This window comes from Macadamia integrifolia, chromosome 14 (assembly GCF_013358625.1).
Source record: "Macadamia integrifolia cultivar HAES 741 chromosome 14, SCU_Mint_v3, whole genome shotgun sequence".
Taxonomy (NCBI): Eukaryota; Viridiplantae; Streptophyta; class Magnoliopsida; order Proteales; family Proteaceae; genus Macadamia; species Macadamia integrifolia.
The window spans coordinates 25,524,818-25,595,097 of NC_056570.1; the positions used below are offsets into that span (position 1 = coordinate 25,524,818).

Consider the following 70,280-nt stretch of genomic DNA (forward strand, 5'->3'; position numbering starts at 1 on the left):
CAGATTGGTGTTATCGTTATGGACTCTCATGGTATTGCTCAGGTTAGGAGCGTTACTGGGAGCAATATAGTACGTATTCTAAAGACTGGTATGTTCCTCTGCACTTAATCAATACTAATTACTGGTTCTGGTTTTATAATATTAAGGTCATTGTTTAATGCCGGTTTTGGCATCCGATTGCATAATTTCTATTAGGCATTGCCCCAGAAATTCCGGAGAATCAATACCACCTGATTAAGAAGGCGGTTGCTATCCGAAGCATCTTGAGATAAATAGGAAGGACAAAGATTCGAAGTTCAGATTGATACTAGTAGAGATCAGAATTCACGGACTTGCCCGCTACTACAAGCGGACAAAGAAGCTTCCACCAGTTTGGAAATAGTGAGTTTGCTCCTTCATTAATCTTAGTTGTGAATTGTCATTGTTCACATGGAACAATATATGCCACTGTTTATATTATTGTTCTGAGCTTCTGATTATTGCTTGCTTCTAGGTTCTTTCTAGTCGTTCTGTCTTTCATTTTGACTTGCCATTGTTTATATGTTTTACACTATGGATTTCTCTGGTTTGTTTGCTCTAGGAGTCCTTATTTAATGAAGAATTGTTGTAGGCCCCTAGATGATGGGTATAGGTTTGGAAATGAGTGCTGCAGATGTCAAGCTGAACACTTGTGGTTCTATCTTTTACATCTCTCTAGTTTTCTCTGTAGTTTTTGGGCAATCTTTTTCAATTGAACATATTCCGGAATTTCTTGTCAATAAGAGTTCCTTCACTAGCCGGGTTCAAATGATTCCAGCAGTTTTTATCCACATCTGACATTGGTGATTAGCTTGATAGTTTCTATGGGATTCTTCAATTCAGACATTGGGTTGCTAAGATTTTTATGGATTCAGAAATTTGGCTTATAGATGAAGCTCTTCAACTTTTTGGAATATTTTCTTCGGTATTGGGGGTGAATGTGGTTCAAGCAAACAGTGATTTGGCGGAAGAATCTGATGTTTGAAATTTTATCTATTGTGCAGGTGAATGCAGCACAACCTTGCATATCTAGAATTCTTTAGGTTCCTTTATTTTATGAGAAATAGTGAGTGTTCTAACTAGTTTTGGTTGTTATGATGCTGGAAGTATCAATGAGAACCATGTGATTGACTTACAGCAACCATTGATCTAAAACAGGCCAAGTGTACCTTTAAATAAGATGGGCCTTGTTGTTGGGTTGTTAACCCAGTTGATTAGGAAAGTTGTGCGTCTGTAGCTGTATTCTGTTTTCAATTTTTGTATTTTACTTATGAGGTTGATGAAGATTTGGTCTCATTGAGGAAGAAAGTTGTGTTTGGAATTTATCGGATCATGGGACCTTAATGGGCGTTTTGTTTTTTATTGCATGGTCTATCTCACCTGTGTTGGAGGTTTTGAGGGAGGGTTTAAAATGTTTAACATTAGGGGGGGAACAATTTGTTTAAAGCAAGGGATTCTCTCAAAACAAACCTTGGCATGGTTGGGTTGTGGTGCAGCAATTATTTCTTATTTGAAAATTGTGAAATGGTTCTCTGAGCTGCAGGTCAGGGTTTGCTAGCTCCTGCCTCTCTCTCTCCTCATATGAGATGACCTTGTCACACTTCTATGTATGATATCATTTTGTCACATTCTATTGTTTTGATCCCCGCTGCTTGTTCAGAGAACCCTAATCCTAATGAATTATTGAGAATTTCTGCAAGACTGTTTGAATAAATAATGAAATGTTCAATTATTCAATTTTGCATTTACCAATGTTTATCCCTAATAAAATGTCTTCTTTATTTCACTAAAGAATTTAGTTTCCTTGTATTTTTAGTGAGTCTACAACTGCAAGTACCCTGGTGGCTTAGGATGCTTGCCGAGACACTCATGATGGAGAGGACATTTCCTAAAGCATGAGTTTCATTGGTACTTAGTTTTTGGGTATTTTGTTCCTTGTTACTGGAGCATTTGATTTGAGTTTTGACTTCTTATTAGATCCATACAATATTTTGAAACTTACAAACGATCCTTACAATATTTTGAAACTTACAAACAAAGAAGAAGGAATAATCCAAAGTGCAAGTTATAGCATCATGTCATGCATCCTCAAACTGCCTTTGTTTTCTCCATCTTTCAACATACAAACAATTTTCAAACTTCTTATCAGATCCTTACCTTTATACCTGGCAGCTGTTAGACTACCATATTAATCTTTTAATCTCTCTCCAACATAATAATTTAACTTCTCATATTCATCTATGTTATCGTGTCTTCAGGGAAACAGGCAAAATAAAAAAAAATAGACTCCTAAGCATATCATTCTCCAGTCCATCAAAACTGTGGCTGATAGCTCCATTTCCTTACTGCATTTGCCCACTCTTTGACCCCAAGTCGATTTGCCATTGCAATTGTGAGAGGGAGACCCTTGCACCTTCCAATAATTCTTAAAAAAAAACACTTTATACCATTGGCATCAACATGGTTACCAGCAACTTTAACAAAGAGACTCCATGATTCATCTTCTTATAATGGATGAATTTTATAGTTTTTTTAGCACCCATACCAGTGCAGGCATCTTTACTTTGGCTGGTCACTAGAAGCTTGCTCCCTTTGTGGGTTCGAGGTGCATTAGGAATTTCAATATCCTCAAGCTTTAATTTGGGCCACTCATCATCCAAAATTAGAAGAAATTTCTTCTTTCTTAGGGCTTCAAGCAATGCATTAGCCCCACTACTCTTTAGTAATCCTAGGCGTTTATCGATACAATTTTGGATACTTGGTATGTTGGGAGCGGTAGACAGTGTGAACATAGAAAAAAATATATCCATTGAAGGGTACGGAAAAATGTACTAAATGCATGGCCTTATCACTTATACATTTTTTGAGAGTTTTTTCTCCCTCGATTTTTTAGAGAAGATTTAATGGACACTTGAAAAATAATAAGTAAAATTACAATAAATGTATATTTTTTTGTCCACACAAATACACATTAATTCGAAAAAAAAAAAATATATATATATATATATATATGTTTCATTACACGTGCATCTCTATATTGGAAAGGAGAGAAACGTTGTCTTAATGCCACTTTATTGCATGTATGGCAACCTTCCAACCATTGAAATTCTCGCCTCTGCAAGGTGCAAGAGCCAAGGTCTCAGACATAATTCTTCCTCTTCTATTTTTTTAGACTGATGGTGATTAGTTTACTTTGTTTCTGTACTTGAGTTAACCCGAGCAAACACCTACCAAACAGTATCAAGAATGGTTGGAGCAAGTAACCTGAATCATCCTAGACCTACGAGAGAGAGAGAGAGAGAGAGAGAGAGAGAGAGAGAGAGAGAGAGAGAGAGAGAGAGAGAGAGAGAGAGAGAGAGAGAGTCCATGCAGTTGTGATCTTAGTATGAGCCTATGGGACTAGTCAGGTTGAAGGTCTGGATACCCATCGTTAATAAAAAAAAAAAAAAAAAAAAAAATCCAAAAAGGATTTCTAGGGTTTAGGTCAATTTCGGTCATTTACAAATGATTCTCAACTGATTTCAATCGATTTCCACTGAATCAGAATCGACTGAAATCGACAATTTCACTTGCTTGAACCTTGAGCTTACTATGGTGTCCATGTAAAAAAGATTGAACTAAAAAACCTAAGGGAGTTAAAAAGTTTTCAATATCAAACAAACATGGCAAATAAATGCCACGGCCAGTGAAACTCTTTATTGTTGGTCAATCAATTCACCATTTGTTTCAGATGTCTAAATCCCAAGAAATAAACAAAAAAAACCTAATCAATGGCAGATGAGAAGCTTTGACGGTTTAGATCAATTGATGAAGAAAACTAGGGCGGATGCACATCTATGCAATTGTAGTCCAATATGAAGCAAGACTGTCTCTTCCAGTTTTCCCCAAACTTATTTATTTTGAAAATGAGGGATCTTTTTGGTAATTCGTGTATAAAGGGAAAGGGCAAAGAGACAGGGTTCCTCATCCACGCCAGCGATCCGTGTGAACCCTTTACCATTAAATATGGACTCTACGATTATAAGCCATTTAGGCGTTCCCCAGCCGTCAATGCTTTTCGATGTCGCAAAACTCCCTCTTTAAATTCCTCGAGACCATCCTCATCTGTCCCAGAACTGTTTCTCTGGTCTCTGATTCTCTGCTTCTCTGCTTCTCCTTCTCTCCTTCTCTCTGTCCATGCATCTTCTGTAAATGTTAGTTAGTTGTGTGGTGGGCTTTATCTCTTCCAAGTAGCATGACCAGTAGAGGAGGTGAATGAATAAGCCTCCTTCGCTTAGCTTTAGTTTTTGGTGTTGATGAATTTGGGGTGAGATATTTCTTTTCTTGAATTAGTCTTCCTTCTTGGTGGTCATTTGTTATTGCGCGGATGCAACTTCTTGACGTAACTCCTCTTGGGTTTTTTTACTAAGTTGTTTTTTGTTGGTTGAATCCAGAATCAAGATAGAGTTGCTTCGTAATCTTGTGTGATTTTGGTTCTCCAACGATCAAGATGGGAATTGCTTCAAAATCTTATGTTAGGAATTGTAATGAAAGGGGTTTGGATGGTGTCGGGAAATTTAGCTTTGTTTATAAAAAGTTGATATCCGGATAGGCTATTTCTGCTCTTCTTGAGACTAAAAGATACGTGTGGAACAGTTGTTCGAAAGAGATTTCTTTTTGACTAAAAGATAGATGTGGAGCAGTTGCTAGAGAGAGTTTTCCTTTTTTGCAGGAAGAAGTATAGATTTTATTTGAGTGCAACTTGTTTTCTTGACGGCTAAGCCAAGCTTTATGAAGCTATGACTCCTATCCCAGTGTTATAATGTTAGTAGTGAAACCGAATCCAACCAGAGATACCTGAATTGAATCAAATTAATCCTTATTGAGTTGGTATCAGTCAGCCAGCTGGAAATTAGATTGCATTGAACTGATAAAAAATTAGTGCCGCAAACCATAAAACCTAATGTATACACTCATGGTAATTAAACGTTTTTTACCACTAGGCCTTTTTTTTTTTTTATATATATTTTTTTTTTAATTTTTTTTTTTATTCTTTTCACTATTCTTGTCTCGTGGGATTTTAATGGTCTGATCTGATCATTTAAAATAAATTGTTGGATGAAAAGAAAAAAAAATCCAACCCTTCAATCCATCTACACCTTTTTTTGTCTCCCCCAACCTTGGCTCTTTCAATTATCTTGTGCTGTTGCTCAACTCTTGGTATTCATGGTTTGAGAACTCAGTAATAGTAAAAATATCAGCCAAGGCCAATATTGATTTGGATCTAATTGGATTGAAAAGAAATAGTTTTGCTTTTAATTAAAAATTATTTTATCTTTTGTCTGTATTGATCCAATAATATAGTATCGACCAAGAATTGAGATTGGTAAAAGCCGACTCCAATCCAATCCAATCAATCTTGACCGATCTGATCCAACTCTTCAAACCATGTTGGTATTTGATGTAAGAGATGTAGATAACCAATTTTATAGGACAATTTTTGTCTACATATTAATTTAGTTTAACTATGAACTAGAATAGTTTGATGTTTTATTTAGTCTATTGATTTGGTGAGAAAATTTGGAGGATGTGTACCACATGAGAAAGGGTGTCCATGTAGATGTTAAATTACATGGAAACATTAAACATAAAGTTCAACAAAAATGCTACTGAGGGGGTAACTAGGTATTTTAGAAACCGGGAGGAAGTAAAAATTTGCTTTAAAAGAATTTGAATAAATATAAGTTAAGTTTAGGAGAGTGACAAAAATCTCCCCAAGAAATATGAAAATTAAAAACAAAGACAACTAAATGAATAGAAATATATTTTATTAGCGGGTCAAGAAATAAGTTGATGACACATCCTTGGATGAAGATTCTGTTGATCTCTGTGATGACGTCTTCTCAAGGACAATTGTAGCAGCAGAAGCACCACCACCACCACTACCACCAGACTTGTTTAAGCTTTTCATGCCTCTACAGGACTTCATATGAGAGTGCAATTTCTCTGGCTTGAACCGCTTTCCACATTGTCTAAAAAGTCAATTTGAGCTTATTTATGTTAGTGCATACTCATCAATCCAGTACACATAACAAGAGGACAAAAACATTCTATTTATTTTTATTATAATAGTTACAACCAATTTCCCTTCACCGAAGAGTGTGGATGCCTTGGGATGAGTATTAAGAATAATCAAAGATATTCTCAATTTCATCTAATAGGAAGAATAATAATGACTCTAGATGAATATATTTTTTTCATTTTATCCATAGTATCAAATCATTTCACATCTAGTTTCTATGGGTGTTTCCTTATAGTATAAGGCCGTGTTTGGTATGCTTTCTTGAAATAGATTCAAGGTTTAAAAAGCATTTTGAAATCGACTATTTTCCTCTCTTTCTTTCTAGAGTGACAATAGTAGACATAATAAATCAGAATCATAATATCATTAATCTAGGAGTCTTGGTTGTCAAGAGAGTAATCAAACCGTTACAGTGTATAACATGGGGGTGTCAAAAAAGCCTGGCCGATCCATATCAGTATCGATTTTGCTAGTGATCAATTCCAGTAGTGAGATATCGATATCGATACTGATACAGAAAAACCAGGTAGCTTTGATAATTTTTCCAGAAATAAAAGAGATGGGGACATTTAGGTCATTCTACATGCGCCATGAATTACTGTACTTACGAGCAAATGGGCTCGGCAATTGGCTTACAAGGAGCAGAAACCTTCTTTTTTTCATTGGTGTTCTTTGAGTTCTTCATTCCATTAGAGCTTTTCCTGATAATTCAATAACAGAAAAAGGTCTCAGAGAGCTATTCAGAATCGATACAGAGACAAATAAATTAAAAATTTTGATTTTAAGTTGAATCGATTCCTTTACCTGGAATTCTGTTGATGTGGTTGTTGGTTAAAATCACTACCGAAGATCCTCTCAGACCCACCAATCGTCTCTGGTGGATTATTCTTCGAAGTTCTTTGAACCCGATTGATCATCGTTAATGCAGAATCGTTGGTATCGACTGCACCACATGTGAGTATATTCCGAAACACCTGGGAAGCTCCGCTAGAATAGCTCTTACTCTTGGGAGACGAAGCAGAACTCGTCAATGGTGGCTTTTTCTTCTCTGTACTCTTCTTATTCTTCTTTTCACTTTTGTTCTCTACTTTCTCGGGCCTGCTCATATTCGATTTCATTGATTCGTCTGTCATTGGTGATCTCTCTGAGTCTAGCGGTTCTGATGATTTGTCGTCGAGTTCGATTTCGGAGATTTTTGGTGTCAACTCCACCTTCCTATCCGGGGATCTCTGGAGTTCGTCTTCAATGGTGTCTGGTTTTTCTGTTGAAGCTTTCTTTTCACCGCAAGAACAAGCATCTGTATAGAAATCCAACAAAATTTTTGCCCCAAATCAAATCCGAAGTTCTGAAGCTTTGATTGATTGATATATTATTAATCAGAGTTAAAGAAAGGTTACCCAATGGAACAGAGGAGATTTCAGATCCTTTAAGAACGAATTCGTTATCAGATATTGGAGTGATTAGGTCTTCGTCTACCAAATCTTGCCAAACATAACCTGCCTTATACCTCCTGCAACAATAAGGCTCTATAGTCATTTTAGATTTTTCCATGAGCTTGACAGAAGCCTAATCCATTACAAGGATTTCTAATCTAACCTCTTGTAAGACCAAGCAAACGAATCTGGCATATCTTTTCCTCGTAAATCCGATAGCCATCTCTTAACATCTAATCGAAGAGAAATCAGTAAAAGCAGAGTTCCGAAGAGGAAGAAGGTGAAGAAAGGAGAGGGTGTTATTGGGGAAAAACCTCGTAGATAAACGCCATTTCGACTGAGATGATGAACTCTGATAAGGTGAGGATGTTCGATTCGTCCCATTCGACTCAGAAAATAAATAATGTGAATTCGCCTTAATTGATTCGTCATCAAATCCCCTTTCGTTTCCATTCTTCTCTGCTCTCTGCAACCAAAAACACCAAGACACGCCCGCATCTTCGTTTCAGAGAAAATCCATTAATTGTCTCTCACCAGTTCACATTTGATGATCAACCAAAGATAAAAATAGAAAAATTGGGAGATTCGGCTAAGAACAGAAGATCAAAGAAGAGAAAAAACTGATGAACAATGTCGCCTAATTGAAAAAGAAACATGGGGACTCCGACTGTAATTACCGATTTAGAGACTCCGAAATGTCTTGAGATGAGAGAATCTGAGGAAGAAATTGGCTCAGCAGAAACGTAAATGTCGATCGAATTCAAACACATTTATAGAATTTTCTTTTTCCTGAAACTTATCCATTCTGGTTCTGATTTCCCGCGATTATCTTTCCTCCTTTGCTCTCTACAGTTCAACGGCCTCAACCCAGAAAGGCCGGACGGGCCAAGACCAACCAAATTACTGAAAATACCCTCATAATTTAAAGTTTTATCTGATCATCATAAGGGAATTTTAGGAATTGAATTAAAGGGTCACCGTTCACATCACAGAATTTCGGTCACCTACTGTGTGTATCTTCATCGAGTTATTTAATGGAGAAGTAGATTTAATCCTGACCATTGGTTCAGAATCGGAACACTGAAACGTGGTGAGACCGATCTATAGCCGCAGGAAAACTCAGACGGAACCATCAAAAGGCTTAACGACCAAAACGGCCACTATGGAGATTTATTTATTAAGATTAAATGGAAACCAAAATGAAAAGCTAGAGAGAGAAAGAGAGAGAATAGTTTGACTTTTTCCTTGTTTGATCATCCATCCATTTTGTCCGGTGGCATATGCGTTTGATTCTGATCAGACGGTTATCCCCATCTTCTTACCTAAACCGTTATCACACTTTTAAGGAAAGACGTGGCATTATATATCTTGTGTTTTACCGGATCTAGGAACATAACAACTAAGGGTGTCAATCGGTCGGGTCGGTTCAGTTTTGGTCGGACTTAATCGGGCTTGAAGACTTTCAAATGCTATATCGTGTCCGCCCATTTAACTAATTGGGCTTAATTATTGAGGGCATGGTACACTTTATATTCAGTCGGTCGGCCTTGGGTTATAATCGGACTACCTTAATCGGGCTACGGACATGTTTAATGTTAAATGGCCTTTAATCGGTTTTTAAACAGGTCCTCTTTAAAATGTGCTCTTATATTCCGGCCCACTCATGCAAGCGAAAAAAAAGAAGACAATAAATCAATAAATGATACCAAATATAATCATTATATAAAATGTAAACATGTCTTTACAGTTTAGTTTTTACTCTTTAATTTGGGGGGTAAAATAGGTATTCTACAATCATTAAAGGGTTGGGCCAAGCCAGTGCACAATAGGCCAATCTCGATCAGGTGTTATTCGGTCAGTCTCGGTCGGGCGCCCGACGGTCCAAGTAGCAAAACCGAGACTGACTATATATAAACGGGCCGGGCTCAAGCCCGACACGTTTAATAAACGGTCCAGGCAAGGCCGGGCCGGTCTATAAACGGTCGGTCCCAATCGGTTTAGTCGGTCGGGCCACAAATTGACACCCCTAATAATAACAACCATGAATTTAGTTTAGTAGCGGTCACGCCCGATACAGAAATAAAAAAAAACCTATACATATCGGGCCGTATCAATCCGGACCCCAATACGATCTATCCGTAATTCCGTATTGATATCAGTATTAATATCCACGGCGACGACCGATGCCGCGCACTAAAACCCTGCGACTGACAAAGGTAAGAACTAAGAACTGAAGAACCGCTTCAAGTTAGAGAGAGAGAGAGAGAGAGAACCATTGATCTTAAGAAAGATCAAGTCTGAAGCTAATGGAAATGGAAAACCATTGAAGAAATGCAGCAAAGAATCAAAATTTTGGGTTTAATCAATCTAAATGACCTGTTGAATAAATATGAAACGAGAGAAGGAAAAACTCTAGAAATCATTCTTACAAGTTTTCCAAGGCCTTCGAATCTGAAGCTCTCTGTAGTACTTCGACTTCTCGTATCTGCTTCGAAGATAATTTAGGTTTCTCTACGATCAGCTCGAACACTGGGAGAGTGTGGTCTACGAGCAGTTCGACCGCATGGAGAGAGTATATCACTAACGGGCAACGATGGTCTACGATCAGCTTGCTCAAATAGGGGGGAAAGCAAAACTTTGGCTCGCCTTGTTTGGGAAGCTAAAGAAAAAGAAGAAATCGATGGAAGAAATTCTGGAGTCTGGATCTCTTTCTGGTTCAACTCTGCTAGTCGGCGAAAACGAAATTGGACGAGAAGCTCAGGAGATTTATAGAACAGTAGTAGATTAAAAACTTGGCAGTATTAGAAAAATTCCAGAAATGCCCCTATTTCTTGGAAAGTAACACAGCCGTGCCAACTGGCAAAATATGATATGTAAATTAGAAATCAGAATTGGATTGGTGGAATTGAAAGATTCAAATCAGAATCAGCCATGAAGATCCCGATTCTAGGCTATCTGGAGTGGTTGATTCTAGGGTTTTTGGGATTGGATCGTTCAAGTTTCAAATCTGAAGAGCTGATTTTTCGGTTTGATGGATTTGAGGCTCCACCACATGGAAAGAATGGTCGTAGATCAGCTAGTTAAGCCGTTGCTTGGATCTAATTTAGCTCTGATCCTTATTGATCCAGCTTGGGCTGATGATTTTGTATGGAAGCTAAAGGTTAGGGTGTTTTTAGGCCAATTCTAGAACAATCCAATTCAATACGAATTGGGTCAGGACTTATTCGAATCTTGATTTTGGGGTTCTAAACCGCTGATGAAAATTCTACCCTATGGACAAAATGTTGCATGTCTAATGACTTTATTGCCCTCAGTTCTCGAGCCCTCACATGCTTACATTTGCATGGTTCAAGTGAGCAGAATTGGCTAAAATTCAATCAAAACCCTAGAAATTCAGTACGAATCAGTTGGCCAGAATCAAAATTGGATCTACTAATTTTGATTGAATTTTATACGAATCGCGAATCGATTCCAATTCCTCAAATCTTGTATATTTGTCAAAACAGATTTGATTTGTTATGGGGATGGAAGGTCATTTTCTCGTGGAGCCAGTCCAGTGGATCCATTATAATCAGTTTACTTCAACTCTTCTTCTGTATATATACTATTTCAGGTGATCCACTCCCCTACTTCTCAATGAAAATGATAGGTATGTGTAGGTGAGATTTTTTTTTTCTTTTTTAAAGATTTTAGTTGGTGTTTGGTAGTTAAGAACCATTTCTTTGATGTAGTTATTGTTTGCATGTCAATTAAGGTTGCAATTAATTCCCGCCCTCCATTAGTTGGGCAGCTGACCATATTCTATAGGAAAAGAAAAAGACTTTCATATCTACCATATTATTTAGCGGTGTCAAGGGGTCGGTTTGGTCTAGTACTCTAGTTTAAGTGGTCTTAAATCTCGTTAAGGTGAGATTTAGTTTGGGTCAGTTGGTTTCGGTTTTGATTTTGATTTTGAGTTTTATTGGTTGCTTAATGGGTTTTTATAGGTTTCATTATTAGGATGATGCAGTTTTGATTTTGTAGCGGCTTTCAAAACCGTAACTCGAAACATCCAATGAGGATTCAGTTTTAGCTTGATTCGGGCTTTTGATTGATTTTAGTCAGTCCAATCGGGTTGGATTGGATTATGACACCCTTAATATGACTCATTATATTAGGATTTTAACCATTGTATTTTCAAAAGCATATTCAAAGTTGCTTCAACTCTATTATTATAGTTTTGTCAAAGTTTCAAACATTCGTATTTTCACTGGGGAAATTGGATTGGATAAACCAGCTGAAATTCTTTAAACTATTAACGATAATGTGAACAACATGTTCATAAAATTTATATGTCAATTGAGCTACCACCAGAAAATATTTGGACTAACAAGATAAGCCTCTCTTAACAAACGATGTAGGAAACATTCACTATTTTAGACTCGTATTTTTTTTTTTTTTGATATAATATATATGAGTAGTCAAATTAATTAAATTTTTGTAACTAATATTTGTTAAACTTCAAACTTCAAGTGCTTTTTTTTATATACTATTAGAAGGATCCCTATGTATTAATTGTTATAATAAACAAAATTTCAATGTATCACATAAAAAGTAATCATCTAAAAAGCTATCACTATTCACTAGCCATTAATTTATTTTCATTTTTTTTTTTTAAAGAAGGATAAGGGTTGTCGAAAATAAATCCATATAATATATAATATTTTTGTAGTTGAATAATCTAGAACTATTTATTAATAGTAATTTAATGGTGTTAGACCTTTCAAATGAGTATAAGTTATCCAAAATAGAAGCAAAAGCAACTAATGAGTTATTATAAAAAAAATAAAGAAGGTGCCATTCGATTGAAATCCACTTGGCCATTGGATCTAAATCATCCAATGCAGATAATGCTACTCTCGAAAAAAATTTCTAAAATGGATAAAGTTTTTCTTCACTCACTTCACCAATAGTGATGTGATTTTATGATTGAATTTTTGATTCATCGGTAAATCTCACCATTTATTGTTCATGGTCCAAAATACATTTTCATTTTTCAATTCAATCAAAGGATCAATGGAGTTGATGAAAAGATTTTTAATTTCTCTATGGATAGAGAGAAAGTGGATTCCAAAATTCTGTTCTGTTTGATTAATAAATCTATATTTTTGTTTAAAAAAAAAAATAGAGGAATTATTATTATTATTTTTTTATTTGATAGACTATTTGATGTATTTCAGCAAGTAAGTTCGTATATAGTTTTCAAAACTTGACAAGAGGTTGAGCCAAAAAGCTTCCTTGTTTGCATTCAATTTGGTTCAAATCAATTTAGATAAAAGAATTATCGTTTTGACTGAAGGAGATAATAATAAATAAATGTTAAATAAAAAAAAAAAAAAGTTCAATCGAATGATAACCATATGTAAAGAGGACCATCCGGATTCCTTATTAGTGTTTTAAGTATTGATATCATATTTTCATCAAAAAAGTATGAAGAGGACTGTCCTTTAAGGATTACTTATTAGTGTTCTAAGTATTGGTATCATATTGTTCAATACGTATTGATATCGCTAGAACCCGATATTGATACAAATCAGTTGATACAGTAAAAAAAGACTCTTGGATATAAAATCAGACTGATAGGTTCACACCAAAACGAATTGATATTAGTATCAATATCGATAGAGACCGGTACAATATCTGCTACCGTATTTTATAAGCTTGGTCTTTAGTGGAAATGGACCAAAAAGAGGCAGTTTTGGTTTTTCCGGTTCGATCGTATCCAGTTTTGTTAAACTATGGGTTAGTGTATGCAGCTCCCCGATAGAGAGCATATCATACTATACCCGAACCATGAAAGCCGGTCCAGGGGACATACCAACCCTAGTTGGTCCACCCAATAAAGATCATTTCGTATCATACCTGAACCATTAAGGAAATACCAACCCTAGCTACCCAATAAAGATCATATAATATAATAATTGAACCATTAAGGACAGGCTGGGCAAATACCAACAGTAGCTAGTTGGTCCCAATTATTACCATCCATGGGTTAGATAATAGTCAATTTGACTCGGTTCAATTCATTGGGAGATTAATTGCAGGTTTCTGCACTGATACAGTAGTAGTGGTTTATGTAGGGTTGTACTAGTCACTGACAGCAAGAAGTAGAAGGATAAGTGAGAGACTAGTAAAGCAGTTGGGAATAGGACCGGTTCCTCTCCACCTGTAGTTGAGAGGGAATCTCTTCAACCATGAGTCCATGACTCCGTAATTGAATTGAAAAAAATGTATTTCGGATCATGAACAATAGGGATGGTAGTTAATGATAAACCAAGAGTTCAATGATAACATCACATCAATAATCACCATTGGTGAATTGGGTGAAGAAAAACTTAATCCAACAAGTAATAAATTAACTTCAAAAGAAAGAATGCTACCTTCTAGTGTGTATATGTGCAAAGACACATCATGTGAGAATACCAAATGCATGCAAATTAGTGTGTACTTGTGCCAAGAGGTAGGAAGAAAGAACGTTACCCTCTAACGTGTACTTGGACCAAGACACAACATATATGAAAAGACTATTGTTTTATGGTTGTCCTTGTTGGCAACTCGGCCATGTGGCGATGATGACGTAACCAGTTTGAATGACGTGGATGAAAATGATGACATGACAGTGTCTAGTGTCACCGATGAGATAACAGAACTCCTTGGTATGCATGGAATGGTTTGATACATCCTAAGTATGTGGTGCGGGTTTTTAGGTCAAAACTGGTAAAATTGGCCTATTTAAGATTGAGAGCATTTTCGGTAGTGCAAATGAAATTTTTGAAAGATCATTTCTTCATAAAAAATATAGATTGTAATTTATCTAGTCCAGTGCATCTGATTTTGTCGCATTCCGATACCGTATGAAAAAGTTACGACATTTGTGGCAGTAGAGGAAAGTTTCGGCATTGAAGATGAATTTTTTAGAGGAAGTGTTCTCCATGTAACAATACGACAAAAAATCAAATCTTTCCAACGGTTCTGATTTCATCATGTTCCGATTCTGTATAAGAAAGATACATCATTGGAAAGGTCTAGGGGCATTTTGGTCTTTTTATATGGATGAGTCAGATGATTGAGTCTTCTGGAAAGTCGTAGAGCGTCCAGTTACGGTTCCAACGCACTTTGTTTCATCTCGATCGGATATCGTATGAAAAATTTATAAGTGTTTCCATAAAGTCGATTCGAAAATCCAAACCTAAAATCCATCAGTTGCTCTCGGTGTTGGGCGGATTTTTTGGAATTTATTTTTAAAATTTTAAGGGCTTTTATGTAATTTCAAGATTTTGAAGGTCTGAGTTGCAGGGGGTCTTTAAGCACTGAAATATATGGAGGCAGGGGCTTGATTGTAATAAATATGAGTAAAGGGAAGTGAAATGGATGGTCCAGATTCGACCACGTAGGCTTGATGCCCATCCAAACGCTGCTGAGATTTTGCACTGACATGGACGAGATAGATGCTTGCGCGTAGGATTTTATTGGTTATGTGCATAATCCTTGATGCATTGACGCTACACTTTATCAAGGTATGTTCTGGTGTTTCGCTCGTGCATAGAAGGTATAAAAAAGATTTTGATCTTAAGGATATCATGAGATCTGATTAAAGCCATCATGGAGGATTCGGATCCAATGGCCGATAAGCCTTTCACTTTTTGAGTGGGAGATAAGCTGCCTTAAAATCCAGAAAAGTAATCAATCAAAGATCGACAACAAAAAGTACTAGTTGACCGATGACGTCATTAGTTGACTATCTTATTCAAATCTTGTGGTTGAGATTTACTATCCGTTATTTTAATCGGACGGTCTAGATTAAGAGATTCTCCTTGATGAGATCTACGACTAGATTTGCGCCCCTATTGCGCGCACCGCCGGTGTAGCCTACGCCACTCCTACGAAGATTCTATTTCAGGCTATCTCATTGCTCCAACTTCAAATTGTCATATCTCCCTCATTTTAACTCGGATTTGGGTGAACTAAGTTTCTACTTCTTCATTTTTTCAAGACCTACACTATGAAAGTAAGAAAAATGAGTTTTGAGTGAAGAAAGGCTATGGTTTTGGCAAGAGAAGCTTCCTCCTCTTTGTTGGTCCTTGAATGAACATGAATACTTGATGATAAATGTTCTTAGGCCATTAAAGGAGGTAAAAGAGGTGGTTGAGGTATGTTAATGATACATTAACTCAAAGCCAAGGAGGAAGAGAAGAAAGCAAGGATGTGTTTGCTTTGAAGAGCAAGAAGCCAAGGAGAGAGAAGGTGTAAGCACCAAACTTGTCAGTACAAGTTTTCAGTCATCCCAGGCAATTGGTTGTGAGATTCTCTAACCTTTGATTTACATTATATAAATGTATGTATGTTAGGGTTAGTTGTAGATGAATGTATACATGCTAGGTTAGTTGTGGATGAACTGTAAGCATGCTAGCTAGTTGTGAATGTATATGCTAGGCAGAGCTTGACTGTAGGGCATTAATATAAGCCCAATTTACTTGTATTCTTTATTGAGTGCTTAGTGGTGCTAAGCATTGGGAGTAGGTGCTCCCGTGTAGTGGGTGCTACACATTGTATCGGCACTGTGAGTGCCATCTCAGCTTTGGCTTGAGAAAATTGGGTGTAGGTGCTCCCGACTGTAGGTGTAGTCAAAAGTAGTGTATTAAGTAGATATGAAGTTTTTACAGGCACTACTCCAGGGATGTAGGCAAATTGCTGAACCTCGTAAAAATCCTGTGTTGTGGGTGCTTGTTGTTTGCATTTTATATTGAAGTGCGTGGAATGTGGAATGGGTGTACACACTTGGAAGTGTCTATGAGAGACTGAGTGTGCATACAACTATGTGCAAACAGGGACAGGTATATATCAGGTTTTTCTTAGCCAGACATCGGATAGGTTCTTAGGGATCGGAATTGGACTCACTAATTCACCCCCCTCAGTGACTGTCGGGTTACAACAAAGACCTCACTACCTTGCATTGAAGATGCTCCCGCACATCCTCCCATTGGCCACGCCCACTGGTGTGACCTGCCCAAGGAGGTAGGTTCTCTTGCCTATTAACTTAATTCAAAAGAAAACTCTAATGTATGTTGGATAAAGGTTGTTAGTGCAGAGTGGTTCGCTAATTCCCTTGTATTTATTCCTTCTCAATCTGTTTCCCCAACAAACCTCAGAACGGATCTCCGTTCCCGTGGCTTAGAATGCACGGAAACACACAAATGGGTTTAAAGTTAAAGCACTCCTAGGAATAAATCATACAGAGCTCAAGTCCAGTTAAGGTAAGGAATTCCTGGTAAGGAGCCTCGGTGAGAAGGTAACAAACAAGAAGAAGAGGACAATGATAGTGATTAAGAACTATAGGAAAGGTTTCTATATGTATATTACTTGCAACTTTAGCAGATCAATCAGGATTCTCTACTTGCTAACAATGGAGATAGGGCTGCTGACCTACGTACTTGCTAACAAAGCGGTAGGGAATGCTTTATGGCTAGCGATTGATTCCCTCCCAGATCCAATACAAGCTGGTAATATCTGGAGAGTTATGATCCCTAAGGGTGACTACGAATCCAAGAGGCAGAACTTCCGTTTTGCTCTGATTGGAAGGGTTAACTTCCATTTGATTTCTTTGGATGCTCTAAGACAAGAGGTTGTAGAAAAATGGAACCTAAGTCAGGGAGTCGTGATGCATCTTCTAGGTACAGGATACGTTATCTTTCAATTCCATTGAAGGAGATAAGACCGCGGTGTGGAGGAGGAGTCCAATGAAGATAGGAGAGCAGTTAATCCGATTCCAACATTGGAAGCCGGATTTCAACATTCAAGAGAAGCAGGTTTGGACAAAGCTTGTTTGGATCCGCTTCCTGGATCTCCCTTTGGAATATTGGCATGAGAAAGTCCTGCTCTCAATCGCAAAAGCGATATGACGTCTAGTGGCCTTGGATCGCCACACACCAAGCAAGGTTTGATGGGATATTTTGCAAGGGTTCTTGCAGAGGTGGATGCTACTGAATTGATATTGCATATTGAAGAAGTTCAAGTAGAGAGGATGGAGCCTGGCACAACTACCATCTTCAGCTGCAGGCAGAAAGTGTTGTACGAGGATGGAATTGCTTGTTGTGGTTATTGTAAAAGGTTTGGGAAAAGCATTGGCGATTGCAGATCAAAGAAGCACAATGACGCTAAGCAGGCGGCTAAGGACAACTCCGGTATACCTGGGGCGGTCTATGTTGATGACGGAGTTGACCCGATTCGAGTCAACTCTCAGGATAACCGAGTGGGTGTAGGAATCCTAAACATAGCAACCACAACCGTTTCTAATTCCCCTTCCTTACAAAGTGAATTACCATCCAATCAGGGAACTCCAAATTTGGAAGGCAGTATCCATATTGTCTTGGACTCATTACCGTCCAATTCAAATTCAAATTTGAATGACATTATTTCGGAAACTCCCAATGCCCAAGATAAGGATCTATCCCCAAATATCTTCCTTCCTATTATGGAGGATGGAGAGGTGGTGGGTTCTGGTTCTGGTAATGAGTCTGGTTTAGAATCTGACCCAGAGAGCTTTGACTCATCTAAATTTGAAGAGCATGACCAGATTGCCCATGTTGATTCGGCAACTCTTATGAGGCCTAGCCGACCAAGAAGAGATATTGGCAAAGGAAGGGGCGGTGGTGGTAGAATACAAACTCGAGGTGGTCGTGTTGTTCACTCCCAAGACGTTGTGGTTTCAAGCCTTCTAGACACAGAACTGATCAACGATTGAGTAGCCCTGAAATTTTAGGAAGTTGCAACAGTTGACAAAGCAGTTGTTGCTAGAGAGAAAGGGGCAAATAGCACTGCTAAAGGAGGGAAGAAGAATAAACGACCGATGGGTCAGAGAATCAAGCCTGACAAAACACGTCTTTAATCTCATTCCTTATGAAAGTCCTCTTCTGGAACATAAGAGGTGTGTGGAAGGACGCTAGTTTAAGGGCCTTGAAGACTATGTTACGGGATCACTCTCCCGATGTTGTATGTGTTGCTGAACCTATGGTTCAACCCTGTAAGTTCCCCTCTCTCATGGTTAATAAGCTAAGTTTCTCCACTGATTTCATCCATAACCATCGGTCAGACAAAGTTCCTAACCTCTGGGTTCCATGAAAGCAAGGCATTTCTCGTCCCTTTGTGATCTTCATGTCAGACCAGCAAATAACAGTAGTTGTGGACTGGTTTGGTGATAAGGTGGGTCTTTCCTTTGTTCTTGCCAGTAGCTTCAAAGCTTTGAGAAAAGATCTGTTGATTGACTTGGGTCTAGTAGGGTTGACCACAATCACATGGTCTGTTTTGGGGGATTTTAATGCTACGTTATTCTCTCATGAGAAGAGGGGACCTAGTCGGTTCAATCTTGCTTCGGCCGCAAATTTTCAGGCAATGGTAGATTCATGCTTGCTTATTTCTGTTCCCTCTCAGGGAAAGAAATTTACTTGGTCTAACAATCGTAGAAGGGGTCACGTGGCTGCCGTGCTTGATCGAAGCTTCTGTAATGGGCAATGGCTTGATTTCTTTAAGAACATATCCCAAAGAATGCTTCAAAGTGCTGTTTCTGATCATGCCCCTCTCTTGGTGATTTCTGATGCTGTCCCTAAGCCATCTAACATCCCATTTAGACTCCATAGCTTCTAGATGGAGGATGCAAACTTTATTTCTGTTATTAAAGAGGCGTGGAGCTCTAGATCTCATGGAAATCCTATCATCTTTCTCTTTTAGAAGTTGAAACAGGATAAATTATTTTTGAAGCCATGGGCAAAGCAAACTTTTCCAAATCTTGATATTGAGGTTGAGAAATCTTCCAAAGATCTAAAAGCTATTCAAGATGAAATAAAAGTTATGGGTATGTCTGATGAGCTATTTGCTAAAGAGGCTGATGCTAAAATCACCTTCCTTAAAGCCTGACAAATGCATGCCCAACTATGGTCTGACAAAACCAAGCAAAGATGGATGAAAGATGGAGATCAGAATTCGAAGTTTTTTCATCTCTCTGTGAAAATGAGAAGGTCTCGTAATTTGATTCACTCTTTGAAGAAAGAAGATGCATCTTGGGTTTCTGGTCAGCAGGCCTTGGCTTCCTACATCTCAGGTGAACCCCCATTGGGACCTTCTCGACTGTATTCCACGGGAATTAGAGGAGAGTGATCAGGCAGTCCTTGATGCAATCCCGTCTAAGGAGGGAATCAAAGTCATTGTTTGGGATTTGGATCCAGATAGTTCCCCCAGCCTGATGGGTTCTCAGGTATTTTTTTTCAGAAGAGTTTAGGATATTATTGAGCATGATTTTTGTTGAGCTATTATTTATTTCTTCAGAGTGGGAAAATTTCCTTTAGGTGTCAACAATTGCTTTGTCACCCTTATTCCTGAAATTTCTGGGGCTTCTTCTCTCAGGAATTTTTGCCCAATTTGTATGTCCAATTTCATTACCAAAATTTTATCTTCTAGACTGTCTTGTTTCCTTCCCCATCTTATCTCTAAGGAGCAAGGTGCCTTCCAGAGAGGTAAAATAATCTCTTCAAACATTAGTCTTGCCTCTAAACTCGCAAATCTAATGCATTGCTCTATGAGGAGAGGGGGTATGGGAATTAAATTAGATGTTCAGAAGGTCTTTGATACTCTTTATTGGGATTTCTTCTTTGCCACTCTGAAGAAATTTGACTTCTCTCAAACTTGGATTTCATGGATTTATGAAATTATCTCTTCCTCTAGAATCTCAATCCTGGTGAATGGCGGCCCAGTGGGGGTTTTTTGGGGCTACTAGTGGTCTGCGCCAAGGAGACCCAATCTCTCCCATTCTTTTTTATCTTGGCTGAGGAAGTGCTTTGTAGAGGTTTGAAACTATTAGCTGAGCAGGGCCAGTTAAAGCCTCTTCTAGGGCCACGAGGCGTAGCTGTCTCATCTCACTTATTATTTGTGGATGATATCTTTGTGTTCATGAATGCTTCTGCATCCTATGTTAGGAATCTTCAAAGTTTTCTTCTCAGGTATCAGGAGTTCTCTGGGTGACATATTAATCTAGAGAAGAGCAATCTTTTCTTTCGGAAGGTAAGTCCCCATAGAAAGCATTTTATTTCGGAGACATTGGGCATCCCTATTTCTAAACTTCCAACAAAATACTTGGGAGTCGAAATCTTCAAAGGAATGGTCTCAAACAAGCATCTTCTCCCAATGATGGATAAAATCAAGGCCAAGCTTGCTAGTTGTAAGGGAAAACTGCTATCCTTGGCGAGTAGAGTTGAATTGGTAAGATCCGTAATTTTTGGAATTTCTATTCACAAATTTTTTGTTTATTGGTGGCCTCAATCTACCATTCAAACAGTAGAGCGGTGGATGCGATACTTTATATGGCCTGACGATGTTGATAAGCAAAATAAAGTTGTGGTCAAGTGGGAAAATACTTGCAATCCAAAGTAGGAAGGAGGCCTCGAGATATGGAAGCTGCGTGATGTAAACTCTGCTTGCTTGTGTAAACTAGCCTTGCAAATCAAGCACGAGGATACAAGTATGAGCTCTTTTTTCAGAGCAAGGTTCATAAATACAGATGGCTCTCTCAAGTCCAAATACCTTTCCTCCTCTATTTTTCCTGGTTTGAAGAAAGTGTGGACTATCATTTCAGGTCTTGAGCGGTGGACTATTGATAATGGGAAAAAGATAAACTTCTGGCATGATAGATGGCTCGATGAGACTTCTCTTGCTGAGGGTTCATGGCTGGATCCAATAGTCTTCAAGGGTCCTCACATTAAAGTCGCTAACTTTATTGATACTAATAGATGGGTTATTCCGCCAACAATGCCATCATTCTTAAAAGAAGCTTTCACAAGGGCCTCTCAGATTTCGATCTCTTACCTTGAGAATACATGCCATTGGACCCCCACCCCCTCGGGTATTTTTTTCTACTAGTTCTGCCTGGAACACCATAAGGTCTAAAAATCCTACAGTTCCTTGGTTCTCTATAGTATGGAAAACCACTATTCTGCCTCGGTAGGCGGTCTTTGGTTGGAGGCACTAACATAAAAGCCTTCCAACAGATGACGCAGTAAAAAAATGAGGTGCCCATATATCTTCAAGATGCGAGCTCTGTGGATTAACGGAAGGAACATTTATGCACCTATTTGGATCATGCAATTTTCTTCACTGGTATGGAACCTATTTTGCTCCTTATTCAACACGGTTTGGCCCTATTTCTCCAATATGGATGACATACTGAAATGGTGGAAGGAGAAAACCCACTCTATTTCTTTCAAGAATCTATGGAACTGTGGAGCCATTCTTGTCCCTTATCATTTGTGGTCAAAGAGAAACTCTAGGCGTGATGGCGGGTCTCCTATGCCCTTCAACTGTTGCTTCCAATTGATCAAGGGTGAATTTCACTCTAACTCTGCAGCGCACATCGAATTTTCAGCCACTATTTTAGACCTGCTGTGCCCTCGAAACCTTGGGATTCCCATCTCCTCGGGTAGGAAAAGAAAGCCTAAATTTTTTTCTTTTTTTTTTTGGTTTCCTCCCTTTTCAGGATGGATAAAATTAAACACTGACGGTTGTTCCTTAGGAAACCCAGGGAAGGCAAGCGCAGGGGGTGCTTTTAGAAACGAAAAAAGCCCAGGTAATTCTAAACTTCAGAGAAGCCATTGGTGTGACATCAAACTTTGAAGCTGAAATTCAGGCAGTGATTCTGGGTTTGGAATATGCTAGATCCATTAAAGTGTAGAACCTTTGGATTGAATGTGTTTTGTGGTGATGGCTACCCTTCTTTCTAGAGGTTTCATTCCATGGTCTGTATCTCAAAGATGGAGAAATCGCAAGCCATACTTGGATTCCATTGAATGGAAGATTACTCACTGCCATCGTGAGGTTAACTTAGCTGTTGATTTTCTTGCGAAAATGATGGCAAAACATGATGTTTATGCTCCAATGACTTTGTGGCCCCCCTTTGATGTCTATGGAGCTCGAGATGGATTCTAACAATTGTCCTAGATACAGATTTATGTTACCTGTCTATTTATTATTTTCTGGGGTTTGGTTTCTTCATGCGATTTTCCTGCTAATGGCAATGCCAAAGTTGGGTCTATCGTGTAAGGTTCCTCTCCTTTCTCCTTGTTGGTTCTTTTTACATCAGTAACATATTTTTTTCATTAATACATTTCGAATCTTCTAGCGAAAAAAAAAAAAATTATGATCTAGACGTCAATTCGGGGCAATGGTGCATGCTTGTATTTCCGATTGTTGGTATACAATCTCTTTCTTGAGCAAGCTTTCTGGCTACTTCAAATCCTATAGGGGAGTGAGACAAGGCTGCTATTTCAGTCTCCCTCTCTATTTATTCTTGCTGAAGAGGCTCTTACCAGAAACCTTAATTTACTTATTTCCACAGAGAAAATTAGTCTTTATAGAGCTGTGCTATGACCAGGTTGCTTGACACCCCAAACTATTGAAATATTACTTGAAGCCTCACAAAACCTCAAGGTGTTAGTAGTTGAAATGGAAAACCTTAGAGCTGATGTCGGAGACCACTTTTCTTGTGGTGAAAAGGGAATCCCTTCATCCACTCCATTGGGTTTGTAAGGTTAATACAATTAAAGGGTAAGTTGGTCATTTTAACTTCACAAGTTCCAATTGAATCACTCATAGATTTGACTGATTTAACAGGTGATGTGGTTAATGGCTTCTTATGTATGAAATTATAATTCCATACCCTTGAACATGAAATAAGCTCATATTGAGATAGAGTGTGTGTGAGAAAGATAATTTATCTTGTACCCAATGTAACTATATTTATCTCCTTTTTTTTTTTCCTTTCATCGAAAAAAATCTCTTGTGAATTACATTTTTTTAATCCCCAAATAATGAAATATTCATTTTTTTAGATTTTTTTGTTCACTTTTACACTCATTATTTTTAATAAGAAAGATGGGCTGAAAAAGAAAAAGATTCTCTAAGCCATTGATACACTTCCTTATGCTACTTGATCAGAAAACTCGTTCCCTCAAAAGAAAAAAAAAAAAAAAAACTAATAAACAAAACCCACCCAATTTAGGCTGTTAAGATCAGATCTCTATATAATCAGTCAACACGGGTGACTCTAATGTTCAAAAATCCTATGGTTGTGTGTCAAGGATTTTGAACAGGTTAATTTCCAAACATGATGATATAGTGATTTTGTGGTATTTGTTTCTAATCTTTAAAAAAAAAAAAATCTTTCTAATTATTCTTTGTGAAGAGATGTAAGATAACCCACACTATATAAACCTTTGCCAAAAAATAAATCGGATAAACCTGGATCTTAGAAAAAAAAAAATCTTTCTAATCATAGACCTCCACCTCCTCCTCCTCGGGTGGGCCTACTATCGTCCCTTTCAGAAACAGAGTCTCCGGCTGGGCTGCCTGCTTCTCTATCTCTTCTTCATCAGAGCGATGCAATCCTCCGTGTCATGACCATGGTCCTGGTGGAACTAGCAATACTCGTATTGGTTTCCCCTGCTGCTGTTAAACCTCACGGCAGGTATTCGACGCCGACCTGAATTTTGGTCATCCCTGTACGTGCGTTTCTTGTTCCCGTTACTTTTCAACGCGGGCGAGTAATCCGGGAAGGTCTTCGGGATCTTTATCCAAGAGGGACCTCATCAGTTCCTCATCTGGGAAACCAGAGAGGAGACCAGAGAGGAGAGCCAAGTACTCCGTTTCAGGATTCAAGTTTCTCACTTCTAATTTTTCCTTGTGGAAGCGATCCATGAATGCTCAGAGAGACTCGCCATTTCTTTGCTTTACTTTGATGAACCTTTTCTTAAAACTTATGCTGCTCTGGAATCTGGTAATGAAAGCTTTGCTCAGCTCTGCGAAGTTGTGGATAGACCTTGGAGGAAGGTAGCAGAACCAGTTAACTGCGGCTCCCAGCTTTAACGATGCAGGGAACGCACGGCACGTGATTGCATCTGTGGCATCTGTGGTCCCTAGGATCAACATGCGAGATTTGAAGCAGTTTAAATGATCCCAAGGATCCGTGGAGCCGTCGTACAACTCGAAGGTTGGGAGCTTGAACCACACGGGAAGGGGTGCCCTCATGATCTTATCAGATAATGGTGTCTCACGAACAAAAGACTCCAGAGAAGAAGCCATGGCAACTCTCTCTCTCTCTCTCCTTTGATGCCTTAGGAGAACTCAAGAATCTGATGTTCTTATATCACAAGAAATAGTAGGAGGCCACGACTAGAGACTCCTATCATATTCTGAAACTCTTCCTTCCTTTTCTCCTACTTTCTCTCTTATTTGAACTCCAATTTCCAATCACGATTTCATCATGCCATGTGTTACATAGGCATTGAGCGAGAAATGCCGCCATTATCTTATTCATTTTTTTTCCTTCTCTCTCTCTCTTTTATCGGAACCAAATTCTCAATATCTCTCTACTTTCTTCAATTCAAATTCACAATTCCCTCTTAGATTTTCCAAATAATCCCAATTACAAGGAAAATTCTCATTTGTCCTATTGCAAAGGCAACAATCTAGGTATAGAAGAACTCAAGACGACTCGTATGCTTGGATTTAGGAGACGGTATCGGTGTCGGATCGGTGGGTATCGGTAGGTTTTGTCTCTATTTTTTTTTTTAAATATTAATTTATTACTATTTTACCCCTGAAACGATATGGATGACCGATTCAGATCGATCAAGGATCAAGGATCAATCTCAGCCAATACTGATCTGATACAATTGATACAAGACCAATACTTGAAACCATGCTCATAAGCAATGTTATCAATTCGGCCAAATAATTCACGAATTATTCGGCCGAATCGAATTTTTCCGAATTTTATCAAAAATTCTGACCGAATCCGAATTAAAATAAAATTCGGTAAAATTCACGATTTTTTCAAAAGTAAATATAAAACGCGAATAATTCGGACCGAATCCGAATTAAACCGAATTATTCGGTCCATTTAAACAGTATTTAAAAATAAAAAATAAAAACAAAAAACAAAAAAAAACAAAGAAAAAAACCCAATAAGCTTTTTTGACCGCTTTTTTGACCGAATCCTTAAATTAATCAACCGAATTATTCCGAATAATTCTCCACCCGAATAATTCCCGAATCCGAATTTGCTAACTATGCTCATAAGTGATCAAAGCAAGAGCAAGATTTTAAAACTTAGGATCAAATCGGATTGGTATCAATATCGGTTAGGATCAGATTGAATTAGATAGATTTACCCTTATTTATTAAAAAAAATAAAATAGTATTCTGAACCATTTTATCCATATGCTTTAGTAGTAGATTGATATTGAATTGTTCACAATCAGGGATTGTAAAAATTGTTTGCAACCACTGCACCAATGCAATGAGCATCGAGCGTTTGGGAGCCCCTTGAAATGTATGTCTGGATGTTCTCAGCCACTGAATACTCACTGCACCTCACCATTTACTGCAAACAATTTGAATTCTCACCTGGTCATACAAGTGATCAGTATCCAATACCTGTTGCTTTTGCTTTTAAATATACCCCTAAAAAAATAGGACATTTGTTGATTGCTCACTCGTATGATCAGGTAATCCTACGAATAGCGGATCTATTCTCCTCATCCGAGCCATGGGAGATTAGATTGAAGGAGAGAATTTTATTTCATAAAAAATAGATTTGAGAATTTGGTTCCTAGGGACACGGAAAAAAAGGAAAAACTTCATGCCATATGTCAATGCTAATGACGGATGGCATGAGGAATCCGGCTGGAGAGGACCTGAACTCCCACCTTCCTTGTCAAAACCATGAGTGAGCTCTCCCTCTCGCTCTTCCTAGTTCCTACTATTTCTCCACTTCTCTCTCTAAAAATAGTGGGGAACTCCTTTCTATCCTCATACTGGCAACATATATACCTATCACTTTCTTGGATCATTCAAACTTGTGGCCAAATTGTTTTCTCAAACCCTTAAACCAGAAATTGCTGACTTCAATGAACCAATCAGGCAAACCGATTTGGTCTCTGGCCGAGTTATTCAAATTTGGCCCATCTGACCTTATCTTGTTGGGCCGTATTATGATCGCTATGGCTTATATACTTGATTCAAACTGAATCATTGAACCAAAATTGAATTCAAAATTGGTTGAACCAGTCTATTAACATCGCTTCTAAATTTTGGGGTGTCTATTCTAGGTGTATCACTCGGAAAGTAAGAAAAGTAAAGTTATAAATTATTTGAAACCTTAAGGCCCTCTTTGGTATCATTTTTCTTTTTTAGTTTTATTTATTTAACAAAAATCATTAATGAAAATCATTTTTTATCAAAAAATAAAAATAATTTGGTAACTACTTGACAAAAATGATTTTTTGTGAGAAATAGTTTAGTATCTTTATGTGCAAAATAGTTCTTTAAAGAAATGTGTGAAGAGATTTCCTTCACCCATCTTTCTTATAACTCTCTTTCTCCACTTTGGACTAAAAAAAAGGGGCCAAGGGACTTGGATTTTTAATTACAAAGCAAATAATTACTTTACCCCTCCATATTGAGCCTTTAAGCACATGCTCATTAAAGTCCAACGCAAAAATAACTGAAAATGATGTTTGGCCAAAACACATAAATGACTCTTAATCTCTTTTTTGGTTTTTGTGTTTTATCAATTTTTTTTTAAATAAAAACAAGCTCCATAAATGATACCAAATGCTGTCAAAACCATTTTTGTGAACAAAAATCAAAAAGAAAAATGATACCAAAGAGGGCCAAGAGGTGTCAATAAGAAATTCTTAACCATTTTGATTTAAAATCATACAAAGGATGGAGAGAAGAACCATATTTAAGACAATATAGAACTAGACCTACACATATGGCTCCTACTTATTAATGGCTGGTATCGTATCATTGTATCATTCGGTATATAGTGAATAATCGATAAAGTCCTATATAAATATGGATCGGGTGAATCGAGTTAGAAATGGTTCAGTTTTGTATCCATATTGATATCATATTAATATAGGCCGAGGCTAATATTGACATCAATATCGATACCTCTAACCTTGGTACAAACTAAGTGCTATAGTCAATAGTATGTGGGGTCTCCTAACCACAAAAATAACTTGGTGAGCAATGGCTACAATTTGATCCAAAGATTTAGTTTATGGTATCAGTACCATTATCAGTCGTTGGTAATACCATTATTAATACCACTGCATATAGGTCGTTAGCAGTATCAGGCCAATATGGGATCAAAACATTAATTTATTTTTTTGAACAAAAAATTTGAATGTCCAATATGACAGATCTAACTTTGTTGATGGCTAAAGAAGAATGAGAATAATTTTTTTTTTCAATGATAAATTAAAATGAGTTAAAAAGGTTTTACTATTTTTCAATTTTTTGATTCGTTTATTTTGAAAATTAGGATATTTTTGGTATTTTAGTTTTTGCTGGGATACTTTTGGTAATTCGGATATAGAAGGAAATGGAAAAAGAAAGAGGGTTCCCTCATCCACTACAGCGATCCGTGTGAACCCCTTACCGTAAATATGGACGGTCCGATTGCAAGCCATTTAGGCCATTTCCAGCCGTTGATATTTCTTTTGTATGCATTTTCTTTACCTCTCGATGTTATTCTAGAACTCTCTTTTCAAGGGATCCCTTCGGACGTTTGTCATCTTCCCAGAACAGTTCTATCTGTGGTTACTCTCTAGGCCCTTTTGATAACGTTTCAAGAAATGCGTTTCTGCCGTTTCTGTTTCCAGAAACAACAGAAACGGAGCAAAAAGCGGTTGATAAAACTGTTTTGTTTCACTTATTTTTAGAAATAGAAATAGAAATTTTTACTTATTTATGGTTCAAGAAACGACCCAGGAGAAACAAGTTCAACTTGTTTCGCTGTTTCTGGAAACGATTTGTGGCAATTCTATCACTGGTTATCATCGATTTCTAAAAACATGACTTATCAAACACCTTCAATTCCGTTTCTGTTTCTAGAAACGGAAATTTATGTTTCTGTTATTTCTTGAAACAGAAATGGCAGAAACGTTATCAAACGGGCCCTTTGTCTCCGTCTCTTTTTCACTTTCTCTCTTGTTATGGTTGTAGACTTGTAATTAGTTTTCTGGTGGTATCATCTCTAACTTCCATTATGCTTCATGGAGAAAATTTTCCTTTTTGGAATTTATCCCTGATAGGTCTAGATTCAGAGGCAAAAGTCGGTTATGATGTAGAAGATGTGAGCGTGTTACGAAATCTTGTATTATGTTTGGAATGGTAATAAAAGGGAGGTTTGGGTGGTGTCGGGAAGCAATGTATTCTCAATCCGTTTGATCTTTTTTTGGTTTTTTTTTTGGGTTTCCATTACAAGATTTGTTTCTTGGGTTTGGTTTGTGTAGGTGGAAATTCATAGATATTGTATATGACTATTATTTGTTCTTTTCTTCCTCAATAATAATGTTGCTATTATATATTGATAATGATTTCTTACGTTAAATTGGGATCATATGTCTATGTAACTCTTAAGTACATATTAAGTTTATCTGAATTATGTACTATATAGTTTCAATTAAGATATTGTATAATGCCTATATTTTGTTTTAGTGTCTATATGGCCACTTTCAATCTATTGAGGTTTGGTATTTGTTATAGGACATTTTCTATCTACATAGATACTGATTACTGATATGTATTGAATGGATAGGAATTTTGATAAATATAGATTTGTTTAGTAAAGTGGCAAAAATCTCCCCAAAATGTAGGGAGAAAAAAAAAAAAAAAAAAACATCTAATAAAATTAAACGAATAAGAATATATTGAATCATTGATTAGTGGGGCGATATTTTTTTTTTTTTTCCTTTGACACTTTTTATGAAAGGCCCATAGGCCAATTAGGGTGACATCCGGGGTGGCATCCCAACTCAAAAACAGAATGGCCTTGAACTCAAGACATGCCATGGCAACCAAAGCTAGACGGTCAAGAAATAAGTTGACACATCCTTTGATGAGGATTCTTTTGATCTTGGTGACTACATCTTCCCAAGGGCTATTGTAGCAGTAACAGCACCACCACCAGTCTGTCTTTAACTTTTCATGCCTCTACAATACTTCATGGGGGAGCGCACTTTCTATGGCTTAAACCCTTTTTCACATTGACTTTGTGCTTATTTATGTTAGTACATACCTATCAATCCAATATATAGCAAGAATTCTACCCAAAAAATAAATAAAAATACAGATAGCAAGAATATGACACAAACGTTCTTTTTTCACTTTTATTAATAAAAGAGGGATGCGTAAGTTACTGGTATACGGTAAGTTGGTAAATTAGTGAACAACATCAATAAGGATACCAAATAAGGTTATCATATAGATGGATATCAGGTCATTTCAAAAGGGGAAATCGAAAGATAGACTCGATGTGTGTTAGTTTATGGTATATCGAAAGTACACCCAACCTTTTTTCCTTTATCAGATTAATAAGAAGCAGTTTTGATTTGAAATCATACAATGAGGGAGAGGATTTTATCTAAAACAATATAGAACTGGACCTACACATATGGCTCTAGCTTATCCGTGGCTGGTATTGTATCATAATATTAGACGATACATAGTGTTATCAATGGAGTCCTATACCAATATGGATTGGGTGAATCATGTAAGAAGTGGTTCAGTTTTGAAATTGCACTTTATACCAGTTAATCCATATCGATTTCATATTAGAATGGGCTGAAACTAATATTGACATCAATGCCGATACCTTCAAACTTTGTAACAACTAAGGGCCCATTTGATTTTGTTTCTAGAAACATGTTTTTCCATTTTCTTTGTTCAGAAACGAAAAATACCCCAAAAACCGTTTGATTTTTCCGTTTTGTTTTATTTATTTTCAAAATATAAATAAATTTTTTTTCTCATTTCTGTATCTAAAAACAGGAATGGAGAAACAAGTCAAACTTATTTTTCTGTTTCTAGAAACAAGTGGGATGGACAAAAATTGTAAAAAACCGGATACTTCACTCGACCTACCCCATCCCAAACCCATTGTTGAAACTTCTTGCTATTCAGAAACGACAACCAAGCTCACAATTCTGGATTGTCTTCATCCTTCTGAAACTCATCTCCCTAAAGCATGCCTGCAACTTCAATGTTGTGTCTTCACTCGTGAGTTGTATACCTGTAAATTCGTGCCTTCGCTCGTGTCTTGAACCCGACTACGTTGTTCAAAAACGTTTCGGGAAATAGAAAAATCAAACACCTTTTGCAATTTCATAAATTATTTCTTGATACAAAAACCGAAACAACCGTTTTTACAGTTTCTAGACACAAAAACAACATAAACAAAATCAAATGAGCCCTAAGTGCAATAGCCAATAATGTGTGAAGTAATCCAAATCACAAAAATAACGACGTTGATAAACAATCTCTGCAATCCCATTGTTGATATCAATAGGTATCGGCCGTAAGCCAAAACAACATTTTTTTTATGACTACAGCTTTCTTTTGCCAGTAAAAGGAGTTGTTCAATTTTTTTTGTTTTTTTTCGCATTCGTTCAGTCTTTGGAACTCTGAAAAAAAGACCATAAGCTACGGAACAAGCTCTGGAGGTAGTCTCTTTGGGTGTGGGAGAGAATCTCTCATACTCTAAATGTAACCATATTTACCCAAACTCTCCTATGAAATACTTTTTTTTTTTTATTCTCAAATAATAAAATGTTCATTTTTTTTCCTTCTCCCCAGGACCCTCAATGAAATTTTCAATAACTTTTCCACTTCACTTTTAAATATATGCACATTAAGCTTATCTAACCATATCTGACATAATTTTAATCATGATATTATCCCTTTGATGGCTATATTTTGTTTTAACATCTATATGATCACCTTCAATCTGATAAGGTTTGGTATTTTATGTATGTGATGTAGATTAACCCATTTTATAACACATTTTCTATCTATATATTAATTTAATTTGATTTAATTATGAACAAGAATAATTTGATGTTTTATTTAATCCATTGATTCGGTGAGAAATCTTGAAGGATGTGCACCAAGAAAGGGTGTCCATCAGTCCATTTAGAGGTTTAAATTGCATAGAAGCATTAAACATAAAATTAAACTAAAGTGACATTAAAAAGGTAATCTAGGCGTTTTAAAAACTAGGGGAGAAGAAGAGATAAAATTTTGCTTCAAGGAATTTCGATAAATATAGTTTAAGTTTAGGAGAGTGACAAAAATCTCCCCAATAAATATAGGGAGAAAAAAATACTTAAACAATTAAATGAATAAGAGTATATTGATTAGCTGGTCAAGAAATAGGTTGATTCATCCTTCGATGAGGATTCTTTTGATCTCAGTGACAACATCTTCTCACATGGGCATCAATAGGGGTGGGGGTATCATTTTGTTTTTTTTATGTCTAGGCGTAGGGGCCACTGGACTAAGGAGTGTTCTTTTGTCCAAAAGTATTATACATAGAAGGAAATCAAGGTCATTTCATATAAGGAAGCGAGAGATAGACACATAAGTGCTAGTGTGTGCTCCCCTTCGGCCAAGAACCTTTCTCTATATAAAAACATAAAAAGAGTTTTCAAAACATGAGGTGTAGGGAACACCGCACATGAATATTTTTATTGGGAAATAAATGCTCATTGGTCACAGAGTCTCTCTGTGCCAACACAGGGACCAATGAAAGGGTGCATATGAGCATAAACATGGTGTGTGGGTTTTTAGATTTCCTAGGGGTGGGGGTGTCATTTCGCCACCCTCTATATGTTGGCACAAGGGTTACATAACTAGGGAGAATTATTTTTTTCCTATTTTTATTTATTTTTAAGAATAAAAATTATAAAATGGGAATTACAACAAACACAAAAGGAGCATGGTTCATTATGAGTTGATCCAAATAGATTGGTGCCAAGCCAAAGAATTATTGGAAGACAACTTCTTTCGTTGAGAAAATCACCATATGGAAGTGAACTTAGAGCATAAGTGTTTGCAAAGCTAAAGAAAGCCTCAAAATAGCCATCCCCATGAAGGGACAACACACATATGAAGCATACCGTGTCAATGGTTCTAAGTAGGGGTTGGTATTGGATCGGCCGTATCAAGTTGGCATGTCTCTGATCCCAATACTATGTCAATTGAACAGTACAGTCTACCCAAAAAAAAAATATATATTTTGAGACTATGGGTTAAAAAAAAAAAAAAAAATCAAACGAGAATCAAGGTTATTCCTATCCGATATGGTTCAAATTGGCGCTTTTTTTTTCTTAAGAATTTGCATATTTGGCATTACAACAATTACAATAATTAAAGCATTTTTTCCAACCTAATAGGGTTGACTACATGGAGTTTTCAAGCAAGAATGAGTGTAAGGATCCACACAAAGAGATTAACTAATTATGAATGATTATAATAAATGTGCTAGCAATTGCCATTGAGAACCATAAAATTAAGGATGTGAATTTGAAATCGAAATCGTTTATCAAAATCAAATCGAGCCATTTGTATCGAAATTGCAAAATCGTTTAGTAAGTTGTTTGGTTCTAATTTCAAGTTTAAGACCGATTAGTTAAATGGGTTGAGTCGAGTTTTAACAGTTTAACCCATTGGTTTCAAACCAAATTGACACCATGAAAATTGAACCATTTAAACCGTCAAAACTGACCTGATTAACCCGTATAACGATTAAATATTTGGTTGTTTTAACAAAACTTAATAGTTTAATTTATGGAAGAATTAAGGATCATAGAGGTTGTCCAACAATCTATTCAATAATTTACTTATGTTATGTAGTTATGGAGTTGAATCCTTGCTTGTTCAATGTCTTGTTTAATTTGATACAAGACTGAAGTATTTATTAACAAAAACAAATTTTAGTAAACATGCAAATAAACTAGAAAACCGATTGCTAATCATTTAGCAACCGTATAGAATAAACTGCAATCACAACAGTTTAAAACCATGGAATCAAAACTGTTTATTAAATGGTTACAGTTTCAGAAAGTGCAATCATTTAGTAAATGGTGCGATTTTGATTTCAGTCAAATAAATGTGAATCTAACTGAACCACACTGTATACACTAAACCAAACCGATTAACACCCGTACATAAAATAGGTCCTCATCAGATATATCTGAAAATGTAGTTGGGTATTACCAGAAAACAAAAAAAGTAGATGGGAGAACACACCTATTTATGCCACATGGAAAGTTGACAACTATTCTAACCAACCATTCGATATGTAGAGACACTTCCAAAATTCTAGTCCTAAATTAAGAAAAAAGAAGACTGCCAGAATGCATGGCGCCTAAGTCAGACACAAACAAGATGAAAAGACTGTCTATTTCCCTTTACGTGCTCTTATTGACACTGTATTGATGTATGAACCACGCAACCTAGCAACGATCTTCCTCCCTTTAGTTGTTAACCTCCTCCCATGTACGTTCACAGTCATGTTTGTTCTTTCATGTATTAAGCTGAGTATAAATAGATACGTCAACATTTTCTTTCTTATTCCTGATACCCTCTCTGCCTATATTGGTAAATTCCATTAACATCTTCCTGAGTTGGTAGGGTTTGTTGCACCCCTGAAGTCCTAATAGAGATTCTCTCTTAAGAAAAGTAATTTGATTATTCTTTGTAAGGGATGTAAGATACCCCACCGCTGAATAAACCTTTGCCAAAAAATAATGGCATAAACCCGGATCATGCAGTGAGTGCATGGCCACTTTCCCAAGGGAATGGAGCATGACAACAAGTTATTTGAATTGATAGGAAAACCATAGATACCAAGAATTTAATGATTTCAGGTCAATCCAAAATCTTAATTCTGTGTCTTAATCTTTTAGACCCTCTTCTTCAGGGTGTCAAAAGTTGGTCTGTATTGGGTATTGGAGGACATTCTCCATTTGAAGACCTATTTTGACTCTTGTATTTTTTCTTTCATTCTAAGGGAATTTAATAGCTTAGCTGATTCCCTGGCAATGGGGATCCTGTCTATGAAGGATAAGACAATTTGACCAATTTTCAATTCTTGGATCTAAGAATAATGTTTGGCATTCATGAGTTCTTTCAGTTTCGTTGAATAAATTTATTTTCACCAAAAAAGTGAACAATTAGGGTAATCGTTCCTGAAACAGGTTCACCATACACCATGTTTTTGTTTTAAAATGGCATTTTAACACAAAAACTGAAATTTCTTATTTTATCACAAAACGTCATTTCTGAAATAAAATGAATACCGTTTGGTAGTCATTCAGTTCCAGAAATAACGTTTCATCTAAAAAACAAAAATTTCAGCTTCTATACCAAAATGCTTTTTTCAAACCAAAAAATGGTGTTTAGTGAACCTGTTTCAAGAACGAATACCCTAGTTTGCATTTTTTACATTTGGAATGAAATGGAAATGATGAAACAAGGTTTTGTCGTTCCATCATTTTGTGTTTTTAGCTTTTTCTTATTTCCTTTTCGTTAAAAAGAGAAAAACACCAAGTGACGCCAAACACTTTATTTCATTTTTCTGTTCCCATAAAACAGAAAAATGCTAGAAACGTTTTTCTAAATGAATATCAAACACAGCCTAAACATGTCTAGCTGAAACACTAATCAAGGATTATTCATGCATTCATCTCGATCAGGACCGATTAATAACTGACCATTTATAAAGGTGAAACAGTATTAAACCTAAAATTGGTGGGAGAACCGACCGATTCATAGAGGTGAAAACAATATCAAACCTTAAATTTGGTGGGGACCGGATTAGCTCAACCGACTGACACTCCTGAGTCCTGCCTGCTCCAACCCTGACATGTATATGAGTGAACCCACTCCAAACTTCCAAGGGGTGGGTAGTGGTTAGGGATGAAGGTTTTGAGTGGTGAAGGATGCATGGTGGTCACGTGTCCCTTTCGCTTTCCACCACAATTTGCCGCTGTTTTGTTTCCTCAAAATTTTCACTGGACAACAGAAAAGAAAATCTCACAACGGTCTACTTCCAAGTGGCTGCAGACCAGACGAACGAGGGATCCCGAGAGAGGTCTCAAGGGTCCTGCTTCCTCAGGTATGTTCAGATCTGAAAATCCCATCAACTCAGCTTTCTTCCAGTGATGTATTACTCTCCGGGAGTGTAATCTCACACCGGAGGTTGCAGATCTATAACGTTTCACCATTTTTTTCTGTTAATTTCCATGATTGGAATCATTCTATCTGTTTCTTTCTCTTTCTCTTGTTGTTCCAAAGATCTGAACTTACTGGTTCTTGTGTACCATTTGTGGGAGATAGGTTTTATGTTGTTTCTCATATTTTAATTTTTAAGCTTTAAACTGTAGTTGTTATTGCCCTTTGAGGCTCTCCTTTTATATTTTGGTTTGGTTAGGCAAAGTTAGAGAGTGTTGTTGATTTTCTGACAAAGTTATTCTGAGATATATCTCTGCTTTGGAAGACAAATTTAGACATTTTCATGTGAAATCTGTAGGTTGCCAGATAATTCTCATAAAATTAATCGAGTGATATGAAGAAGGTGTAAAGAAAATGTTTTCTTTTTGTTATCCACTTTCTGCATTCTCTGCTCTGTTTTTTGGTGTTTCTGAATAAAAAAGTTTATGTTGCCGACATTGAACTTTGTTGGGATAAAGTCTTTGTGGTGGTTGAAAAAAAAAACAACTTTCTTCTTCATCGGGGACCCAGGTGAAGCCGGTGACCAGTTGGTGGAAGATTACTGAGATTTCAACCTTGGCAGGCTTCCCCTGTCATTTTCAGTTCCATATATGTATATATTTTCGGGAAGAGAAGGAAAACATGAAGATCCCTTCGGCTATTCTATACCCTTTTTAAGGTGATGTAGCTCAAGTGCTTGAACATATGCCTCAATTGGGAACTGTAGCTCATATACTCATTCTTATGACTATATGAGTGGGTTAATTCATATACCAATTGTAAGCAGTGGCATTTCATGTAACTATTGTGAACTTAAGCATGCATTTTCCCGAGCATAAAATATAAGCCAAACAATTCCTGGAAAAATTTAAGGGTCATTTTACAACCCTTCTTTTGGGTTGGTGGTGGGCGGGGAGTGTAAAATCTTTTTTTTTTTAAATATTTTATTTTATTTTTATGTATTGGTTTTCAATTGAAATGAATGGGGTTTTGTTGCAGGGGATAAAGTGTGAGTTCCATAGAGATATACCCTGCTGAGAAAGGTAACAATTTTGCAGTCCTTTTTCATTCCAAATGGGTGCTTCTGTGATTTCCTGTATATGTGTTTAGGTACTAGATTTCATGTGTTCGGATATCAGATCTCTGTTCCACAAATGTCATGTGATGTGTGAAGTGAGAAGATTTTGCATGAATATCCTGTGATGTGTGAAGTGATGATTTTATTTATATATTGTGTCAAATGAAGGGCTGTTTTCATTTTTTAGTGTTTTCTGTCATGAATTTTGTCATAGCATTGTCTATATATGCATGTTTTTGAAAATGAAGGGTTAATATTAAGTCGTATTATATATTTCTATTAGATTTTGAGATGGAAATGAAGGACTGCTAACAGACTTTGAAAATGTTTTTTTTTTTTTCCTTAAATAAGTATTGTTGTATGTTAGGAAAATGGTAAGCACTGATGGAAGTTGCTAAATTGTAGTAAAAATTCACTCATGTAGGACATTGGGGGTTTGAACTCCATGAGTGTTGAATGGCTTTCCTAAACTAATAGGAATATTTATTTAAGAAATAAACCTAAAACAAGATTGCTAATTTAATTAGTCCTTTTATTATAGAAATCCTTTCATAGATTATCATTCTACTAGTAAATCAGTCCTAGCTTTCTAAATATTACTCAGAATATTAAGATCTTGGTCTTATGTAGCTAATTGAATAGTGTTTCAAACAATACATACATATGCAATCAGAAGCTTCAACTATCCAAAATTGAACTTAAAAAAAAAAAAAAAAAAAAAAAAAAAAAAAAGGTGATGGAAATATCCAAAGTCTTGTAAGAGAGCGCTGCCAAACAACAAAACTGATTCATCGGATCAGACTAGAGATTTTTTTTTGGTGCTCCAGCATTAGAAGTCTATCAAAGTTAAGAAAGATATTGGAAGTAGAGAATCAAATGTATGAAGAAGGGAATCTAATCATCTACAATTTTTTGTTCTTATCGAAAATATATTTCTTTGTGCTAGGACTTCTGTTTTCTTTTGGGCACAGTTTAAATTGTATGCATTTTAGTGCAGTGAAATCATTGTTGCATGTACATCCATTTCCAATTTACCAGAAGCTTAGTACAAGGATTTAGACGTGATTTTGCATTAGTAGATTTATTGGAATGAAAACTGAAATGTTGAAAGATGCCATACAGCAGAAAATTCTTCAGACTTTTCTTTTTCATCCTTTTACTGTTTATTATCATCAATAGTCACTCCATGTGGTTCATTTTCTTTTCCTTTGTTTTCTATCTAGGGTTGTAGATTTCTCATTTTTGTATATTTATTCTCTTCTTACATATATTAACAGTATTTTATGCATATTTTGTACTTCTCTTTGTAGATTTAAAGCCATGAACTTGATTCAACGCAAGATCTACCTGTACAATGTCACTTTTGGATTGTACATGTTAGATTGGTGGGAACGTTGCTTATTCAGTATCCTTTAATTTTGTATTTCTTTTTTTTATGTTTTATCCTTGTTCATTTGGGTCTGATATTTGGTGGGAACACCAAAATTTCCTATACGCATTTTAATAGTGTTAGGCTTGTAATTGAAAGAAAATTTTCATTTAGAAGATACAGGTTATTCAATCTGATATTAAATTTCATAAGTAAACAGATTAAATAGTTGAAGGAAAACTATGGGTCTTTGACAATTCTATTGCTTTCTGAAACTTCCAAAATAGAGTAGTGAAAATCATTATGGGCATAAATTTCTTTAGTGGGCTGTAGAGGCCCTCTCTACACATTCCTCCAATTTTTTTTTTTCCGTTTGGCAAGATCAGTTATGGCTGACATTTCTTGGACTGCCATCCTTTATGCCTCTTGTTCACATGTGAAGTTTCAGCCCAGATGGAGTTTGCCAAGTGGTAGTGGTAAGATGGCGCCTTGAAAAATTCAGGACCATGGAGAGGATGCTCATACTATTTAGAGGCTTCATTGACATACATGGGAGGGTATATGCTTGAACTTCAGTGAAATTTGACATGTGACCTATACAGACATTCCCTTGTCTATCCAATGGTCATTATTCCCACATCATCCTGCCATGTGGCAGAACTTAGGCTAATTGAGGAGACAAGCTTGTCTACACTGACCATGTAGTTGTGGTTGTTAATTATGGGTTTAATGAGGATTTGGCCAGAGGGAGAAAAAAGGATTTCATTTGGGTCTGGGGCATAGGGTGGTGAAAGTGGTCTCCAATAGTTTCAACAGTTACAATAAGGTTTGTCTGCTAAGGTTAACAGAGAAGGAGGATATTGAAGGGTATATGAGAATAGGATAGAAGAAAAGGAAAACGGCAGACAAAGAAATTCACTTACACTGTTAATAGAAGATACTCAGACACAAAGCAACAAAAGAGAAGAGGATAGCGGTAAGAAGTTCAAGAAGGAAATGACGAGAGAGAAGTGAAGGACCTGGGAAATATTTTCGACAGAAGAAAATTAGAAAAAGTACATGTTTGAGGCAGTTCTCACAAATTCACTTCATAGAACTTCAAATCTGTTCACATGGGGATACTATCCAAGGATCCAAACACAACTAGGGCCATCTTTTAATAACTCATAATTTATTAAGAAGTTACAATGTTACACAAGTTCATAACACCAATATCCAAAGTGGTTTCATAAATCATGGTTTATCAAGAAATTACAGCGTTACACAAGTTCATAATACCAATATCCGAAGTGGAAACCAAATTCCTTACATGTTTTAACCTCAAGTTAGAGACATAAATTCTCTTTTATTGAAAAACGCAAAGGGTCTCTCAATTAAATTGAATGCTCTCACCTAGCTTCTCCAGACACAGGCCTGCTGTTATCCTTTAGAAGGCCTAAGAATTTAGGTTTGTTTGCCCTGGCCTTGTGGTTCTACACTATCTGAGATTTATCAATCCAACCCTGAAATGTCGTATCACTTTCAGGGCTTGATTTGGATATTTTTATTAATAAAAAAAAATCATGTGCAAGATATATGGGAGAGTTACAAATGACTCACCACTTTTAGTCACTAACAATTGTCTGACTTCTAATTTATTTTCTTGAGTGGATTTGGTGGTATTATGGTTGTGGCCTCTTAACTACTCCAGATATATTGGTGATCATCTTGCTCTGGTTTGTTTGCTACAATGGATCACGATCTGCATCTGAGTTTTACAGAAGGTAAATTTCCCCCTCGCAAGTTACTTGAGGTCAGTTTACTTACCTATTTTCCTTCTGGGTTTTATGGCTGCACTATTGCCTTCATCTAGAAATCTATAAGTTGCAACATTTTAGGACATTGAAATATGGCAAGCCCATGGGTGTGATGAAGCTATGTATAATTTTGTTGAAGTTCTGATTTCCATTAGTGCCAAGATTAGCACACATAGGGAAACTCATTGGATCTTATGAGAAATTCATTAGGGAAAGATACAAATATGTTTTGTATAGTCATTTTTATGGTGGGATAATATTTCATCCAAAAAAAAAGAAAAATATGGTGGGATGATGTAAATGCATATAACTTGGTGCCTAATGCTTTGGAATGATTTGCAGAAAGTAGTGGGCATTTAGCTTTGCATTTCACTGCTTAATCAAGTTACAAAATTTCAGTGCTTACAAATAACATCTTTTCTGGTCAATAAGGACTGGTTGTTACCTTACCTTAGTCAAATTGGTGTTTTGTCTAGAACAAGAAATGACCATCCCTCAACCAAAAGAAAAATTGAATTTTAAACCAAAATAAGAACAAATTTTTTGAACAAATAAAGAACTTTTAAAAAACCAATGACCTATGGGCACCACAAAAGGTTGCCATGGTAGATAGTGCTTGGATTGTTGTCACCTTCCTTTCTGTCTTCATATGGATATTTCAGTGTTAACCATGGTAGATAATGCTTGGATTGTTGTTAACTAACCGATTAGTATTTTCAGCCATCTCAAGGTGGTCAAGCTTGGGAACGGCGCGTAATAATCCTGATTGCTGAAGGTTAGAATGGAAGGGTGAATCTTTTGCCCCTTATTTTAGTACCAGATTATTTCATCAGGCTTCAGTCTTAGGGGTTGGTTGGTATTTTACCACAATCTGTGTGACTGTCTCTGCCATGTGCATTTTTGTAGATTATCCTTCTCTGTGAGATCTTTTTAAACTACTATGATTTTCTTTAGCACAGATATTATTTTTCATCCAAACAAGACTTCTTCCTACATTGGCAGTTACTTGTACAAGGCAATGTAAACACAACTTGTGGGAATTTAATATAATTCTTAGGACAAAGTACTGTATATCATTAATATTTGAAAAATCAGAGATGAAAAAAAATACAGATTTCATTGTTTTGAATGCATCTAGCCTGGTTGATGATGAAGTCTGATAGGCACTGAATCACTTAAACAATTTTAATTTTTCTTTACATTAGTGAATGAAAATATCTGGTTATCATGTATTTCACTTTTTCGTCTTTTAATTGTTATATATATATATATATATATATTATAAAAGTTCTCCCTATACAATTTCCTCTCTAGAGAGAGAGGCAATTGTATAGGGAACTTTCGGCTTTGTTTGGTTACAAGGGGAATGCAAATTTTTTATGTAAAGTGGAATTTTTTTCCCAGAAAAAATAAATTTAGATGTTTGATTGCAAGGGAAATATATTTTACATGTGAAAAAAATTTCACTTATCCCTTAAAATTTTCCTTTTTATTTCCCCACCAAAATAGGAAGAAAAAAAAAAACCCTACTCTCACGAGCTCTCCCACTCTCCGGACTCTCACCTCTCTCTCTCTCTATCTCTCTCTCTCTCTCTCTCTCTCTCTCTCTCTCACGCGACTCAATTGGGTTTTTTTGACCAAAAGACTTTGGGTTTGGATCAGATGGAGCATTACTGACCTGTGGGGTTTGTTTCGACCCAAAAGACTGTTGGAATGGACTTTTCACTCGTTGTCACTTGTGATCTATTATTGTTTTCTTTGTGATCATTTTTTATATTATTTTAAATATTTATTTATGCTGCATTCATTTTATACATAGAATGAAATGATTTATTTTGGTTAATGATAGAACATAGTATCTGATGACATTTGGTTTGATTTGGCATAGACCTTGAATGACCTGATTCACATAACCAATATAAATTTTGAGGAGCTGAGTGGGTTCTGAATTGAAAAGTACTCTCCCCCCCTCCCCATCTCTTTTGAGGAGTTTGGTTGGATTATTAGTTTTTTAAAATTTTACATCAATTTTACATCCAACCAAACAACTATGGTAAATTAATTTCACTTCACTTCTGTTGCAACCAAACGACTCAAAAGGGAAAAAAAAATCGCTTCACTTCCCTTCACTTCACATCACTTCCCTTTACTTCCTTTCTCTTCCCATTTCCCTTGCAACCAAACGCAACCTTCATAATGAAAACAGTGAAATATTTTCTAGTGGGAAATGGTTCATTCGGTAGGGGGTCCATTTGCTGAAGAGAGAAGTGTTAGTGTAGGTCCTATAACTATAGAAAGAAATCACCACTCCGGGGATGTGGGTATCGGGGGTCATATTGCAACATGCTGCCAGTGTGGGATGGAAGGGGGGGGGGAATTTGCATTGTTTGCATATAAGACTACATGTCAAGGGAGGAGAGAGAATGTGAAGGAGGACAGTGTGTGAGAGGGTGCATGATTTCGGCAGCTAGGTTGCAACAGGTTGGGCTTCGCTGGGTTGTTAACACTCAGCCCAAACCTAGGTCCCCTTAGCGCAACTTGGCCCGCATGACCAATTTAACATTTTATCATAGACTATTTTTATTTATTCGCAATTAAGTGACATAGAAATATGCACTCTTAGTAGCTTTGATAATGAAAGATCTTGAGCTTTTCACATATTTGATCCATTTTCAACGAGCATGGAGCTTAGATTAAAATCTTGTTTTAGTGAGCACATAAAGGGTGGCCATCTATAACCGTGCTAGTTATCCTAAACAAGATCTGGACATTGTAATGGCTTAATCATGATCTTAATTTTGTTTTGGGTGCAATAATTGTTCTTTTGTCATTCTCATAATTGGCTTCTAGAACACTATACTAAACCTAGAAGTAACAAATCATTTCTAATAAAAAGAAGAAAAAAAGTCGGATTTATAGGAATCCAAAGATGCCACGAGTCCTTCAGAGCTGAGTGTGCGTAGGTGAAAGTTTGTGGCTGTGATTCAGAGACAAAAATGGTGGGTGAACACCGCTGTTCTACCATGTAGAAGAGTGTGGAGTGTGGACAAGTCATGATCAGTTTGGTTCTAATGGGCTGATCCCCGAACCGTCGGTCCAGTTTATAAAACGGGTCTAACATTGGGATCCGGTCTCCTCTAAATTCTAATAATGGGACAGTCCAATTCCAATTTCTTAACGGCTCAGGGTGCTTAGTCACTTAAACAAATCCAAAATTCTTAAGTATACAAATAATTGAATGGGATGTGCACTCCCATTGGTTCATACGTTGGTGCACATGCTGCAGTCATGGACAAAACTCTCTCTCCCTTAATTGAATATAGGGAATATTAGAGGTTTCTTACGATGCCAAAGTAAGAAATTACACCGATGAGAGAGTGGGCGACCGATTCATTTCAATAGGGTGCTCACATTTCATTTGAGGAGAAAGATTGTCAATATGGCAAAAGGCTCATTACGTGAGGTGTGAGAAGGAATCCCTGCTCAAGCATCGTGGGGATATTTTTTTCCTTAAATCATATTTCTTAAGCATACAATTAATCACACATGAACTCTTATTTATTTATTTTTTAATTGTAGTTAAAACACAACCTTACTAATAAGTATTAACTAGAAGTACCTTTGCATCTTAAACCGGTTCTCAACCGGTTTTCTTATTAATTTTTGGGAAACCATATCATCCCATTAGTAACTGTTTTCAAAATCAACTCCTATAATCGTCTCATGTAGTAATGGATAAGTTTGGTTGCAAATTTTAGCATAATGGTTCTCGATTATAGTCCAAGATTGACACCCTTATGGCCATCTACTTCTGTGTAGGAGTGTTAATTTAGAGTTGAAACCAAAACCCAGAACTGACCATTTAAAACCAAAATCAACCAAATTAAAGTAAATTGGTTTGATTTTAGTTTGAAAGATCGGGATTTTTTTTTTTAAATTCGGTTTGGTTTCAATTTCATTACTAAAATCATTGAACCGAACTGAATTACTATTTTGATCAAAATAAGGAATTGATAAAATTATGTTCTTCTTAAATGTGTTGTTATTATTTTTGGTTCAAAATTCTTAGTCTCTTACTTCAGTGTATTTCTATGCACTTGGTGTAGTCCCTTGCATCCCATTGGTAGTTTTGAATATTTTTCAGGTTTTGTTTTGCCACTTGCTTTACTTTAATTGGATTAAATCTTGACATGTGAACATAGGACTTTGAAGTCTAAGCGTCGTTTAATAACATTTCGTTTCTATTATTTTTATATTTTCTTATTCTAAAAAAAAAATGGAGAAAAATCGTTTTCTATGTTTCTAGAGAATAAACAGAATCGTTATCAAGACAAGAAGATTGAAATCTTTAATTAAATTCCATTGTGGGGCAACAAAGCGTCTGGCGCGTATTCATATCCTGGAATCCTTCCGATAACCTTGTTGCCCGAAAAGGGTCAGTTTGAATGTCCCACAAATTTCGGGGAACGGATAATCCCAAATTCCAATAAATAGAAGAGATTGCATCGAAATTCCCTGCCATTAAACAATTCTCGATTACTGCAGAGGTGGCGGCCATGGATTCACTGGGATTGATCTCATTGCCTTCTTCATTTCTCTCACCAATCCAAACCAGGCCTCCTTCATTCGAGACAACTAAATTGTATCATCCCTCCAATCTACGACCCATTTCTCCTCTCTCATCCATTTGCTGGAACAAGGAGAAATTCAAGCTTTACTCGACCCTATCTTCAACTGTTTCAGCTGAGCCATCAGACCCATCTGCACCAGAGGCAGTAGCTGAAACTGAAACTGGCAGAGAAGAAGAGGAATTCGACTGGTTCTCGAATTGGTATCCCCTTGCATCTGTATGTGACCTGGACAAGAGGGTTCCCCATGCGAAGAGGGTGATGGGTCTCGATGTTGTGGTATGGTGGGATCGCAACGAAGGGAAGTGGCAGGTCTTCGATGACAGTTGCCCACATCGTTTGGCACCTCTGTCAGAAGGGCGGATCGATCAGTGGGGTCGATTGCAGTGCGTGTACCATGGGTGGTGCTTCAATGGCGCTGGTGACTGCAAGCTAATTCCTCAGGCTCCACCGGATGGTCCTCCAGTAATAATTCTCAAAACCAACCCTTTTTAAATTCCATACGAGACCACTAACTATTATGCTTTACTTTAATGCTGTTCTATCCTTAGTTTGTCTTGAAACTGGGTTCTTGTTCTGTGTGAACGTAGAATTTTTTATTTATTTTTTTGTTAACTCTCTGGTTCAGTGTAGTCTTTAATTTTATGTGTTTACGCAATTCAAAAAAACTTGTTTCATTCGGTTGGACAATTCTTGCTTAATTTTTCTGATAGTCCGTACCGAGTAGTAGGATGACAATTTTTTTACCAAAAAAAAAAAAGAAGTAGAATGACAATTCAATCTGTCAAAGGATGAACTTTTGAAAAGTTATATAGTGTACCAAGGAAAATATAAGTCAAGGTAGCACCTTCCAGACCAGGCAGAGGATGTCTGGTTCCCTTTCCCAGTAGTAATCCTTGATTCGAGAACACCCCCAACCCCTCTCCCTATATATATATATATATATATATATATATATATAAGAGAGAGAGAGAGAAAGAGAGAAGAAGAAGAAAGCCCTTAGCAGCTTTTTCCAATGATTCTATTTGTATGGAGTGCAGAGACTGAATATTTGATGTGGCATTCGAACTCATTAGTGTTCACTTTTAGTTCTATCCAATGGCTTCTATAGTGAGTGGCTTAATTAACAGCTTTCACAAGAGCTCTTTCATTAGTCATTACCATTTGAATGCCACGCAAGTTACACCACAGGGTTTCATTACTTCTCCCCCATTTTCTTTTTATTTAGGAGATTCCGTCATGTGTTTCATCTAATTACTATGATGGCATTCAATATTGTTACTGGATTTGGACCTTAGTATCAAACCACCCTTTTCCGCAGAATCCTTACCCAGTTGGTCTGTCAGCTGTCAGAAGTTGTTCCTAGCCATTGTTAACAAGGGCCCTTTTCCTCAATTTTTTTGAGAGACCTCATTACAACTCCTGTATTATCTTTTTCATGGAGTAAAGCTGTAATGAGATGCTCATATGATAGGAGAAGGGAATTTAGTAGGTTTAGGTCTTTGATTCTGTTGAATGGACAGATTTTTGAAAGATTTTACATAAGTTGCAGGTGTTCTTCCCATAAGATTTATTCACATTGAATCTTGGTACTCAAAACCATCTTAACCATCACAACCTAGCCCCTGCTGACATAAGTTATGCAGAAACATCATGAAAGGTTGGTGAAAACAAAACTAGAGAAGAGTAGGCAAGAAAACCAATCTCAGAAATGCAAGAATTATAAGTGTTCACCCACAGTGGCCAGACAGACAGACAGAGAGAGAGAGAGAGAGAGAGAGAGAGAGAGAGACCCCACCCCCCCCCAAAAAAAAAAAAGAAGAAAAAAAAGATAGCAACAAAGTGAGTTGCTTTAACTTGATTCCAAAGTAAGAAAACCAATTACCAAGATGGTAACACAATTAGACACCTTTTAAAACTACCAAAAATGTGACTTGTACAGATTGTGCTTAATTTCCTGCAATTATTTTCTAGGTATTTCTTGCTTTTCAATATGCAACCATTAGATGGCTCCATTTGATATTATCAACAATATGTTTAGGTCCACACATTCAAGAAGGCATGTGCAGCTGTTTATCCAAGTTTTGAGCAGAACGATATTGTTTGGTTTTGGCCTAGCACCGCGCCTCAGCACAAGGATATCCATCTGAAAATAAAGCCTCCATATATTCAAGAATTAGATGATCCATCATTTTCAAAATCAATGGGAACAAGAGATATTGCATATGGGTATGTGAATATGTGCCAATAGGGTTTTACTTTTCTCTCTGTTACTTTACCACCCTCTTGGAGCACGACTTACTATCTAGCCCCATTAGTGTTACTGTTTTGATCCTCTGCGCAGTATGTAAATTGGACCTACCTCATTTGAAGACTTGTTTGTTTAGAATTCCTTTACCCTTAGTAATTTCGTCTCTGCTGGCTTGTTTCCTTTTAAGGGAACCTCCACTTCTACGCATTCTCTTTTGCTTTCTTAATGTGAGTTCACTGTTGGTGTATGATGTCTTGTATTCCGTCACAGTTTAACGCATTCTCTTACCTCAAATTTTTTATTTAAGAGCAATTGTGTACTTTCCGGATTAGGGTTTTTCGCTATATATTTGTAGTGAGTGTTTCTTTCTCTGTAATGCAAGCAATATTGAGATGTGTGAGGGACGAGTGCTGTAACCCTATTCTCCATTGATAGTGAAGCAGGATCTCATCTCACCGGAGACGTAGGCAATCTTGCCGAACCTCGTAAATCTGTGTGCATTGCTTGTTCTTATTTTTCCATTATCTTCTGCATCGTTTTAGGGTTGCGTTTCTACATTCACTACACAGGAGTAAACTCTGACCTCGAATGCATCATATCACATGCTTTCTGTCATCAAATAATACCATAAATTGGCTAAACAGAGCATTTCTATGCTCAGATGTATGAAAAGCTTACATAAAAAAATTTCTTCTGGTTACAACTTACCATTTTTAAATATTTTTATGCTTGTAATTTTCTCTCTATATGCAATGATCTTTAACAATGATTTACCTGGGAAAGGATATTTCTCATGGATTGTGGTGTGGCAACAGTTTTTTTCAAGTGCTCTCCTACAATCAAACCCCTGGCAAGATGGTGTGAATACATGTATTTTTAAACTTCTACGATGAGTGGATTAAAAAGATAGCATCAAAACCATTAGTTTATTCAAATTTCAAATGATCTGAGGGGAAGTTTTCAATATCAGGTTTCAGTAAATATTACAATTTTCTTCAAGGCTTCTCGAACATAAAGATTTGAAAAATAGTAACAATGTATCAGATTTGAAAAAAAGTAGCTATATATCAAACTATATTAATATCTCCTCCCTGACACACAAAATGATGATAATTTACTATATATTTTTTTCAAGAGAAACATATTGGTCAGTTGAGTATGGTTTGCTGGTTTTCTAAATGTGTTTGGTTACATCGGCCCTTTTCATTTTTACCAATGAATCGGTACTGTCCCTGACCCTTTGCCATCCCTACTGGATCTGCAGTAAGCAAAGAACAAATTCCAATGCAATAAAGTGGGATCCAGTGGTAATCAATAAATTTTCTGGTTCTCAATTTTTTTAAGGCAAATGCAGGAATGTTTTCATTGCCGAGAAAGGAAGACTCGAAACTCTGATTTCAACATTCCTGAACCTATTATATGAGTTCGGTTCAAGAGAATTATACAAGGGAAGGATTAGGAAAATAAAAAAATAAAGAAGAAGAAGAAGCTAGTCGAACAGAAAAATATGTGTACCATGTAGACTGGGTGAATTACAGAAATTAAATGAGTTGGATATTTGAATGTCAATTATGGACTGTGAAACTTCCATTTTGGTAATGCTTGTAAAATAGCTTAGCCCAACATTGATTTTAGTACATACTGTTAGATGTCACACAAATGTTATCTGTGTGTGTGGCTTCACCAAGTGAATTCACACTGATACATCATTTATTAACTTAGTATGAAGAAGTATATAATAACTAAGAGAAAAGGGATATGCTAAAGGAGTATCTTAATAAATCAGTTGTGTTTAAATTCTTTCACATGTATAATTTACTTAGATCAGTGCGCGAGCCTGTGGCACAAAGGTTAAGTTGCACTATTGCAACATGCTGGTCACAGGTTCGAAACTTGGAAAAGCCTCTCCTGCAAAGCAAGGGTAAGGCTGCGTACATTTGCCCCTCCCAGAACCTGCAGTAGAGGGAGCTTCGTTACTGGGTTCCTCTTTTATTGTACTTAAATCAATATACAATTTGCTTTTCAGGTATGAAGTTCTGATTGAAAATCTCATGGACCCTTCTCATGTTCCATATGCACATTTGGGATTAATGCGAGTTTCTAGTGCCAATTCCAGATAAGAACTTTATATATCCTTTATTTATTTAGTTTTATATAAGAATATGTCATCTTTATGGTCATTAGTTGCTATATTTATTGAGAGCTAACATTTAATTGCCTCCACAACTAAGGTTGACAGAGAAGGAGGAAGACCATTGGAGATAAATGTACAGAAATTAGATAAAAATGGTTTCTTTGCAAAGCAGGAGTGGGGCTACAGCAAATTCATATCACCTTGTGTGTTTTATGCTTTTCCAAGTTTAGGTCCGAATCAAGGCAATGGATCATTGTCATCAGCGGGTATGGAGGTAATGCATTAGGTTGATGTGTTGATTTGGACCAAGTAATTGATGACACATAATTTAATCCTTAGTCACTTTCATATTCAATTCAACTCAACTAAGCCTTACTACCAACAGTCACTTTTATAGCAATTTTCATATTTGTAATTTCATTTTTTCCAGGAACAACCAACAAATTTGGCAAAGCGGCGAATGCTTCTGATTTTTATTTGTGTTCCAGTTAGTCCTGGTAAAAGCAGATTGATATGGTCCTTTCCTAGAAACTTTGGAGTTTGGATGGATCGGATTATCCCAAGATGGATATTCCACATTGGACAAAACCTAATCTTGGATTCAGATCTTTATCTTCTTCATTTGGAGGTAATTCCTGTTATATTATTTATATAGAACACCAGCATTCCATATAGTCTAATAGTTATACCTATGATGAAACACAGAATACATGCCTCACAATAAAGGAGGGGTTATAACTTGTTTGTTTTTTTACAAACTTATTGTACTGACCTCCACAATTGCTGAGATATCTTAGGGGTCAATGGTTGTAAATTGGACCAGGGTTAAATAGTTCATCTTCAGTACTAGTGCCATAATCAAAGAGTAACAATCTAACATGCTGTTATGGATACTGCAGTACAAGGCAATAGATTCTTACATAATTATCGTGAGGACAGGTTTTCCATTTGCTGGGGAGGCACAACAATTTTGTAGTCTTGTTGCTATATTATACTGATTCACTGGTCTCTTGATGTGCATCCCAAAATGCTCTCTATATTTCTTCAAGTCATGCATTTCCATGTGGGAAGATCCCTGATGTGCATCCCGAAACGCTCTCTATGTTTCTTCAAGTCATTCATTTCCATGTGGGAAGATCTCTTATGTGTATCTCAAAATGCTCTTTATGTTTTCAAGTCATGCATTTCCATGTGGGAATTCTCTCTCTCTTTCTCTGCACATGTTTAGTATGATGTCTGAAAACTCTGTTCACTAAGATTTTCTGTTTATCTTATCAAAGGTATGCGCGAAAAATTTAGATTCATTTTCAGTACTTTTCTGCCACATTGTTACCACAAAACTCTCTGCTTGTGCTAGGTTCTTGGTAAGGTTAAGATTCTTTATTTTTCCTTTTCTATAACTGTGAGGTTGCATTGAGCCCTCAAACATCTCCAGCATTTTCATGTTATCTCACATGAAAACTCTGATTCTGACCACTGAATTTTTTTATTTTTTTTTTGTTCATCTTTCAAAGAGATTTTCCTCCAAAGGTGCATTCAACTCCAGAAGCCTTTTTTTTCTTTTTTTTTTGGGTTCTTTGGAAGCACAAACCCTCTTAGCTTGGTTATCTTTTTTCTCTTCTCCCTTTTTCAATAAGTGTAAGATTACATTGAACTCTCAAAACATCTTTGCTATGTGACATGGTTAGCTGATTTGGTAAGTTCTTGGAATTAAAAATTGTGGTAAACCTTATGCTGTGATGCTTTTCACTTTCTCTTGATGTTTTTAAATTTAATAATGACTTCCTCTGCGTGAAGAACCTTTTTTCTTTTCCATTGAATGTCATTAAGAAATGTACAATTTCTACTAAAGAAATTTTCCTCATTTACCTCCGAAGTTTGAATTTTGGTTCTATTTATTGAAAAAAAAAGGAGAGAGAGGTCTATATGTCCACACAGTGTTAAGAATGACTGTAATGGTGTCACTGTTATTAATTTATATTTAGATTTTCTGTTGGGAAAACATCATTGTGACTCAAGGTAGGTTTTGCTGATTCTGTAGTGTTTCCTTGTAGGAACACAAGATAAATGATATTGGCCCTTCTAATTGGCAAAAGGCTTGTTTTGTGCCCACAAAAGCGGATGCCCTTGTTGTTGCCTACAGAAAGTGGTTGAGAAAGTACTCAGGTGGTCAAGTGAATTGGGGTACCAAGTTCAGTGGAGCCCTTCCCCCTACCCCTCCTAAAGAACAGCTATTGGATAGGTAAATCATGGATGACACGTTATATGATATAATTGATCTCTGTTCACAAACTGAAATATTCATGTTTATTATGCATTTACTGTAGGTGTATCTATGATTCTTTATCTGGTTTACAATGGAGTTGCATATACCCTTCCTCTTATCATTGTCATGATTTGTCCTAGGTACTGGTCTCATGTGGTGAATTGCAGTAGTTGCAGTGTGGCAATTAAGGGTCTCAAGGTGCTGGAAGTTGCACTTCAGGTTTTCTCTATTGCTTCTATTGGGATTGTTGCAGCCATCAAGGAGGGTGCATTGTCGTATACTGCACGGAGTACCATGGTTTCCATGGCAGTGATATGTTTTGTGGTGTCAAGGTGGTTGTCTCACTTCATCTACAAGAATTTCTATTTCCATGATTACAACCATGGTTTCAAATGAGAGAAGCAATATAAATCTTTCAAGAAAGTGTGTGCAAATATCTCCATTAGTTCGGTAAAGATCATTCGAAATCTTACTGAATTTTGTATATAGGTGAACAAGGAAAAATTATATTTATATGTATACATGATCCAACGTATGAAGAGTTGGTTTGTACCTCTGTTGCTTATGTTGCTTCAAGGGAAACCTGTGGTCTTATGGAATTCAGTGGGGTTCATTAATATCTCTAACAAGGTGAGAGACATTTGGATCTGTTCTCTGCTCCCAGGATGAGTTGAGAGTTCATCAATGTAGATGAGCAATTGATGAATATGTGAAGGGGGCGCAGGGTTGAAGACGTAAGATGGATTTATGTTTGACAGTTGAAATCTGTGATGGAAATCATGTTTTTTCTTTCTGAATCTGTCTTGTAGAATGAGATACTTGGTTAGAAGAGTGAAAAACTGAAAATAGGCGCAAGTAATGTAAGATAAACAAATATGGGAGCTGGTTTGTGTGTCTGGAACTGATTCCTCCATCCATTTACACCCTCAATGGCTGCCATGTCGGACTTCAGATGGGCTTAAATTTTGTTGACATATCAAAATCCTGGCATAGTAAAATGTTGGAACAATTTGACATCTGCAGATGTGACTATTAAGGGTTTCACAAATGCTTTGTAAATCTGAAGGGAATTCTATAGGAATTATTAAAAAAAAAAAAAAAGGGGCGGGAAAGAGAGAAGTTCTTGTTTTTGACACTTTAAAGTGCGAATGGCAGGGATTTCGCTATAAAGTAATATGGGGTTACCAGATTTAACAGACAGTAAGTGAGTAGTTCTTGGCTCTTGGACCTTGCACATGCAGGAGCCTCGTGCATCAAGTACGCCTATTTTTCTAAGTGCCCATTTATCTGGCTCTCAGACAGCCTAATAATAATAAATTATTTTTTAAAAAAGAACTGACTTATAATCAGCTTAATTTTCTTACAAAAACAGTAAATAAAAATGAATTTTCAATTGTTTGATTGTAAATTGTAATACGAACTCTTAAGGAGTCCATATTTTCTTTTGGATGTTCAATGTTCAAAATAGTTGGCCTTTTGAAAGAAATTAGTAGATATTTGGGTTGCCCTTCATCAAATTTCAACCAAGGGTAAAATTCGATTTACCCTTGTTTGGCTGCAATGCAAATTTTCTTCAAGACTCAATAATTTTCCTTCAGTAGCTCAACGATCAATTGTTGTTACTTAGCAAGAAATTAGTAGACATTTGGGTTCCCTTCATCAAAGTTAACCATAATAAGCATATATTAAATGGGTCAAAGCTGTGTTCAAATTTAAAAAAAGAAAAAAAGAAAAAGCCAGAGACCAATACTATTATGGATGTTTATGGCATTCTTGTTATTTTGTTTAAGTTTGAACTATGTTTTCAATTTTATCAAGAAAACCTGTGTTTTTAATTTAATGAGCAACGAGGATACAAAATCTTAATAAGTTAAAATTTGACCAATTAGATGGATATGTGTTCTCAATATTAAAATATGGACATCTATGGAATTTTTATTATTTTATTCAAATATAAATAATAATTTAAGTTTTTTTTTATATAATAATATAAAATAAACTTGACTGATGAAATGAATGTATAACCCTTGATAACAATATAATATATACCCACTCAGTAATCGAGGGATTTGAATAATTTATAAAGAGAATTTTTTATTTTTCTTATCCACTTTCTACGTTTGATGCTCTATTTCTTGATGCTTCTTAATAAAAGGTCCAAGTATGCAGATATTGAATTTTGATGTGATAAAGTCTTCACGGAAGGAAAAATCACCAACCAGTCTTTTTTAGTGGGCCACAAATTGAGAGGTGTCTCTAAATTGACATATAGCCTTACGAAAAATAAATTGGCACATAATCAACCTAGAAAATAGAAGATGGACAATCTATTCAATATTTCAAATATTTCAATAGTAGAATGATCATATTGCACTTTCCTATCAGGGGAATATTAGTTATAAGTTTTAGGATTCAGTTTTCCTTCACCCATTATGAAAAGAGAATTAGTTAATCCATTGTATTTGACTTAACAATTGACAGCAATGATAAATTCAGCTTTATCCCAATTTAATGGGATCGACTACATGGATCTATAAAAAAGCCAACGAGATAAGAAAAAAAAATCCACACAAAGTTGGAGGAAGGAAGAAATGAAAGGATGAAAGATGAGAGATGAAAGAGACGTAACTCACACATGTTTGGAGAAGCTCAACTAAATGGGTTGGCTACATGAATCCTTACCCTTCAAGTGGTTCATCCAAGGTCATGCTTGGGATAAGACAGAGACTATGTATGTCATTCCTCACCACTTCACCTATGGTCATTTTAGGTTTGCCCTTAGCTTTCTTATATCATTCAATTTGAATCAAATCACTCCTTATAGGGGCTTCCTTAGGTGTCATTTGAACATGGTCATAGTCATACTACCACAATTGGCATTCATGGAGCTTGTCGTTAATCAGAGCAACTTCCAAATCAACTCTAATATGCTCATTCCTTGACTTTATCCTTCCTAATTTTCTTATACATTCATCTTAATATCCTCATCATGACACATAGATTCTTTATATGACGCTTTTTAACTGCCCAGCATTCCACCCCATATAAACATAGTTGGTTGCACAATAGTCCTATAAAATTTTCCCCTAAGTTTCAAAGGGATATGCCGATCGCACAACATTTCGGACAGACTTCTCCACTTCATCTATCATATTTTGATTCTCTATGAAACATCATCCTCTATGTCACCTTCTTAATTTATGATTGATCCCAAATACCTAAAGTATTTACTTTGTGGAATTTCTCTTTCATCAGTTTGATTTACCAATTGAACTTAGAAAAAATAGGTCAAAATTTCAAAAATAAGAAACAAGATTCTAGCTTTCTCGTTAGATGAACATATATTGTGGATGTTTTAGTTTTCACCCTTCACCCGATAAAAAAAAAAAAAAATGGTCCATTTTCACACAATATCAATGTATCATTACCTTTTCAAATGTTTTTTTTTTTTATCTCTCCCGTATCATGACTATGTGAGTCTTTTGTGAATGATACCATTTTTAACACCATCATTATTGTAACGGTAGACATTCCTCTACATTGAAAACTCTCTCCAACATAAAAGAAGGAAATGAATACTCTTTTATCATGCAACTCTTACGCCTAGACACAAAAGGCAGTAAAATGATGCCCCATCCCTATGAAACCAAAAAAATCCACTCTTATTGACATCAATGTCCATTTTGTCATTGAGCTTCATGCTAATGCAGGGGCCGCATGAGCAAGAGTGTTAATTTCCAAAAGGAAAAAAAAGCCAGCCTTCACAGAAATATAAACAACTGTTTTTTTTTTTAATGGAAATAAAAATATATTCGTGAAACAGAATTAGGTACAGCAACCGTTCCAGTGATTTATATATAACCTTTCCTTTCTATGCATTGCTTGGTATGCCCTCTTATCTAGCAAAATAACTACATCCTGAGATGGTTTGAAACCGAAGTTTAAGTGTTGCCATTGTTTATATACATCCAAAAAATATAGGCGTCACACTTAATGGCCAGACATATGAGGAAAGGTCAAAAGTTAGTTTTGTCAAAAAGGTGTTGTTACTCCATATCTCCTTTACTTCCCAATTCATTTCTGCACCCTCCTTGAGTCCTAAAAGTACCGTGCTCACACATCCCCCAGAAGGGTCTCCTGTCATTATGTAATCAATCATTAGTAAAGGACATCTACCATTTGAAATAAAGCAAACAACCCATCCTATTATGTTATTTTCTGCTTTATGTTATTTTCTGTTTTAATAGCACAAATCATGATTGGTTTGTCTAGCAAGGGGAAGTTGTGAACTTGGTTGGGTGGAAAAGTATGGTCATTCACCTCATCAAAGTGAGTTGGTGAATAAAGTTGAGAAGCCCACCACATGGCATGGCCTATAATTTGATTGGGATTTAGTTTGGTATTTTCAAATATAATCTTATTTCTATAGTACCATATAAAGTAGGAAAATATAATGAAAATAGAGAAGAAGCGGTTCAGGTCCTCCCTTGTCCGAAGCAGGTTTTTTATTTTAAATTACATTATTAAAGCTTGAAAAGACAAGCCAGATAGGGTGGAGGTTTGGAGTCCCAAAGGGCTTGCAGCCCAAATATGCTTTGTGATCTTACAGGAGAGGAATAAATGCCAAAGAGTTTCATGATATGTCCCATAGAAGGCACAAGATGTGTCCACATCAGTCCATTTTCCTAGCACATCCCTGGTCAGAAGTCCGTCATGCATTAACTGCCAAAAGAAAAACATAAATTTGGGATGGATATGGAGTTTTCATAAAAATCGCCACCAGTGGGAGAAAGAAGTAGAGCAAGTACACCTGTTTGATGTTCCAATCAAATTAGTATGCGGTAAAGAAGTTAAAAATTTTGCTGCTACCTTGGTGGTGAGGATTCTAGAATAGATAAATAACACTTCCAACGGTCAGGTTGGGGTGAAATGGGTGTATGCAAAATAGAAGACGTGATAAACAAAGGAATCATAGAAGTAAGAAGGGGAGTATTCCATTATTAATCACGCACAAAATCAGAGATAGGAAATCCTGAAGAAATGGTACTAGGGTTAGCTAATGTGGCCAAAGGTTTTTTTATGGATGGTACTCAGGGGTCCCACCAAAAATCAATGTGATTGCCATTACCTATTTCCCTAATAACCATTATGGAGAGGGTGAGGAGAATGTGGGCAATACTATTCCAAGGAGGGGAGCCCCTCTTTTTACAAGTGGAAGGGTGAAAGATGGACCTGTTCGGGAAATACTTCGCCTTAAGTACTTTGGCCCAAAGCGAAAGCGGCTCCGTTAAGAGTCTCCATCCAAGCCTCAGAAGAAATGCTTTATTTTGAGTTTCAACCTTTTTAATGCCCAAACCACCCATGGCTTTGGGTATACAACCAATCAGATGTAATTTATTTTTTATGGGTGGATCCCGTTTCCAAAAGCGTAAATGAATGGAATCTAGTTTATTTGTGATACATTTAGGAAAAAGAAACGAAGACATTAAGTAAGAAGGGATAGAGGCCAAAAATGATTGTAGAAGTGTCATTCTTCCTGCAAAAAACAATGTGTTAGCTTTCCACATAGATAACTTAGCTCGGACTCTATCAGTGATAAGCTTGAAATTCTTGCTTCTATTTCTAGAATGAAATAAATGACTGCCTAGGTAAATAGTCGAGGGATCCATAGTCTTGATGCCAAAAATATTGTTGATCCTAACCTTATCCGAGGGTGACAAATTAGAGCTAAAAGCAATGCTACTCTTATTCATATTAATGGTTAAGCCAGATAAGTCAGAAAAGATACCCAAAATGCCATTAATGTTTGTTACATCAGCTCTGCAGAAAATAAAAGTATCATCTGTGAAGAATAAATGGGAGATCTCTGGTGCTTTCTTTGTCACCTTAATGCCTTTGAAAAAGTTTAATTGGTTATGGGTGAGAAGGAGACGCAAGAGACCTTCCATGGCAATTATGAATAAGAATGGGCTAAGAGGGCATCCTTGGCGTAGACTTTTAGACAGTTCAAAAAAATTGAAAACACTCTCATACCCTTAATTTAATGGAGAAAGATGTAGATCCAATTATGTAATTAATCATGTCTTCCCATATGTCCCTAAAGCCAAGGGAATCAAGAATACTTCTCAAAAAACCCAATTCAAGCTTGTCGTATGTCTTAGCCATGTCAAGCTATAAAGCAACCCAACCCTGTTTACCTTTAGTAGTTTTGAGAAAATGGAAAATCTCCCGAGCCAATATGATATTATCAAATATTTGGCGATCCGGGACAAAAGCAGATTGGTTAGGAGTAGGGGTGTCAACGGTCCGGGTCAGTGCGGTTTCGGTCCGGTTCCACCGGTTTCGGTGTGAGTTTGGAAGTGACCGAAACCGACCCAATAAGGATTTATCGGTTTCGGTCCGGTGTCGGTTTCGGTGCGGTTTGGGTTCGGGTTGGTACCGGTTTGGATTTATTAGGTTCATTTCGGTTTGGATCGGTTTTTTAAACCAGTATGGAGCCATTAGGAAACAACCAAATGATGAATTGTTGAACTTCGATTTCTTAAATCGATTTGTAATCGGGTTGGTTTTGATTTTTGGTCTAGTTTGAATTCGATTTTCCATACAAATGTATACAAAACTATTCAAATTTTAATTTTTTTAATGAATTTTGGAGTGTTTCGGTTTCTTACCGGTTTGGTTTCGGTTTCGGTCCGAGTTTTGAGCCGGTTTCGGTTTGGTTTCGGGTTCATCCGGTTTTCGGTGCGGTTCGGTTTGGTTTTGGGGTTACAATACTTGAAACCGAACCAAACCAATAAGGCTTCGGTTCGGTTCGGTCCGGATTGTTATCGGTTCGGTCCAGCCGGTTTTACCGGTTCGGTTTAGGAATTGACACCCCTAGTTAGGAGAGATACATAGAGAGAGAGAGAGAGAGAGAGAGAGAGTTTCAGTCTACAAGCAAGAATTTTTTAAATAAATTTGTAAACCACATTACAAAGACCTCTAAAATTACCAACATAAACAACTGTTGGTAACCAGACCTTAGTTTTGGTATCCAGTCCTTTTAAGCCGACGATCTATTAAAGTATTAGAATTATTAAGAGCCCCTTCATTATTCTATTTTACACAATTGGCCTAGCGAGTATACAGCTTCGAACAGGAGGACTACATCTGTAATTTTCCGAAATTGCATGTGCCTTTTTATTAATTATTTATTAGAGCCTCAGTGTCTCACTCTCTCTCTCTCTCTCTCTCTCTCTCTCTCGGCCTCTGGTCTCTGAGAGGAGGAAATTTCTTGAAATTCAAGGCAAGAAGGAGAAGATAGATCTGCGGAGAGATTTCAAATCTTCCCTGTTTCTCGGATTCCAGAGATCTGTGGTGAGTGATCCCAAACCCTAAGTGTTTTTATTGTCTATCTGTTCATCTTTATAGACTTTGTTCATTCGAGAAATCAAAAAGCAGAAACTGAAATTAGGGGAAAAGCAAGTTCCATGAAAGAATCGGGTTCAACAGAGCCCATAGGGCAAAACCTAATTAAACTTGTTAGCAATGTCTGCTTCTCCGTCTTTGTCTTCTCTGTACTTGTATTTACTGTAATTGCTATCACCTATCAACCTCCCGATCCCTGGCTTGAATCCTCCAAAGCCCTCACTAAGGTTTTCACCCAAGTGGAGAATGCCACCTTCAAAACCGACGATTCGGTACTGAAAACTGGAGAGGATCTGATCGAAATCTCCAGTGCCGAATCACCTTCCCTTGGTGATCCTATCACCACAGTTACCATCGAGAAGTCTGAAGAGAAAATTGGTAATTTCAGCTCGATTTTGGACTGTGACGATACCTTGAATCAAGTTAATTGTTCGGATCCGCGTGTTCTCATTGCGATTGAGAAGTTCAATCTCAAGGTTTTTAAGTCGATCGTATTCCTAGAGTATCAGACCCCTGTGAGTGGATCAAAACCGAACGAGTGTGATGTGGCATGGAGATTTCGGAACAAAAAGGAGAAGTCTTGGCGGAAGTATAGAGACTTCAGGAGGTTTAGGCTTGGCATAGGAGAGAATTGCACTTATCAGGTCACTCATGGTAATGGTTGGCATTCGGGGACTAATGCTAGGCGGCCGAGAGGTAAGATTTCGGGTGCTTCTTCGAAGAATGGCGGAGCTCCAAGGGTTTTTCCGCCTATACGTGATGAGGAGATCAATGATACAATACCCACCATTGGATCTGATACAGATTTCAGAAAGGGGAGGTATTTGTACTATTCTCGTGGAGGTGATTACTGCAAAGACATGAACCATTACTTGTGGAGTTTCTTGTGTGGTCTTGGTGAGGCACAATATCTTAACAGAACATTTGTGATGGATCTGAGTATTTGCTTGGCTGCGACTTATAATCCAAGTAACAAGGATGAGGAGGGAAAGGATTTCCGCTACTACTTTGATTTCGAGCATCTCAAGGAGGTGGCATCTATTGTTGAAGAGGGAGAATTTCTTAGGGATTGGAAGAGATGGGATAAAACCCATAAGAAGAAGATACCTGTCAAAAGGGTTGTGAGCTATAAGATTTCACCTATGCAGCTTAAGAAAGAAAAGAGTTCCACCATATGGAGGCAATTTGATGGGCCTGAGCCCGAGAATTACTGGTATAGAGTCTGTGAAGGCCAAGCTGCAAAGTATGTGCAGAGACCGTGGCATGCTGTTTGGAAGTCAAAGAGGCTGATGAATATAGTTTCTGAGATTAGTGGTCGGATGGACTGGGATTTTGATGCAGTTCATGTGGTACGAGGAGAAAAAGCACAGAACAAGGAGCTCTGGACCCATTTAGATGGCGACACGTCCCCGGATGCCCTTGTTGAGAAGCTTCAAGGGATGATTCATCCTTGGCGCAACCTGTATGTTGCCACCAATGAGCCATTCTATAATTATTTTGACAAGTTGAGGTCTCACTACAAGGTTCATTTACTCGATGATTATAAGGAATTGTGGGGGAACACCAGTGAGTGGTACAATGAGACCAAGCTCTTGAATGATGGACAACCGGTTGAATTTGATGGGTATATGAGAGTTGCCGTGGACACTGAGGTCCTGTACAGGGCAAAGACTCGAGTGGAGACATTTAATAACTTGACAAAGGATTGCAAGGATGGCATTAATACATGCTAACACAGATTGAGGACAGAGATTAGTGTGGAATCCACATATAGAGAGATTAGGGATTGCAGTGAAAAGACTTATTGGTCAGTTGCTTGAGACCTTATTTCTGTTTGTTGATCAGGTCCTTGGGCTAAAAATATAGAGCGCCTTTTTTTTTTCCTGTTATCCTTTCTTGTTTTCATTTCTTGTATTAATTTGTCTTTCAGCAATTGGATCAGGTTCATTTATGTACTATATACTGAACAATTTTTATGATTGAGTTCCTAGTGATTGTATATCCCCAGATTTGTTTTAAGATCTCCTTAGAATCCAGCTCTGTTGCACAACCACACCTTCGAAGAGATTAACCAGGGTGTAGAGAAGGCGTGAAAACAGATTCACCACGGCAGATGTCAATCTTCATAGTTGAATTCCTTTTCATTTATATCCTCGTATGTTTTAAAATCTCCTTAGTTCAACAGAAGGCCTCCCTTTCATATTTCTGGCCAGCACTGTTGCTCAACCAGACTTTCAAAGAAATAAACCGGTCAAGGGGATTTAACTGTAGCAGATGTGTGGGCAACTTGGAACACCTTGAAATTCCTTGAAAACCCACCTGCACCAGACGTGAAAATTCATGGAGCTAAAGAGAAATTTAGTTGTACTCATATGGACCTGGGGATGGCCGTCCACAAATGTAAGAGTAAATTGTCTCTACAGAATGATCGAAGTTGATGGAATGGAAAATTTTGATGAAAATCTGTGCGGTGTAATGCCACTAACTGATTTGTCAAGGATGGATTTCAGCAGTGGATTTGGTGGCTGTGCATCCACCATAGCTGGTGTTTCAGTGATGCCCAGAATGTAAGTTCCTTCCAAACACACTTTCTAATGTTTTCCAGTCGTTCTGAACATAAATTTGTCAGTAGGGGAACATGGACCTTTATCTCAGTAAGCAGCCTGGTGTTAGAAATGCAATTGGTACTATGGTAAATATTTTTGCACTCACTTCGAATCATCAGAGACTTGGCTCGTTTGATAACGTAACCAGAAACGTGTTTCTGTGTTTTCTTGTTCTCAGAAACAAAGAAACCTACTAAAAACCGTTTGGTAAAAGTGTTCTGTTCCACTTGTTTCTTGAAACATAAATTGAAATTTATAATAATTTATGCTTCAAGAAACATGAATGACGAAACAAGTTTTACTTGTTTCGCTTGTTTCTCGAAACAAAAAAGGGGCACAATTCCACGATCGACCGACACACCAACTTAAAAATCTATGAAAATATATGTTGTTCATTCGAAGATCGACACCCCCTTCCTCTTCAAACCATCCTTAGCTTCACTACTTCTCCTGCGTACCCGACGGCGGGGAGCTCTGCTTCTCCTGCGTACCCGTTTCTTTATTTTCCTGTTCTCTCTTCTTCTTCTTCGCTCCCTTTAACTTCTAAAGTTAACAACACCACAAACAACAACAACAACAACCATCAGAGACCTAGCCAAAGCAGCACTATTGAGTCTTCGACCTGGGAAGGGTCTTCTCCAGCACCGATGGTACCTCCCTCGCCTTTGAACCTTGATCTGTTACATCGCGGCGGTGGTAGTGCTGGTGGCAACGCCGGTGGTGGCGCTGGTCCTGGTGATCAATTGTGGTAATACCGGCAGCCAAATTTGGAAGATTTGAAATATTACAGAAAAAAAATTAAGAAAATTAACACAAAAGATATGAAGAGAGAACATAAAATACTCTATTCAAGGGAAAATCTGGAAAATAAAAGGTTAACCGTGTCTGTAACAAGGAACAACATAGAGAAATTCATGATTTCTCAGTTATAAAAAACAGCTTTGAGGTGAAAACAAAAGTTCCGATCACATATTTACATGATAATTCCGGTCTCAGCCTTTTCTCTCTTTTTCTTTTTTTCTTTTTTCCTTCTTAGAAAAAAATGAAGGAGCAAGAACTTGAAATGTAAATACAAATATTGTCCGTTCTGAACCAGTGACGCTCCCAAAATCACAGTATTAAGCAACTTCCAGCGGAGGGGGAGGTTGAGGTCAAGATCGAGGAGTCCCCTAGGAGAACTGTGGGGTTGTGACTGAAATCAACAACGGAAGAGGAGTTGGAATCGCTCTGGGCCTCACCTCTGGCACCAGAAAACACAGCCTGAAAGTCAGCAGCAGTGGCGATTGTTGAACCTCAGGTGTAGAATTTATCAAACACCTTCTTACCCGTTTCTGTTTCCAGAAACAAGAATTATCAAACACCCTTCTTACCTATTTCTGTTTGCAGAAACAGGAATTTCTGTTTCTGCCGTTTCTTGAAACAGAAACGGCAGAAACGTTATCAAACGGGCCCCAAGGTATTGAGTTTACCAAGGTTGTGTTTGATATGTATTTTCGGAATAGATTTTGGGTCTAGAACATATTCTAGAACTTGATTCTTCTCTATTTTTCTAGATTCACGGTGCTTTCTAGACCCAGAATCTATTTTAAGAATGCATACCAAACACATCCCAAGTAAACCCATTTTGACTTTTGAGCATATCTATGCTTGTATGTTAGTCATAGTTTGTTGGTTCCAAGCGATTGATTGGACAGGGGATTAATGGATTCCACCTCTACTGAAGTTGTCATTGTTCTCCCAAAGTCCAAACCTACAGGTTATATTCCTTGATCACTTGTGCTAAACTCATTGAAAAAAAAAATGATGATTGCCTAGCATAGTTGGTGAAACTGCGGTATGCTACACCCACGTTTAGTAGGAGTTCTCGAGTCTTGAGGTCGACTTTAGCCATTACCTCCCCACCAAACCCCTCCCCCCCTCTCAAAATAATAATAAATAAATAAAACTCATTTCACCCCCCCCAAAATAATAATAAATAAATAAATAAAACTCATTTGAAATAGAAAGCCCAAGCCCAACTGTAATCTGTTGTGCGTGAATTATAGGTTATTTTGTATATGCAAAAATGCCAACTTTACAGAATCTGTGAGTTCATGACCTTATATTTTATTATGTTCTTGCTTATCAGTGACTAGCGAGTGATCTGTGAGATCTTGCTCATTTCTGCCATGTTAGCAGAACTCTTTGTTTATAGTTACTTCTTTGTTTCTTGACAAAACATCTTGAAGGTTCTCAATGATCCTTGTGAGCTTTTAATGGTTCAATGCAAATTGTGAATGAGCTATTGCTTTAACGTGAAACATAAATAGTGCCCCTGAGCCCTAAAAAACTTGAATGGTCATGTCCCATTCAAATTCAGTAATGATATTGAGTGAAAAAGGAAAAAAAAAATAGTACACAAAATGCAACAGTTCTTCAGGAGGTGGGAATGTCAGGTGCTTCCACTTTCCAGGATTTACTAGCTGCAACTTGTTCATGCATTGGTGTATATTCCTACACAATAATATAATAGGAGTAAACAACAATAAAGCAGCACCCAAAAAGGAGGAAAAGCTTTTCAGAGGAAAGACCAACCAAAACTTCAATTTTGTAATAATACGGTAGGTGGTGTTAAAACGGTTGCTTCGGTCTGATTTGTCGGTTTGGGTTTTTATTCAGTTTTAGCCGATCCAACCGGTTTGGATTGGATGTTGACACCCCTAAATACAAGAGAGACACCCAAGCATGTGATTCACTTTGTTATCAAAGAACATAACTAACCTTTCTTGCAAATGATCTAACTAATGAGCTTACCTGCATTTTCTCTATCAGTTCTCTGGGGTTCTCAGCAGAGATCACAATGTCCCTCGCAGAAGGCTTTATGAAACCTTCCTCAACACCTTTGTCAAACAGTCCAAGCAAGCAGTCATAATATCCATCAACATTTAGAAGACCAACCTGAATGAATATAGTACAGAAAAATATAAGAGCAAAATTTAACCCTAGTGAATAACTTGATTTGTATTAGCTAAAGCCGGTGAAGATCAGAGCAGGTTTCAAAAATAGGGATTAGACTAGCCGGTTTCGAGGCTGATCTTGATTTTGGCTGATCCGGCTTGGTTGACCCTTTTCAAAAACTAGGGTTAAGGCATATTTAGGTCGATTCATACCGATTCTGACAGCCAGGACCTATTCGAATCCCGATTCTGGGTTTTTAAACCTTGGATCAGAAGTAGAAAAAAAAAAAAAAAAAAAAAAAAAAAAAAAAAAAAAAAAGACATTTGACCAAGGAAGAATGAATGATTTTTTATTGATTCAGTATTGATGGCATTCATAACCTCACATTTTTCTTATCTTAATTATGGAATGAGGTAACCTTCTTTGGATTAGAAATTCTAGCTTGCTTTGGCAGAAGAGAATTGTGGTTTGACATCTCTATACTATACCAACCAAACCCCACCACTAGAAAAACATAGTTTGATTGATATGACACTCAAGCTGGATTTTGGAACTTCAAGTTCTAAATATGTGTTTTTGCCTCTCTTCTAATACATAAATTAGCTTTGGGTCTCAATCACAGCCATCCCATTCAAGTTGGATGGCAAGTTGGGTGGTTGCCATATTTGAGAGAAAACCACCCAAAAAAAGTTAAGTTTTAATACTGGTAGTGGTATTTTGTCGGTAGGTTGCAGGGTCTCAGGAGGTCATGGGTTCAACTCTTCTGTTTCACCTGACAGGTGAGGTTATCAGTTCCTCATATATGGCCAATTTGAAATGATATCGACCGAACCCATTAAGGGTTATTAATTAGTTCCTCATATATGACCGATTTGAAATGAAATCAAATTGAAATGAACTGAACCCAATTCAAATAATGATTCCTTGTTTTAAAACCCTAGCACCAATAGATTTATACTTTCAAAAATTCAAATATTTGATTGATTTGATTTTAACTTACCATCATTCAATGCCATTTGTGGTGCATTTTAATTGGTGGGATTGAGAATATATTGAAGAAGATAGATTAATTGGGTCAGGCTGGGGACCATTATGTAGAACAACTGGAACCTAACCTTTAGGATAAGTGAATCAAATCCAAGGAAGAGAAGAGGGGATTGTGGGTCTGGCCTGTCTGTAGTAACCACTCTACTAGGGTCATGCACTGAGAAACCCTAAGATAAAATCAAATTGCTGAGGCAGGTACAGGCGTACAGCCTTGGAGGTTAGGGGTTCTTTTTCCACTTCTTTGGCCGCCCAAATGCATCCAAGATAGCGACCCTAAAAAGCAACAAAGTATCTTTCTGGCAAATTGTCCATTTCATGCATTGTGCATCATGTCATGAGAACTAGACATGTTTATTTGGTCACTAAGTAAGCGTTTGGCATGCAATTTTAGAATGTATTTTAGGTCAATAATGCATTTTAGGAAATCATATCAAACACAACTTTAGAGTCCACCCATGATCTTAAACATCTGAATCTATTATTTATTTAATATATATTTGAAATCTTTATAAAATCTAAATGTAAGAAACACAGCAGCATGTTTGGTACCAATTCTTCAAATTAAAACAAATTAAACTTTTTTTACCAAAAATTAAAACAAATTAATTCTTTGTGGACAAGTTATCTTCCGCTCTTCATAAAGCAAAACCCTCTTAATCCATGGGATCTGATTCTTGGATTGAACCCAAAAAGACATTTCGGTGTTAGTGATGAGACTCTCATTGCTTTAGGAGTCTAATCGTAACGTCAAATCATCTTGAACCAAAGTCCCTAGTCCATGGAAAACTTTTCTTTTTCATGCACTCAATGTGGATAGGTTAAACGGTTTCACATATAAGGAGATAGAGAGATCATTTCATATATATATATATATATATATATATAGAGAGAGAGAGAGAGAGAGAGAGAGAGAGAGAGAGAGAGAGAGAGAGAGAGAGAGAGAGGGTTCTACTCATAAATTGATCTACACTGCTAAACCTTCATAGAAGGAGTTACATAAATTTCACATATCTCACACTTTTAAGAAACTGAGAATCAGAACAAGCAAAATCATATTAGAGTGGAGCTGTAAGAAGCAAATTAACTTACTGGTTTGTTGTGGATTCCAAGCTGAGACCAGGTTATCATCTCAAGCAACTCCTCCATAGTTCCATATCCACCTTCATTGATAACAAATAACCACTACATTCTTAAACTTCGAATCCTCCTTCTTTCCAATATGATTGTTAACTACTGCAACTATTTCTCCTTCCCTAACCTTCTTAGTTAAATTAGTACATACCCGGGATTGCGACGAAAGCATCTGCCCGGCGTGCCATCTCAGCCTTACGTTCATGCATGTCTGAGACAACTAATACTTCCCCCACTGCATGGCTTGATATCTGATAACAAGCTTTAATTTTCATCATCTTAGAATGTTGAAGCTAGAGAGAGAGAGAGAGAGAGATCATACCTCATGTGGAACAAGAGCTGTTGGAATGACTCTGATTACAAATGAATAGGAAAGCAAACTCATTAGGATCATAAATCATCCAGAACTGATTTCATGAATGACAAAAATAAGTTGTAAAGAAGAAGCAGCAGCTAATCTTTCTTGAATCTTTATATATATATATATATTTTTTAAGATTTTTTCGGAAAAGGTACTAAAACCATATAGGAGTTTATGAACCCTAGGATGGAATGACGAACTTCACCACCTAGTGAAAGAAAACTTTATCTTCTTTTTTTTTTTTCCTTTCTCTTACCCAAGAACATGACATCCACCGTTGAAAACAGTTTGAGAGACCAAACCCATAAGCCCAAAACTTCCTCCTCCATAAATCAGATCCATCTTTCTCTCCACCTGTATACATCATAATCCTAAACCCAAAAAGAAGAGAGAGAAACAAGAAGAAGATATGAAATAGACTGGGAAAAGGAAAAAAAAAAAAAAAACCAACAAACCAGTTCTCTTCCAAGATCAAGGGCTGCATCGCTGAATATTTTTTTGTTCCCTGACTTACTTCCACAGAAGACACAAACAGTTTTGAAACTACCCATTTTCTTACTCAATCTTCACTACTTTTCACCAGCAGAGGAAGAGAGAGAGCTTATTAATGCTAAAAGCCAAGTCTTCTCAAAGCAACCTCCAATGGTGGCCAGCAAAAGTACGGTAGTGTTCCACATCATTATCATCAACCAAATAAGAAAAGAAGTAATATTCATCTTTTGTGAATTATCTATAATAAGTTGTTAATGCGGTCCGGGTTTGCATGATAAGTGACAGATGAGGACCATAAGCCATGAATGGATCTAATTGAATCAATTCAGTCAATGGAGATTCTCTATGTGTTCTCATTTCCCCATCTGTTGGTTTGGAGCCACTAATAACGCTAGAGAAGTAAACCGATCGAATACGAATCAAATGTGATCAGATTCGGATAATCCCTAATCGGGTTCAGATAAATTTATTTTCTTTCAATTGTCTTAGTCTCTTGATTCTCCTTTTCTCATTCTCTAGAACCTTTTTAAATCTTAAAATATTTTCAAGATTGTTGGATGGATTTTTTTTTTTTTTTTTTCCGGATTATCTAAATTTGAATCTAGATACACTAAATGAAATACCTCTAAACAAATATCGATGTAAATTGAATTCAGATTTTAGACTGTCCATTTACATCTTTAAATGACATCTCCTTTAGTGATCACATCTGGAAACTGTCGGTGATGATTCATATCCCTTATAGGAATTAATTGTATTTGTGTTCTTACTTTTTTAATCTTATTCTTACCAAACCTTCAAAGTTCAAACACTTGGTCAGACCATCGGTCAAACCGGTTACCCAAACCCACCATGTTTTTGGTCTCCAAATCTTCTGTTACCTACTAGGTAAGGGTGTCAATTTCAAACCTAAACCGTTTCTGAAATTGAATTGAATAATTCAAGGGATATAGATTATTATTTGGCTCTGTTTGGTTTTAGGTATTGTAAAAAAAATTAATTGGTTCAATTCCATTTTGAACCTATAAACCATTGGTCTTAAATCATTCATAACCGCATAAACTGATAAGTCGTTAAACTAGATAAAAACGATTAGATGAAATTACCAATTATGAACGACATGTAACAAAAAACCAACAATGAAAAACCAAATCGAAGTGATAATAAACCATATAACCAGAACCCAGTACAAATCGATTAATCGAAACCAGTTAGTAATTGATTTCGATTTAATAACTTCAAACCTCTTAATAATTGGTTCAGTTTCAGTTTATGTCAATTCCAATATGAGTCGAACCAAACCAAACCAAACCAATTAGCATCTTTAACTAGAGGTCTCTTGGCTTTACAGACAACCGGGCCTTTTCCGGTTCAACTTCTGGCCCCTTTATTGGTTCCTGCAGTCCTGGTGGTTGGGCCCATCATGCCTTTTCAATCCTCTGCCTTGATGATCCAAAGGATGGACCTCATAAGCATAATGCCCAGGGAAAAGCCCCACAGCCCACCATGAGGGCCCAACCTTGAAGATTGTGACAATGTGGTGGACTGGTGGTTCACAAATCACAACTTCACACCAGGGATCCATCAAGGGTAGATCACATCACATACATACTTTATTGGGTTTGGTTCAAGAAGATATAAGATTCAAATTCAAGTATGAAAGGATTTGTAAATGTAGAAATGAGAGGGTCCAATTCATCTTAGTTGGAATTGGAATGCTTTGATTTAAGTTGGGTCACCACTCAACAATGAACGAGTGAAACAAATTGCTTTTTCGATCTCCACTATGTCACATTCATATAGCTTCAATCAAGAAATATCCCATTTCATCATTATTATCAAAAAATAAAAATAAAAAAATAAAAAAAAAAAGAAGAAAGTTTTTTGTGAGGAGAGTGTGACCCCTGTACCTAGACATGTGGAGGCATGAAATAACTGACCTACCCCCTATGAAAGAAAAAATTATATCCCTATAGTTGCTTTCTCATGTTCTCCCATTGATCCTTGTGCGCATGCAAAAAGCACACTTCCCCACAGAAAATACTTCCTCATGTTATTAGGAAAAAAGAACGTTTCCTCGCAAGGGCCCCCATGCCCTCTCACATGGGGTAGTGAAATGACTAACTAGCCCCTCTGCTTGGATGCTCGTGCATGCGCTCATTTTTTTTTTTTTTTTTATCAGATGAGCTCCCATTGGTCTTTGCACTGATGCAAGGGCCACATAGCTTGACAATGAACCCCTTCCCTTATTATTATCAGGGTAAGGGTTCTCCACGATGCAAATGTGTGTTTGTGTGGGGTCGGGGCGGGGGAGGGGAGGGGAGGGGAGGGGAGGGGGGAATCTCCCATTCCACACCAATTACAGCGTAGGAAATGATGTAACCCACATGGTCAGAGAGAAAAAAAAAATCATATAAGAGTGATATTTCACTAATGTTATAGAAAAAAATTTCCTACTATTATTAGGGATTGAGTTCTTGTCTAGCTACATAGCATACGCTAGTCTCTTTGTGTCTATCTCTCTCCTCTCATAATAGAGACAAATATTTCATTTCATAGGAGGGAAGAGAGTGACAGACACAGAGGCACAAGAAACAATCTTAGGGCTTGAACATGCTTTTCTGTAAATTAATACTCGCCAATTTAACCCAGTGGATATATAAAATATCTTTTTGATTGACACAAATCAAATTTAGTGGTCCATCTCAATTGTTTAGTCCATAATTCAATTAAACTTTTCATTGTATGGCAAACTTCCGTTTTGCTTGACATTAACAAATGGAAAGGTGGATAGAGGAAGGTAGGCCTACTGAGCATGAAATTTGGGAGCCAAACAAGATAAAACAGCCACAAAGGCAATTGTAAGCCTCTCATTGTAAACTCCCAACTAAGGCATCAGTCATGGGTCGCAGTCAGAATCTCTCAAATTTCATTGAGCAAAAGGAATGATGCTGCAGTAATTCTCCAATGCAAACCAGAGAAAATTGGAGAGCATAACCCACTCCTTTTTCTCTGATTCTTTCCTCATTCCAAACTAGAATATGCCAGGGCTAATCCATGACCATCTCATATCCAGAACAAGAAATACGACAGCATATAACCAGATCAAAATGGTCATACAA

General features: G+C 36.9%; 5 protein-coding genes and 2 long non-coding RNA genes across 12 annotated transcripts in view; 5 read left to right on the forward strand and 2 right to left on the reverse strand.

Moving 5' to 3' along the window:
* The window catches only part of LOC122060863, a 1,789-nt gene extending 438 nt beyond the window's left edge, over positions 1-1,351 (forward strand). Inside the window, exons 2-4 of the long non-coding RNA XR_006134484.1 lie at positions 1-88; positions 196-381; positions 1,023-1,351. The exon at positions 1-88 is cut by the window's left edge and continues 48 nt beyond it. This is a non-coding gene — a long non-coding RNA (uncharacterized LOC122060863). The remainder of the gene's footprint in view (positions 89-195; positions 382-1,022) is intronic.
* Positions 1,352-4,055: 2,704 nt separating this feature from the next.
* On the forward strand, positions 4,056-4,909 carry LOC122061360. The gene is made up of 2 exons (XR_006134631.1): positions 4,056-4,324; positions 4,452-4,909. It is a non-coding gene; the product is annotated as an uncharacterized LOC122061360 (long non-coding RNA).
* Positions 4,910-5,700: 791 nt separating this feature from the next.
* On the reverse strand, positions 5,701-10,232 carry LOC122061359 (protein SOSEKI 1-like). Of its 2 annotated transcripts, none has more exons than XM_042624599.1 (7): positions 9,942-10,232; positions 7,827-7,978; positions 7,676-7,745; positions 7,477-7,589; positions 6,884-7,376; positions 6,688-6,780; positions 5,701-6,029 (listed from the first exon to the last, which is right to left on the reverse strand). In XM_042624599.1, exons 2-7 carry the CDS (start codon positions 7,963-7,965, stop codon positions 5,828-5,830), a joined length of 1,110 nt encoding a protein of 369 aa, XP_042480533.1. In that variant the 5' UTR covers positions 7,966-7,978; positions 9,942-10,232; the 3' UTR covers positions 5,701-5,827. The 2 variants fall into 2 exon arrangements, with proteins under 2 accessions (XP_042480533.1, XP_042480531.1); XM_042624597.1 differs by lacking the exon at positions 9,942-10,232 and adding an exon at positions 8,190-8,314.
* Positions 10,233-35,409: 25,177 nt separating this feature from the next.
* LOC122061036 lies at positions 35,410-41,027 on the forward strand. 3 transcript variants are annotated; one of them, XM_042624200.1, is made up of 6 exons: positions 35,437-35,560; positions 36,187-36,334; positions 36,655-36,698; positions 38,044-38,138; positions 39,793-39,865; positions 40,619-41,027. In XM_042624200.1, the coding sequence occupies exons 4-6, from the start codon at positions 38,054-38,056 to the stop codon at positions 40,653-40,655; spliced, it is 195 nt and encodes a 64-aa protein (XP_042480134.1). In that variant the 5' UTR covers positions 35,437-35,560; positions 36,187-36,334; positions 36,655-36,698; positions 38,044-38,053; the 3' UTR covers positions 40,656-41,027. The 3 variants fall into 3 exon arrangements, with proteins under 3 accessions (XP_042480135.1, XP_042480133.1, XP_042480134.1); XM_042624201.1 differs by lacking the exon at positions 36,187-36,334 and having other exon boundaries at positions 35,410-35,560; positions 39,793-39,894; XM_042624199.1 differs by lacking the exon at positions 36,187-36,334 and having other exon boundaries at positions 35,412-35,560.
* A 3,252-nt stretch (positions 41,028-44,279) lies between these two features.
* LOC122062042 (protochlorophyllide-dependent translocon component 52, chloroplastic) lies at positions 44,280-51,776 on the forward strand. Its single transcript, XM_042625676.1, has 7 exons — positions 44,280-44,991; positions 46,568-46,755; positions 48,804-48,893; positions 49,002-49,185; positions 49,342-49,539; positions 50,966-51,153; positions 51,318-51,776. Exons 1-7 carry the CDS (start codon positions 44,455-44,457, stop codon positions 51,571-51,573), a joined length of 1,641 nt encoding a protein of 546 aa, XP_042481610.1. The 5' UTR covers positions 44,280-44,454; the 3' UTR covers positions 51,574-51,776.
* A 6,619-nt stretch (positions 51,777-58,395) lies between these two features.
* Positions 58,396-60,585, forward strand: LOC122061792. The gene has a single exon (XM_042625263.1). The coding sequence runs from the start codon at positions 58,647-58,649 to the stop codon at positions 60,315-60,317; it is 1,671 nt and encodes a 556-aa protein (XP_042481197.1). The 5' UTR covers positions 58,396-58,646; the 3' UTR covers positions 60,318-60,585.
* Positions 60,586-61,772: 1,187 nt separating this feature from the next.
* Positions 61,773-67,373, reverse strand: LOC122061793 (cytokinin riboside 5'-monophosphate phosphoribohydrolase LOG8-like). 3 transcript variants are annotated; one of them, XR_006134720.1, is made up of 8 exons: positions 67,122-67,367; positions 66,923-67,020; positions 66,628-66,658; positions 66,457-66,556; positions 66,264-66,334; positions 63,984-64,127; positions 63,765-63,889; positions 63,513-63,683 (listed from the first exon to the last, which is right to left on the reverse strand). XR_006134720.1 is itself a non-coding variant. In XM_042625264.1 (7 exons), exons 1-7 carry the CDS (start codon positions 67,215-67,217, stop codon positions 61,797-61,799), a joined length of 666 nt encoding a protein of 221 aa, XP_042481198.1. In that variant the 5' UTR covers positions 67,218-67,373; the 3' UTR covers positions 61,773-61,796. The 3 variants fall into 3 exon arrangements, 2 of the variants coding, with proteins under 2 accessions (XP_042481198.1, XP_042481199.1); XM_042625264.1 differs by lacking the exons at positions 63,513-63,683; positions 63,765-63,889 and adding an exon at positions 61,773-61,922 and having other exon boundaries at positions 67,122-67,373; XM_042625265.1 differs by lacking the exon at positions 63,765-63,889 and having other exon boundaries at positions 67,122-67,356.
* Between the last annotated feature and the right edge of the window lie 2,907 nt (positions 67,374-70,280).

Bases quoted from the DNA above. Each gene is read 5' to 3' on its own strand.
- LOC122061359 (XM_042624599.1), bottom strand. From the start codon at position 7,965: ATGGAAACGAAAGGGGATTTGATGACGAATCAATTAAGGCGAATTCAC. The intron at 7,590-7,675 runs GTTAGATTAGAA...TTATTGTTGCAG, and splicing joins TTTGCTTGGTCTTACAAGAG to GAGGTATAAGGCAGGTTATG. The intron at 6,030-6,687 runs GTAAGTACAGTA...TTGACTTTTTAG, and splicing joins ATTGCCGAGCCCATTTGCTC to ACAATGTGGAAAGCGGTTCA.
- LOC122061036 (XM_042624199.1), top strand. From the start codon at position 38,054: ATGAACTTGATTCAACGCAAGATCTACCTGTACAATGTCACTTTTGGA. The intron at 38,139-39,792 runs GTATCCTTTAAT...TAACTACTCCAG, and splicing joins GTGGGAACGTTGCTTATTCA to ATATATTGGTGATCATCTTG. The intron at 39,866-40,618 runs GTAAATTTCCCC...TAGTATTTTCAG, and splicing joins GCATCTGAGTTTTACAGAAG to CCATCTCAAGGTGGTCAAGC.
- LOC122062042 (XM_042625676.1), top strand. From the start codon at position 44,455: ATGGATTCACTGGGATTGATCTCATTGCCTTCTTCATTTCTCTCACCA. The intron at 44,992-46,567 runs GTAATAATTCTC...CAATATGTTTAG, and splicing joins CTCCACCGGATGGTCCTCCA to GTCCACACATTCAAGAAGGC. The intron at 46,756-48,803 runs GTATGTGAATAT...TTTGCTTTTCAG, and splicing joins ACAAGAGATATTGCATATGG to GTATGAAGTTCTGATTGAAA.
- LOC122061792 (XM_042625263.1), top strand. From the start codon at position 58,647: ATGAAAGAATCGGGTTCAACAGAGCCCATAGGGCAAAACCTAATTAAA.
- LOC122061793 (XM_042625264.1), bottom strand. From the start codon at position 67,217: ATGGGTAGTTTCAAAACTGTTTGTGTCTTCTGTGGAAGTAAGTCAGGG. The intron at 66,557-66,627 runs GTATGATCTCTC...GCTTGTTATCAG, and splicing joins CAGCTCTTGTTCCACATGAG to ATATCAAGCCATGCAGTGGG. The intron at 66,335-66,456 runs GTATGTACTAAT...TTATCAATGAAG, and splicing joins TGCTTTCGTCGCAATCCCGG to GTGGATATGGAACTATGGAG.